Genomic DNA, 72,089 nt, shown 5'->3' on the forward strand with positions numbered 1-72,089 from the left:
ATTATTGGAATGTTATAAAGGAGCTGCGAAAGCTTCCCAATTGAACTATGCCTAATTAGCAAAATTATCGGTTTTGTTTAGAATGGAGATCATATACAAGTATATACATTCTTTCGAACAACTGCAGGAGGTTTAGAATCACGATTTCTGATTAAAATATGGGTTATTACGATTGATTTTTGTTCTCCTTTCGGGATTCAAGAGCAGCTTGAGTGAAGATATACAGTTATGGTAGTATGGTGCCTCCATTAATAGACCGCATATACTAGAGGTGCAATGACTGAACTTCAAATAGTTTCTTCGAGCCACAATAGAAGTTGATGGATGGCTCATTGGTGAAATACAACGTACATAAATACGGATGTTTTCAGCGAAAAATGGGCAGGAATTATAGGATCCTACAGTGAACTGGAAATAAGTACGCCATTAGTGACCCCTGATAAATTCAGTTTCTTTCGACCCGAAATCTTAGTTGTAAAAATTACAGTAGAGTTAATAACTAATTGTATTGTAGAAAGCCGCCGTAGCCGAATGTGTTGATGCGCGACTACCATTCGGAATTTGGAGAGAACGTAGGTTCGAATCTCTGTGAAACACAAAAGGAAGAAAAAGTTTTTAGGCGTCGATGGACGAGCGAGAATATATATATATATATATTACTTTATCTATTACTATATATATATATATACAATATATATACATAATTGGTGCGTACACCCTTTTTGGGTGTTTGGCCGAGCTCCTCCTCCTATTTGTGGTGTGCGTCTTGATGTTGTTCCACAAATGGAGGGACTTACAGTTTCAGGCCGACTCCGAACGGCAGATATTTTTATGAGGAACTTTTTCATGGCAGAAATACACTCGGAGGTTTGCCATTGCCTGCCGAGGGGCGACCGCTATTAGAAACATGTTTTTTTTATTAATTTTGGTTTCACCGAGATTCGAACCAACGTTCTATCTGTGAATTCCGAATGGTACTCACGCACCAACCCATTCGGCTACGGCGGCCGCGGACGAGCGAGAATGGAGGGTAAAATTTCAAGGCCATGCAACGTTTTGGGAATTTTCGTTCCGCGAGAGAGAAAAAAGGTATAACGTAGAGGAAAAGGAGAGAGAGAGCTATACCTTATATACAGCGTTTTTCACCAAGAGCGCTTTAACTTTTTTTTCAATAAAACACAAACGGTTTGACTTTTTTAACTAATTTTTTTTTATTATCGAGTTTGAACATATACATTTAAGTATTTTCGACCACTCTTTTGCATAAATCGGCCGAAATTCCAGCAATTTCGCGTTCAATATTGGCTCTGAGCTCACAAATCGTCGCCGGCTTGTTACTGTAGACCAATGACTTCACATAACCCCAAAGAAAATAGTCTAGAGGCGTCAAATCACACGAGCGCGGCGGCCATTCGACCGGTCCATTTCTGGAAATAATGCGCTCATCGAACTTACTCTTCAACAAATCAATTGTAGCGTGTGCTGTGTGGCTTGCGGCCCCGACCTGTTGAAACCACATATCGTCTAAGTCCATACCATTCAATTGCGGCCAAAAATAATTATTTATCATGTCGCGGTATTGATTTCCATTCACAGTAATGATCGTTCTCGTCAACGAAAAAATATGGGCCAATTACGCCGCCGGCATGTAAACCGCACCAAACAGTGATTTTTTCGGGATGCAACGGTGCCTCATGAATCACGTGTGGATTGCTTTCTGCCCAGTAACGCATATTTTGCTTGTTGACAAAGCCATTGAGCCAAAAGTGAGCTTCATCACTGAAGATGATTTTTTGGAAAATTTATAAATTTTCATAAAAAATTTGCACGATTATTTTCATAAAAAATTTGCACAATTTGCAATCGTTGCTCAAGTGTGTAGCGTTCCATGATGAAATGTATACTAATGAAGTTTACAAATGACAAGCGAAAAATAAAAAATATTGCGTCGTTCGCCCTCCCTATCGGAAAAAAGTTGAAGCGCACCTATTGAAAAACGCTGTATATCTTAGATACACTTTAAGCTATTTTTCCTGAGTTGTTCCATGTGGGTGCTAATTTCTAGTGAGAAATAGCACTGCCTACTTTTTGGCGCTTGTTTGTTGGTGCAAACTTGTAGGAAATATATTTCTGGTGCCTACTTTTTGGCGTTATATTTCCTTGGTGCCTAATGTTTTGGGCCGTTTTTTGGTCCCAACTTTTTTGGCGTTTGTTTTTTGGTGCCTACTTTTTGACGCTTTTTTCCGTTTCCTGGCTAGTGCACTATAAAGAGCTATGCATTCCGGCGTTGGATTTATTGGTATTGCCTTGCGGTAATTTGTGCCGTTGCTGCGGTCCTGGAATCGCTGCGTTTGTGAGGGTGATAAACGCTTGGAGTAGTGCGCGTTATTGCCACGGTTTGTCTCCGGCGTTTACCTACACCGGGCTACCCTTCTCCATTTTTGTAATTTTCTCTATTTGTATTCTCTGCAAATGTTGTGAATTTATTTAGATATATATTCTTTCTCTCTCTCTCTCTCATTCTCTGTCGGGTGTCTCCCTATTTCTTTGCCTGCCTCGAAAGTTTCACTTCAGTTATGTGGACTACGCTACACGCACTTTTTTTCTAATAGCGGTCGCCCTTCAGCAGGCAATGGCAAATCTCCGAGTGTATTTCGTCGGCTTGATACTGTAGGTACCTCCAATCAGTGGATGTTTTAATCCTTTAATAGAATACCGCACGAGTTGTATATGTATCTACACATTTAGCAGGAAATTGGGAGGAAGACAGTTACTGACAAACGGCTAAAAGTATTGCTCTAGTTCGCCAAGGGACAGCAATGTTATTCAACATAGCTTCTGGCTCATGAAAATATGTTGTAATATCCTCTGGAAACCTACACTAATATTTCTTTTTGGTTCAATAAAAATAAATTTTATTCATCGAAATTACATTCGAGTAATTTATTAAAATATTTAATTTGTTTTCAGAAAATCCGTGCGATTGTGCGAATAGACGAAGATGTTACACACCTCAGAGAAAAAATGCAGCAGGAAGCAGCTAAAAAAGTTGAGCTCTATACACTGTAGCAAAAATAAATCAGAATAGAAAATTATACTTCATACACTAGCATTATCATAAACTAAAGTAATAATTTCACTCATTCATGCACAAACCCTCTATGTAATTATTGTAACTACATACATACATATCTGCTTCACTTTAGCAAAGATTTACGTAGGTGTTAGGTACAGTATATATGTATATGATCCAAATATTTGATTCACATAGTACTCGATTTTTGCTTATTAAGGGTTTTCTATATAAAATTACAACAAACTCTTCTTATTAATGTAAGGCTTTTTTTTATTAAATATTCTCTGTAGATTTAAATTAAATACAAATATACGGGCATATGGGGTAAGGCATCAAGTGTACTTGTGTAGAATATTTATTATTCATTGCAAAGGAACCATGATGAAATTTTGTTTTATCAATTACATAACATAAAAAGTTCAAACAAGACGTTTCTAGATCTTTGTGAAGCGATTTGTCATGAAAGTAAACACCTAAAAGGCAGAGAACTTTTTGGGAGCAGTAACTTCAACTGATTGTCGTCAAATTTATATACCCTAAAAATTTAAAAAAGAACCTTAAAAAAACTTATAACAAGTTACCAAGTAAATTTGTATATTCTTATGATTTCTAGGAATTTGAGTTCGACATTAAATTTCGCGTAATGATCAGCAATTACCGCAACACTAAATATGTTACCATATAAAAATGTTATATAAATCTTTTTATGCGTGACTTAGCAATTTTTTCTTCAGGAACGGATAAAAATCGAATTTTTTCATGAATGAAAAAGTGGGCATGTTCTAAAATTCCCAAAACACTTTTATATGATTACATATATATATACAGGCATATTTGCCTTTCTTGTTATGCAAAAAAACAAAACCATAGTTTTTCTTTCACGGATTATGATAATTCTTTTTTAATGTTAATTAATTAATTAAAATTAATTAATGTTAGTCTAATAGATAGTTTTATAGTTTTATTCTTTTCCTAAAGAACAATATATATTTTCTTATATTTTTTCTTTTGACCATTGGGCATTGATTATTTAATTTTTTTTCTTCAAGCGTAATAATCATTTCTTAATTTTTTTATAATGCATACACAAAAAGTGAAGGTTTTTTTTTAGTGGAGATTATTTCGGGCGAAAATTAAAAATTATTATACTATTTCCGACCAACAATTAAAAAAATAATCTGCACTACAATTAAACTTTAGCACCGTCGTGATGGCCATTGAATATATTATGTTACCGTGAGTTACGTTATTAGGGAGTGTTACGTAATATAAAACACCATTTTTAGAATCCGGAACAAATGGTTCAAATGAGACTTTTACTGATCCATAGAGCAATTTTCTCAGAAGACTATAACCTACTCGGTTAAGGTTAAAATAAATTAGGTAAATAAAATCTACAGGGATATTAGACCAAACTATTAAATGTTGAGACTTTTTTCAGCATATATTTCACCTGCTCCACTTCGGTGATTATGAGTTTATGAGATAAGTAGTATAACGATTCGTTTGAGTTGAAATCTCACGTACTTGCCCTTCAAATAAAGGGGAAAATAAACAGGTGTAATGATTGCTAGGTATCCATTTTTGGAAAAATTATACTTACCTGGAGGCTAAGGAAAAATAGAATTTATTAGCTTGCAAGGATGTAACAAGAGGTACTGGAGGTAATTGTTTGCCTCTAACCAATGTAGGATTTTGACTAGGCCTTCACAGGCAATTTGGTCCTTTCAATGCTAATCAGGTATTCTAAACTTCTAGTTTCGATTTTTTTACGCTGAATCGGCCTCGATCATATTACTTATGTATATATCTATATAGTACAATATAATACAATATGAAGTTTTGAAACATTCGCAGATTTATCTACTATTTATTCAAAACCTAAAAGTCAAAAATTTTACATGCATAAAATGAAAGCTTTTAAAACAAAAAAATAGCTAAGCTGTTTCCATTTTAATTAGAAGCAGAGCAAACTTTAAAGGAAAAAAGCAATTTTGACCTATTGAACCTATTGAAGCTATTTTAACAGAAGCAACGTGCGTCGGGTATGGCTAGTATTCTCATCAAAAATATGTGTATAACAATTATTTGCTACAAAGTTATGTGTAAAAATTGATTTCAGTTGTTAAGTTACTTTAAGTAAACAAAAACTAAATAATATAAGCTACAGACCCAGGCAAACTTAGTTGTTATGCTAGAAAAGTATTATGAACAACGAAATCACGTTTCTTGAGGAAAAGTATAAAATTGCTTAATTTTTTTGGAATAAATAATATCAATAACAATAATATTTTTGCAGTCTCCGTCTATCACCCAACGCGAACGGTTGTGATTTATCTGAGTGCGCATATATATTCAGTGAATAACTATCAAAGACTACAAATTGGTAAAACCCACAAAAAAAAAGAACAAACAAGCAAAACAATAACAGCATACCAAATCGGCGACCACAAACAGGTAAAACCCACAAAACAATAGAACGAACAACAGCATACCATATTGTCAAACAAACAAACAACAATAAGACAAACCCAAATAAACGTGCAGCTGCACTATCAATAACTAAAAACTAAACAAGAAACAAAGGAAAATAACAATTACACAAGCGATAACAGAAACAAAGTAGAAAAATGGACGATCCACCGGATCGAGGAAAAGCAAACAACCAGCTCGTTTTCACAACGAACAAAAACAAAATACTGAAAAATAATACTAACGCACCAAAATACCTAGTTATATCAAGAATCGAAAACACAGAAACGCTAGTAAAAGTGTCCCCGTTCCTAATAAAAAGGGTTATCGACTCAGTGTGCGGTGGAGAGGTAGAATTGTGTAAAAAAATAAAAAGTGGAAATATTTTAATTAAAACGAAAACTCATGCACAAGCAACAAAACTAATTACTCTCACATCATTCTCACCCACCATAAAAGTGGAAGTCACAGAACATAACACCCTGAACACCACAAAAGGTGTTATTTTCTCAAGGGAATTGAAAGGGATACCAGAGGAAATAATCAAAGAAGAACTGAAACACCAAAATATAAGTGAAGTAAGAAAAATAATGAAAACAATGGACCAAAGTTTAATCGAAACCGGTTTACTAATCATCACGTTCGACCACCCAACACTGCCAGACGACCTACTTATCGGCTACGAAAAAGTAAAAATAAGACCATACATCCCACTTCCCCTCCGATGCACCAAATGCTTAAGGTACGGACACTCGCAAAGAGTATGCAATAATACTCAAGTATGCATAAACTGTGCAAAAGCCTCCCACACCGACCCTGAACTAAACGAGAAGTGCACTAACCCCACTGCCTGCAGCAGTTGCATCCAGCAAGGAATTAACAACACCAACCATAATGCCTTGAATAAAATATGTCCAATATTCATAAAAGAAAGGGAAATACAAGCCATCATAACACTAGAAAAAGTGGATAGATGAAAAGCAATCACTACATACGAAGACCGTCACCCACAAAACACATCATACGCAAAGAAGGCAGCAAGTATACCAACATCAATTCCAACACAACCCACATCTCACACACCAATAACAACCAGAACACCAAAAATTGACAAAACGCCAGCAACCAGCTCCAACAACACCAACAATAATCCATCACACTCATCAATCTTACCACATAATTCGCCTCCACCACATACATCGGCCTCCACGCAAAGAGAACAAACCGACTACTCAGACGTCTTACTCAACAGCACCATTACTCCAGAAAATACCATACAAAAAATTGTGAAAGAAAACAAAATCAGAATCTTGCCAAAAAATATATCCAACAGAACCAAAAAGGAAATAAAAAAGATAAACAAGACAACAAAAAGAGCCAAGCGCAGCACAAGCCCAGCTACTTTAAACAACGGCGATTCAGAATCTTCTGAATCAATGGCAACCGACTAAACAGCAAATAGAGTATACATACACCAATTAACCATACACGAACACACTCACATAAACACACACATAAGTACAATAATCTATACATAGTAATTTATAAATAAGCAAACGCAACCACAAGAAAATACTTAGATAATATTTACACTATAACTCCACTTTATATGACGTTTCAAATACTGCAATGGAATATGAACGTTTATATAAACAACTAAAATGAATTATTACTACTATTAAAAAAATACAAACCACAAATTATATCTATACAAGAAACCCACTTACCCTCAAACTTCCAAAATATTCCTATCCCCAATAATTTTTCACTGTATTCCTACAACTCAAATCTGCCATACGGTGGAGCAGCCCCTCTAGTACATAAATCCATCCAACACCAAATGGTATCAACAAGCCAAGATTTTGACAACGTAACATTAGAAATTTATTCTTTAAGAAAATTCAGAATTACATCGGCATACATTCCGCCCTCCTCCAACTTTCAGACACACAGCTTAGAAAAAGTATTGAACCAAACACAGGACTCACACATTATTACAGGGGATTTGAACAGCAGGCACCAAGACTGGGGCTCACACAAAAATAACCGAAAGGGTAACCTACTAGCAAACTTCATCAACCAATCCAACTATATACTTTTAAATGACAAATCTCCCACTCACCTTTCCACACATAACACGCTCACTCACCTCGACTTGACTTTCTGCTCTCCCGATCTCGCCGCACATGCGGAATGGAAGATGCTAGACGACTTAAATGGAAGCGACCTCTTTCCGATTATTATTTCCGTATTTCCAACAAGAAATCACTCGCAAACACCCTTCAAGCCCAAATTCCAAGACAATCTTGCAAATTGGGCACTATTCGGGCACTATTGGGCACTCACTACGAGTCAATCAGACCTAGTAGCCATAACATTAATTCCGAAGCCTCCAACCTAAAACAAATTTTACTTCAATCAGCTAACGAATCAATCCCTCAAACAAAACCCCATAACAAATCGAAAACTGTCCCTTGGTGGAATAGCCACCTTACTAACTTAAAGCAAAAAAAAATAGACTATTCAACATATTTAGAAAAAATATGACTCAGGAAAATCTCCTTAACTACAAGAAAGTTAATTCCAAATTAAAACGCGAAATAAAGACAACCAAACAGTTATCGATACAGAAATTGACAGAAGACAAAAACCCAATACACCCACAAAAACCATCTGGACAAACATTAGACGATTCTGCGGATACAAATTATCTCATGGTATTCACTGCCTACAATCGCACAAAAATCCAAGCCAGATGTATACAAACCCCAAAGACATCGCCAATGAAATCGCTACATTCTGGAGCGAAAACGCGTCAGATCTCAACTTCCCTATCGACTTTCAAACCAGAAAGAGAACAACAATAAACACCCCAGTCGACTGGATTCCTTCCAAGGAGTCGATAATTATAGAGAAAGATATAAACTACATAGAATTAACATCAGCACTCAGTAAATTGAAAGGGAAAACACCAGGCATAGATAGAATATCTTATCCAATGATCCAAAACTCTTCAAAGTCATTTAAACAACGCCTGTTAAGATTCTATAACTCCGTTTTTCAAAATTACATTCCACAAAGCTTCAAATATAGTTTAGTTATACCGCTCCCGAAACCCAAAACACAGAAAACCCTTGCAAATTCGTATAGACCGATATCACTTAACCTCTGTCTTGCTAAAGTTCTAGAAAAAATAATCGCAAATCGGCTCTGGTGGCTTGTAACAAAACACAAGCTACTCAATAACCGTCAAACGGGTTTTATGAGAGGAAAATCAACAGCAGATACCCTACTTTTCTTAGATTATTTAGCGTCAACTAGACTCTCTTCAAAAAGCCATCTAACCCTCATATCCCTCGATTTCGAAAAGGCCTACGACAGAATCGGCATACACACTATAGTGGAGCAGCTCAAAACGTGGAAACTCGGCCCCAAAATTACGAAATACGTCATAAGCTTCATGACCCACCGTAAATTTGCGGTACGCGTCAAAAACCAATTATCCGATATCCGGCCCATGGCCAATGGAACCCCCCAGGGCTCACCCATATCCGTCATCATCTTCCTCATCGCCTACAACAAACTAAGCTCCATCATATCTCGTCACGATTTCTGCGCATACGCGGACGACTTCTAGATAATAATTAAAGAAAAAAAAGGAAAAACCCCAGTAATAGACATGAGGAGCATTTTCAGGGACATACTAGACTGGTGCAAGCATTCAGGAACAAGACTATCTCAAACAAAAAGCAAATACATCCACATTTGTCGTAAACACAATTGCAAATGAGCAACCTTATCGCAGGAAATAAACCTCCAACCAAGCAATGAATTAAGAGTACTAGGCGTCATATTCAACAAAAGATACATGTGGGACTCTCACATAGATTTAATGAGCTCAGCACTGATAACACAACTTAATGTCATAAAGTGCCTGGCCACTCCAAAGTTTAATTGTGATACCCAAACTTTACTCACATTGGTCAAAACGCTACTCATTCCGAAAATAAATTATGGCATTTTTTTGTACGGGTTCGCCTCAAACTCACAGTTGAAAAAAATCAAAACAATACTTAATTCAGCTATAAGAACTGCCCTGGGGGCACTGCGCACCACTCCAATTGCTAACATACTCTTCGAAGCCAATATACGATCGGTAGAAAATCAGAGAGACTTGACCACGGCAAGGGTATTTAAAACAATTTTTGTATCAAAACACAACCCGCTCCACAACATCGCCCAAAACTACAAAAAAAGAAAATACATACCCAAACAAGAGCCAGCCATAGGCAAAATATTAAACCTCAGTGCAAAACTCAATCTACCTACAAAACATCCAAAACATACCATCCACAACTCGCCTTCCTGGATACTAAACCCTAAAGCAATTAATACTACACTAAGTAACTTAAACAAAAACAACACGAACCCAATCTAGTATCAAACAAAGTTCTACGAAATTAAAGAGAAATACCACAACTATACCTTCATCTACACAGACGGATCTAAGACCGACAACAATACTACATACAGCATAACCTCACAAAACGAAGTTATAAAAATGTCAAACCTACCAAGCTATAGCTCAACATACTCTGCAGAAATTATAGCCATATGTGAAGCTATAAACACAATAAAGAGCAAAAACAAAAACTTCGCAATATGTTCCGATTCCCTCTCGGCCATCAACTCAATAACAAACATATACAACTACGATCACTACCCATCCACCATAAGAAACATTATGATAGCGAAATACCCTAAAATCAAACTAATTTGGGTGCCGGGACACGCCAACATAACCGGAAATGAATTCGCTGACTACACCGCAAAACAAGCACATCAAACACCAACGCTAATGACAGATAACTTCAACTTAACCGACATTAAAAAACATATAAAAAAACATTTTGACAACAAACAGAACCACACATGGACCTCAACCAATGACTGGTACCAACAGGTAAACCACACAAAAACCCACATAACGGACTTTATAAAAAAATAATAAAAATAGGGTGACCCGACTAGACGTCATAAAGTTCGGGCGTCTTCGGCTAGGGCATACAAAGACTACACATGGACACTTCATGACTAACACCAACCCAACTACGTGCACGTGCAACCCGGACGTAACATGTACCATACCCCATATCCTTCTTCATTGCCCACTATACACCGCCCGCAGAAGACAAATCTTCAGCAACTCAAACCCAATGACGCATCTATCTTCCCCAACCTCCGATTCAATATCTTTAATAACCAAATTCCTTAAAACAACCAACCTATACCATAGAACTTAAGACACAATACAAAATAACTCCATATACAAAGTTTAAGCGTAAGGCCTCGATGCTATCGCTTTATTTACAATTAGCTTATAAGATTTACTCTTTAAGTCAATTTTTTTTTAAATAAAATAAATAAATAAAAATATTTTTGAGCGAAAAATTTAAATCAAAAGCTCTTGAACAAAAAATATTGACAATTATGATTTTTTGATAATCGAAGCACTATTTTATGTCTTGACCGAGAAGTAAACATAAATTTATTTTTGAGGAAATACATAAAAATGGGGAAATAATTAATATTAATGTTTAAAAATCAAAACAAAGTAAAACATTGATTAATTATTTATTAAAAAAAGTTTAAAAACTAATTGTTTTGAGAAAAATATTTACAAGATCAACTATTAATAATTATTTTTGGACAAAAAAGTATGAAATAATCAATATTATTGGTTAAATAGCACTGTGGAACAAATTCAGGTTAGCAAAAATTAGGTCCATTCTGGGAGTGGCGGGTGAAAATAGAGGCGAAATTAGAAGACCCGTATCGCGCCGTTTTTTTATGTTAGTTCGAATTTTTTTTTAATCGGCCTTCGAAGTTCGAAATCGGAGCAAAATTGTTTATATGGTTTTTTGGCTATAACTCGTCGACTAATTGATAATTTTTTCAATCTGTAAAAGCCAAATTATTGCTAGAGACCTGTGCAACAATTACAATTTTTGAAAAAATTGATTTCGAAAACTTTTGTGGTACTTATGAAACAATATACTGAAAATCGGCATTTGACTGCAAACTTCGAAGGCCGATTAAAAAAAAATTCGAACTAACATAAAAAAACGGCGCGATACGGGTCTTCTAATTTCGCCTCTATTTTCACCCGCCACTCTCAGAATGGACCTAATTTTTGCTAACCTGAATTTGTTCCACAGTGTTATCGAATTTGTGGCAGTATGTAAAGACACTCCAATTAACAACTAACATGCGAGTATTTTTGCAACAAGATGAAACTGCGAGTGTGTTTTCGAAGCAGTTGTTAGACATTGGAAATAATAAAGTTGCAGTGGGCACCTCGACCGGATTCATCACGTTACCCACAGATTTCTGTCAAATCACAGACTCAAAAGAGGAGCTTATTCAGCGTGTTTCCCCAAATGTAGCGCAAAAGTTCAATAGCCATCATTGGCTGGGTGAACGAGCAATATTGACAGCGAAAAATAAAGATGTCGAGGATCTCAATGCGACCATTCGGAATTTTCTTCCAGGACAGTTGGTTTCCTTCAAATCAGTGGACACCGTTATGAACCAGGATGACGTAGTCAACTATCCCACGAGTTTTCAAATTCACTAGAATTCTCTGGTTTACGACCTCACAATTTGCAGTTAAAAATAGGGTCAGTTGACATCATGCTGCGTAACATTAATCAACCTCGATTGCGCAATGGAACAAGACTGGCTGTGAAAAAGCTGATGAATAACGTCATTGAGGCAACAATCATAAAAAGAAAATACAAAGGAGAGGATGTCTTGATACTGCGAATAACGATGATTCCAGCCGATTTATCATTCGATTTGAAACGCTTTCAATTTCCAGTATGTCTAGCCTTTGCGATGACCATAAATAAAAAGAAGTTTGCGGAATCAACTTGGAGTTTCCCTGTTTCGCCCATGGATAATTGCACGTCGCGTGTCGGAAAACCGTATTCTTTGTTTATTTACTATGTTATATGTATACAGGTATATGTTATATGTAGATCAATTTTAAAAAATCTTCCAGAACAAGATGGCAAAGATTTTAAAGCCGAAGTTGAAAATTTTTTAAAGAGTGCTGTGAAATATTTGGAATCACACTATGATTATAATGACAACTCTATCAAAATGGTATTGCCATCTTTTTGTCTTAAATACAAGTTATTGTCATGGGAGGAACTAGGAGTAGCTGTAAAACGATTCGATTTAAAATGAAATATCAACATGGAGGATATCTATTCAGAATATTGTTGGCTGCGTCCAGTGTATAATCAATTACCAAAAACCCTATCAAATGACAAAATATGGTCCATTTTTTTCAAAAAATCGAACGACGAGATGAAAAATTAATAAAAAATAGTTTAAAAAAACTAAAAAACACACTTTTATTGCCAATCGAACTAAAAAGTATAAAATAAATTTTAATGACAAAGAGACCTATAATGAAGTAATAGCACTTGAAGGATCAGTCATAGTCAACTACCTCAGAACAGAATTATAACAAAAATTAAGATACAAATAGAATAATTCAAATTCGAGTTAAAACCGTGGGATGCTTGATATTGGCAACTACCTATGTACAGAAGGTTATGAAAGTGAAGCAAATCGTTAGCATAGGTGTATTTTATCGAGAGGGGATTATTTTGAAGGGGATGAAATTGATTTACAAGAATAAATAAAGATTTTTCATTTTACAACCAAATTCACCTTACTTTTTGCCCACAGGTAAAAAAAGAAAATATTAATCCTGGCAATCCTAATAAGGATAATGGAAAACTTTTATCAAATTATTGCATTGGCATCGGTCCTTGATAGGTGTGCAAAATTTCAAGTCGATCAGATTTTTAGAAGCCAGTGAAAATTAAGCTCAAAGATTCCGTTACATACATACATACATACATGCATACATACATACAACCCGACCTAATAAAAGTGTGTTAAAAAAAAGTAGTGTCTTTTGTCTTTTCGATACCAATAAGTAATGCTTATTGCGAGAAGGTATTTAGCTTATTCAATAGCATTTATACGAAGGAAAGAAATCGTATGTCTTTAGATCTCATAAAAGCAGAACTTGTTATAAGGCTTAATTTTGATAACGATTGTAGCTCGTTTATTGATTTATTAAATACCCCAAGTGGTAAAAACATGGTGCAAGCTGTCAGTAACAATTACAAATATATGCGGAATTAAAGTAAGCTTGGTACTCTCTTCTACTCTTGGTATAATTAATATTTAATTCTTCAAATGTCTTATCCTTTAAGAAGGTCGAAAAAACTTTATCCGTTTCTTAGACGGGCTTATTTGAAATTATTTAATCTTTTGTTAATGTTTAATTTGTGAGAGAATCTGAAAGCAGAAACACAAGGAACTTTTGAAAATTCTTTTATATATAAAATAAATATAAAAACAACTAATTTTAAAAATTCGAGAACTGGAAAAATATTTTTAAAAATGGTTTACTAAAGCTTTGAAATGTTTGTATGTTTTTATTTATTTTTTATTTGTCGCACCTTACCGAATGTATGTATGTATCTCTGCACATAGCAGTTATAAAATACATGTACATTATTTTTTGCTTTATATGTTAGAGAAAAGCATTTTATCAAAAAAGAAACTAACTGTTGTACGCAATATATTTAAAGCAGATTTGTCCGGATATATTGTTCATATGTCCAGGCTCAGGCCAATATATATCTGGCAACCCTACGTACCATACAAGGTGAATTGTAGTTGAAATGTCCGCAAGGTCCATGTATCATGTGTTTGGTAACTACTGCATGCAATTTAGGGTCAACTGTTTCATCTGGAATTTCAGCTGATATTATGGAATCAATCTCATCTGGCCTTATTTTGTCCACTAACCAGACTAATATGTGCGCTTTTGCCATTCTACAGAATACATTCAACAACGGGCTCGGCCATTCACACAATGCTTTATTAAGAAATTCATGAGAAATTTTAATTTTGCCTTAAAAACTCTGGCAGTTGTGTCATGTCTATTAACTGGTGTTTGGCTATGTAGCAATTCCCTTTTGATTTCGGACCATTTTGGGTTACATGTGAATGTAACAAATAAGTCTGGCGGCCATAATGCCTAACATATGACATAGTATCCTGAGCATATTCATACATGTGGCGTGGGCTTCCCATATAAGTGGTAGGCAAAATTGTCATTCTTCCCACATTATTCACATTGCCATCCGCATTTATAGCATCACGGAGATGAATGTATTCCTCTCATCGTAGCTGTCGTTGGTCCAAACGGATGTGTGCCAATCGTTCAGTCTCAATTTTAACATACATACATGCCAACTGCAAATTGATGAAAAAGTGTTTGACACATCAAAATATGATTTACTTCACCTTGACGGATCATCAGTCTGTATGAATAGAAATTCATAGCACTAACCTTTTTATCTGGTGGTGGGACCAATTGTGGCAACATTACTTCGCCTCCAGCACAACAAAATGCTGTAGATTTATGAGTGTATCTTAACGCCTTACAATATTTACAAATTATTTTCATTTCCCCAATTGTTACCGATTTGTCAGCACAATAATCAATTGCAGGTTCATAGAGGAATGCAGCTCGTTCAAGAATCACAGGAGTATTCCGTCTGCGGATTAGCTCATTTTCATTATGTCGTGCTTGCTGTTGTTGTGTTTGATATGCACGAACTCGTTGCATTCTAAGCCTATCTACTTTATTATCACTCACTAAATAACGCAATTCTGACATAGCAATACGACTATTTTCTTGATCTGTCTCTCTATGGTCATCAGGGCGGTTAGCACGTTTCGCACATTTGATTGACTGCGACGACCTATGTCAGGTCGTCTTCTCCTCGACATCGTAAATTATAAATAATCAAAGTGAGACAATTTTTCGCTCGCTTAGCAGTAAAGTGTCACAATCACCAAATATCAATAAAAAAGAGCACATTACTTGGAATGTCACTATCACAAAGGAGTGCCAAAGTAAAGAAAGTTCTCGCTCACTCATAGATATCGTAACACAATATCGTAATACTTCTTTCCGTGTTCTAAGGTACGACAGAATGGATTGATATATTAGATGGTTGTCAAATCTAATGTCAAATATTATGGTGAAACATTTGATATCTTAAAGATTATCACTTGTTTGTCAAATATTTTTAGGTGCGTCAAAAAATTTGTCCGTTTCATAGCTGCAATATGAGGCCCGATGAACACAGTGAATGAATATAATTTAACAAGAACTTTATTGATATTGAATATCAAATTGACTCTAAATTTTATTTAGACAACGTTTATATGGGAAGAAGAAAAGTGCTGTTTTTATGGTTTTCCCGGCAATTATTCGGATTTCACATTTCTCTCACCTTTTAAACCTTCCCTAGATCTCCACGGACATTTCAAGACCAAGATATGATAAAATCGTTCAGCCGTTCTCTAGTTTTAGCGAGACTAACGAACAGCAATTGATCTTTATATATATAGATCCACTTAAAAGGTAAGAAAAAAAAGGAACAAGCACTGGCTGCTAAAGCCTTCGGCTATTGTTTTAATAATTGGCTATTGGTTAATAATATAGATAAAGAAGAAAAAAGGGGTAAATTATATTATACTAAGTTTACTAGATACTAGCTCCAAGATAATAATATATTATACCTATACTGGAGAAAGACGAACCACGGTATTAATATTCCGGCATTTTGAATTTGACGGATATTGGTTTTTGGACCTCGAGAGATTGAAGGAGTTGTAGTGATGTTGGTACTGATTTGCTGTCACTGCATATTATATATTTATGGTTTTTTTGGGAAGCAGTATACCGCTTCAAGTAACGCAGCAGCTTCGGCTGTGAAAATTGAGCATTAACTTGGTAAAAATTCAGCGGTTATAGTACCTATTTCGTTTGTTACCACAAATGAAGTACAAGTATCGGTTTTAGATCCATCAGGAAATAACAGTTCCCAGTCTGATTTCAAAGGAGTAACAGTTTCTAGATATAATTGTTTGAATTCATCGGGGCCAGTAGTATTTTTTTTATGGTGCAGTAAATTATCTATGACTAAATAGCTTGGTACGACCCATTATGGACGAGACGGGTTTTCTACGAGAATTGGTGATACAAGTATGTTCAGTTCTGTGGCTTGATTTAAAATTTCTGAAATCGTTGATTTTCGTCCATTTTTACTTGCCTTGTGTTGGCATGAAGAAACGCATTCAAACAAAACCTGGTTTCTGCAATATAAAACTCTAGGGATACACATCAGCGTGTTTTTTGATACCCTTTCCACAAGGGTAGGTAGACCAGCTTCCGCTAAGAGGGCATACATGGGAGAAGTAGGAAAGGCTCTAATGCTCCTTCTAGCTACTTTAAGGGTGATATTGAGGGGAAAGTACACTTATGTTCACGGCAAATGTGAAAAGTGGGACTTTTGTCAATAGACAGAGTTGCTCCTGATGATTTCGACCAAAGTTCGAGTTTAGATAGGATGTAAGTGAATGAGTTTTTGATAGTTGTTAAATCGGTCGTCTGCATAAGCAAAGTGCTCAACATTATCGTTTGAGGATATGATAGAGCTGACTTCTTTGAAGGCTTTTATGAACAAGATTACAGAAAGAGGAGACTCTTGGGGTATTCCGTTGAAAAGTGGGAGAATGTTAGACTCATTGTTGTCAACACGAACGAAGAATTTGCGATTACATAAATATGATCTTATGACTTTATATATTTTTTCTCCGACTTTCCAGCGACTAAGCTGTTCCAAGACAACGTGCGAGCCAACACTAGCATACGCTTTTCTATACTAAGTACCGAAACATAGTCTTTGTTTGCTAAGGCTGTTGAGGAAAACTTTTAAAATATATGACGTGGATCCGTAACGCCTAAGTTTTTCTGAAATGCAAACTGATGAGGACTTAAGCGGTTATTTGCTGGACAAACCATACATGACGACGAGCAATGATCTTCTTCAAAACTTTCGAGATGCAAGGTAACAGGGATATAGGCCTGTAATTGGAGATGAGGGAGTTTGGTTTGTTTAGGTGATATTAAATCGGGAATCGGGATGATCGCAGTATTTTTCCAGGGACCCTTCGGTCTCTTAGTAGCGTAAAGCAAAGCGGTGATATAACGTGCCTACCTTACCGAAGGCTAAAAGTGAAAAAAGCAAATCCTTAAGTTAAAAAAGGAAGCTAAAAAAAAACATCCTAAAAAGGAAAAAGTAACTCTAAATTATTATTTAATAAAAAGTGACTCTAAATAATAACTCTCCTAAAACATCTCCTCCTCCTAACTTCACTCAAAAGAAAAATTGACTTTACTTAAAAGAAAAACTGAAGAATAAAAAGACTTTAGTTAAAAGAAGAATTCAAGAAAGAAGAAGTGACTCATCAAAAATCTACAAGAGCCTTGAAACCTCAGCAACAACTTTAGCTAAATACATCCGAAAAAGAAAATCTAAAAAGGAAGAAAAAGTAAATCCAATCAACAGAAATCCTGAAACTTCTTCAGCAAACATACTAAGTAAAACGTAAGAAAAGTAAAAACTAATGAACAGAAGTCATCAAACTCCATCGACAAAAAAATAAGGTAGACCCTTAGATTTATTTCCAAAAATTAAAAAAGTTTTTCCCACAAAGGGGAAAAAAACGTTATTTATGAAATCCTTTACCTAAGATTCAAACAAATTTCAATAAAATTTATTACTACGAAGTTTTCAAATAAACCAATAGCGTTTTTAAAATAAAATTACATTTAAAGTGAAGTGAAAAAAAGAAAAACTTAAAAAATTAAAAATGGCAAATGAAAATAATTCAATTAGGCCGCCTGTGCTCCTTCATAATGTTAATCCTGGTGAGTTAAGCATGGACGACCTAACAGCACTTATTTCAAATTGAGAGACAGACATTTTCAGACGGCGAGGACCGGAAATGGTTCAAGCGGCCTTAAGCCCTGATACAGACGAACAGAATGATAGGGACCAACAGATTGACGAACGGCATAGAAATAATTTAAATTACATGGACAAAATTCCAGACGTAGTAAAATGTTTGAAGGAATTTTCAGGTCAGCCGGGGGAATATAATTCATGAAAGAAAAGAGTGGACAGAATATTGGGAATATACGATCCCAGTAAAGGAACGCTCGGTGTAATTAGAAATAAAATGATAGGTAATGCAGATATACCACTGGAGTCATATAACACTCCATTAAATTGGCAGGCTATCTCCCAATGCCTCACCGTCTATTACTGTGCCAAGCGAGACTTGTCAACTTTAGAATACCAGTTGTCAACTTTGGTATAGGGCAACCAAAGTATCCAAGATTTTTACCAAAGGATATACACCCACTCTCGCTAATATTGAATAAAATAGGATATTTGCAAATGGGTAACGACTCACTCAATATAATGACCAAATCTTACAGAGATAAAGCCTTAGACTCATTTATAAGAGGTATAAATGGAGACTTACCGCGTCTCCTAGGAATGAGGGAATCAGTAGATTTACCACAGGCCCTCCACCTCTGCCTTAAACTTCAAAACCAGAATTTTCGAGCGAACCATGCTCATAACACAAGGAGAATTGCACCACCGCAATGACCCCCACAACCGAACTTTCAAGGCAGGGGAAAACAGAGATTCTACCCTCATTTAGCACATATATGTAGCATAATAACCACCAACTTGGCAACCTAGACCGAGATTCTACCCTCATTTAGCCCATATATGCAGCATAATAACAACCAACTTGACAACCTATACAACAATTTTTTCAACAAAACAATCCACAGAGTCCACCCAAGCATAAAACTCGTCCAGAACCCATGGACGTAGATCAAAGCATGCATTCTCGGCATATAAACTACATTAATAGACCCCACAGAAATGACTTACAGGAGAAAAGACCTGGTTCAATTTCTTACGCCCACCAAAAAAAGTTACAAAGAACTTTTCACATTAATACTGAGCAAGTACAGCCAAAAACACCCAACAAAGAATACATTGAGCCAACAGACATTTATTTTTTAGCTTAATAAGCTCTTCGTTACCTTACTTCCAGGTTAGAACGGAGAGCGGAGATATTCTCAGATTTTTAATAGATACAGGATCGAGCAAAAATTATCTCCAGCCACGTCTGGCAAAGAAAAAAATTAGAAATAAAAAATCATTTTACGTAAAATCAGTTGCAGGTGATATTAAAATTACTGAACACACTATGGTAAAACTTTTTAATCTAGAACATGAAATCAAATTCTTTTTAATGCCTTCCCTTATGACTTTTGACGGTATCCTCGGAAATGATACCCTTAGGGAATTACAAGTCGTAATTCATACAGGCGACAACTACATGTCATTGGGAAATGTAACAAAACTAGGTATTAAGCAACTTACTTCTGCAACGGTAAATAATTTAAATATATGTGAGGTATCGCCCCAACAAAAAGCGAATAGGAACGCTATTGCAAAAAAATTCCCTAAATTGTTCATAGAACCTAATGAGAAACCAAGGAGAAGAAATTTTTGTTAAATTAAATAGAAGATTAGGAAATAAATTATCTGCCAGATATAAAAAGGAAATTGTGGCAGAAAACTATAATACAAATATTGGGAGGTTGAATTAGTTTTAAAGGTGACACACAGATGGCGCTATTTATCACTTTATCGCGTTGGCAATACTGAATATATATTCATGACAAAGCCTCATCCCTAGGCTTTGTTTATCAGTATCTGTCATTTCGCTGAAGTATAAACAACGCAGTGTTTTCGTGCTCCGAGTATGTCAACTTTCGTGCCGTCGAAACGCAATTTGCGGGAAGCTTTGCTTTTCTGCTTCAATTTGAAAAAAAATACAGCCCAAGCCCGTGAATTGCTGCAGGAGGCCTGCCCAGACCATACTCCGTCGATTTCAACATGTGAGTACTGGTTTCGACGATTCAAAAGTGGTGATTTTCACACCGAAGACAAGGAGCGTCTTGGCCAGCCCAAAAAGTTCGAGGACGCGGAATTGGGGGAATTGGTAAACGAGGACTCGTGCCAAACCCAAGAAGAGCTTGCTGAATCATTGGGCGTTGATAAATCAACCGTTTGCAAGCGTCTAAAAGCGATGGGAATGATCCAAAAGCAAGGACATTGGGTCCCGTACGAGTTGAAGCTGCGCGACGTCGAACGGCGATTTTTTACGTGCGAATTGCTGATCGAGCGACAAAATCGGAAGGGTTTTTTGCATCGGGTGGTGACTGGCGACGAAAAATGGATCCACTACGATAACCCAAAACGCAAAAAATCATGGGGTTTGCTCGGCCACGCATCAACGTCGACGGCCAAGCAGAATATTCACGGCAAGAAAATCATGCTCTGCATTTAGTGGGATCAGGTCGGCGTCGTATATTTTGAGCTGCTCCAACCGGGCGAAACAATCACGGGGGATCGTTACCGACTGCAATTCATGCGTTTAAGCCGGGCATTGAAAGAAAAACGGCCGGAAACGGTAAAAAGGCACGACAAGGTTATTTTGCAACATGACAACGCTCGGCCGCATGTTGCTCAACCTGTCCAAAAATACCTTGGAACGCTTGGCTGGGAAGTGTTACCCCACCCGCCGTATAGTCCAGACATAGCTTCCTCCGATTATCATTTGTTCCGGCATATGAGTCTCGATTTGGCGGACCAGCGGTTCTCCTCGTACGAGGCTACCAAAATATGGATTGAGTCATGGATAGCCAAGCAGCGGCCAGAATTTTGGAGAAACGGCATCCGGAAATTGCCCGAAAGATGGGCGAAAGTTGTAGCTAGCGATGGTCAATACTTCAAATAAAATATTTTGTACCGTTTTTTTACAATAAAGCCCCAAATCTTCGAAAAAAACCTTTAAAACTAATTCAACCTCCCAATATTAAAACGCAATCTGGTAGAATTGTGCATAAAAATAATATCAAGCAGTATTAGGAATAATATCAAACTTCTTTTTTTATTTATCTGTTTTACAGGATCAACTATGCGGACTTTAATGACTATTTTAACTATTGTAACAGTAGCAAATACCCAACAACTTCATATTCACGACCTAACTAATAATAGTGGGTATATAACTATCAAGGTAGGAGAAGAAAAGGCAATAAAAAATTACTGCAACGTACTCAATTTTTTGAACGAGACGAGACAAGACCATTCTTTTAATATCTGAAAATATAAAATCCTTTAAGGCCACAACATATGAGGGCAAACGACTTTTAGATTCAATGAATAAAAACGTATAACCTCGAAACAAAAGCGAGAAGGGACCAATGTGCTAGGAAAAGTACTAAAGTTTATAGCGGGATCCATGGACAGTGACGACGCGGAAGAAATATACGAGGCAATAACAAACATACGAGACGACGAACGTAACACTAACACAACACTGAATGAATTAATACACATAAACGCAAGTATGACAGATCAAATCAGAAATATTACAACCCATATCAATAGACAACAGGCACTCATTAGTGGATACATAAATAAATTTAAAGACGAATCATTGAACAAGATAAGCACTTTAAAGGACGAAGTAGAATTTATTGAACAGACATACAGAATTGACAATGGCATATCCTTCCTCCGAAATCACATCGACGCCATTGGATAGATCATTTTTTCTTGTAAATTAGGCAAATTTCCTTCCGATATACTTACGGAAAAAGAAATTAATTTAATTAGTGACTGTGACAGTTACAGCAGAATGAAAATTGCGGTCATGGTCGAAGATAATAATATCATCCTAGTATTCCTGGTTGTCGAAGATCGAAAATCGAATGTCAATTTAGTATTATGAGCGGTGCATGCCTGTCGAAATTTTCGATGTAGGTATAGTATACCGAATTTAGAGTCGAACGCAATTTTGCTTTCGCTTGAGTAGCATATTGCGGGAAAATTTGTTAAAATGTAAGTAAAGTAAAGTTGTTTGCGATTATTTATTGTTTTATAATAACCAAATAATAAAAATATACTAATTTTGTTAATTTTATGCAGGTCGAAAGTCGTGAGTGTCAAATAGCAATTAGAAAGGCTGGTTGCATTAATGGAAGAGAATCCACAATTCGCAAAAGGATTTTGCACAAAAGTTCAAGCAGCAAAAAAATGGTCCTATTCTTCAGCGAATGAGCACCATAATACCAAATGAAAATTCGTTCGATTAGCACTTTCGACTACAGTCGAAGATCGAATGTTGCTCATAATAAGGGCGCTTAGTCTTGGATACATGGAACAGTGGTTGGCTGAGCTGGCGATGCGCGTAATACATAGTATAACACAGTAGTTGTCAAGCAACCGCACAGTTGAGAAGTCGCGATATTATTTTTACAATAAATTTCCGATTACTATATCATTTTTACAATTTATTTCTAAATACATTGAACATTTAAATTAACTATCAACTAACAACTATGTTACATATGGGGCTCGTCCCAAACAACTCAAATAAACGCGTGCGATTTTCGCTATTTTTGCCGCAAATTGGACAAAACAAATGCATAATCTGAACGAATTTGTGTGTGGTAAATGAACAAAAGTGCATATATAAAGTGTTGTGTGTGTGGCAACTGATTGGCGTATGTGATTTTTAAGCAGAAGAAGGTCATAGGAATACGCTAGGTACGATATACGAATCGTGCCCTTGAAGTTGTCAGCATAAAAATAACAGTTGTTGCGGCGCGAAACGCGTGAAGTATATAACACGCCAAATAAAGGTAATTACGGCGCAAAACGCGTGAAGTATATAACACACCAAACAACGCTAGTTGCGGCGCGAAACGAGTGAAATATATAACACGCCAAACAGTACATACAACAAACGTTCTTAAGGCACATCAAAACAAATAGCGAAAAACGTAAGCGACAGCAAAAGCAGTAGTAATAAGGAGGGAAAGCAGCAGCACGAAGAGGGGAAGCAGAAGATAGAAAAGGAGAAGCAGGACGAGAAAGAAGTACACAGTGAAACAGTAAAGGGAGAACACCAATATATGCCGAACGAAGAGAATTTACAAATAATAAAGCTAGTGCGGATACTGGCTAGAAAAATGGAAATCGAAGAGCAGCACAATAGAATAACAAAAATGAGTGCAGAAAGCTTCGGAAAAATTATTCCCGAGTGTGATGGAAATTTTGACATTAAAGCGACAGCATATGAACTTAATCCTAAACAAAAATGTGTGCAAGCACGCGCAAAAATGACGTCGGTCGTAAAACTATTCTTAGAGTCAACGGAAATAACCGAATACGACGAATTAAAAACAGCGTTAATAGAAGAATTAGTGAAAGAATACAATAGTGCGGAAGTGCATAAAAAACTGTCAGAACGCGTCAAAAAGAACACAGAGTCGTTTCACGAGTATTTGTTACACATGCGCAAAAACGCCTCACTAAGTGATATTGAGGAGACGTCTATCGTTCGGTACGTCGTCGATGGCTTGCGTATAAAAAGCGAAAACAAGCCTTTCTTGTACCAATCGTTACAAGAAGAATACGGAATTTTCGAAGACTTCAACAAAAATGGAAGATTGTACAACGTACGCGCTCCGTAAACAAGATCGACAAACCTCAAGTCGCGGACAAATAGTCACCTATAGAAAAAACAGAACGCTGCTTCAATTGCGGATCACCAAATCATAAACGAAAGGACTGTCGTTCTGAAACAAAGTGCTTTAAGTGTAATAAATTTGGACATACGTCCAAAGAGTGCGAAAACAAGTCGAAAGTGATTAATGTAGTGGTTGAAAAAGAACGCGTAAAATACGTTTTGGTGAAGGGTGTTCACATTAATGCGCTCATAGATACGGGATCAGATGTAACGATAATGTCAAAAACAACTTCCGAAAAATTGAATATCGTCGATCTGCAAATAAGCGATGCTACGTTGTTCGGACTCAGTAATGTTAAAACTACAATAAACCAGTTGGTCGTTTTGTAGGCGAAATATGCGTCGATGATTTATGCACAACTCAAACGATGATGGTTGTTCCAAATGGCACAATTCAATACGACATGTTGTTAGGCTGGGATTTCGTTAAAAAGTTTCGTTTTGGGTCCGGTACTGACGGATATTCGTTTATATCCTTGCGGTCACAACAAAACATAAAAGAGCCATCAGACGCGAACATTTACAACATAGTTGAGTCGTGTAAAGAAATAATGGTTCCTTCGCGATTCGAAAAGCAAGTGCGAGAAATGATTGCGGATTATAAGCCTGCAGCTCTAACGAAGGAAAGCGTCATATCCAAAAGTATTGTTCCGGATACAACAATGAAACCATTTCTTCACTCACTGAGCCGGTTGCCTCATCATGAACAAACTGCTGTAAGTACACAAGTTGATGAATGGTTACAACGAGGAATAGTGCGGAAATCCACGTCGGACTTTGCGAGCCGAATCGTAGTAATAAGAAAGAAAGACGGCAGCAAAAGGATCTGTATCGACTATAGAAATCTGAACTCGATGGTGCTGAAAGATCGGTTCCCGGTGCCAGTTATTGACGATGTACTTCAAAAATTGCAGAAAGTAAAGTTTTTTACAGTTATGGACCTGGAAAATGAGTTTTTTCATGTCAAGCGAGACGAAGAGAGTAAAAAATACACGGCGTTGATCATCAAAGAAGGTTTATTCGAATTCAATAGAGCGCCTGTTGGGTTCTGCAACTCGCCTGAGGTTTTCATCCTTTACGAAAATCACATCTTCCAAGACTTGATTAACAAAGATATCATGGATTTGTATATCAATGACATAATCATCTACGCTTCTACGACAGAAGAATGTTTAAACAAAATGAAAGTGGTCTTAGAAACAGCAACGAGTTGAAGTTTAAATATCAAGTGGAAGACGTACAGTTTCTTATAGTCAAGGATAGACTTTCGGGGTCACACAGTCGAGAATGGAAGAATCTCACCAGGAGAAGAAAAGACTAGAGCCATAAAAAAGTTTCCGACGCCGCAAAACATAAAAGCAGTCCATTCATTTCTTGGATTGACGGATTTCTTCCAGAAGTTTATTCCGAACTACGCTCTAAAGGCTCGACCTTTGACAAATGTTTTAAAGCAGCATAAGCAGTTTGATTTTGGAAGAACGGGAAGCTGTACAAGATCTGAAAGAAACGCTTATATAAGAACCAGTGCTACACATTTTTTGTCGAGACGCGAACACAGAACTGCATACTGACGCATCAAAAGACGGATTTGCAGCCACGTTGATGCAACAGGTCGAAAATCAGCTCCATCCGGTATTTTTGTGGAGTAAAAAGACGACGCCGAGGGAATCCGCTCAACATAGCTACATTCTTGAAATTAAAGCAGCGTATCTAGCATTAAAAAAGTTCCGATACTATTTACTGGGAACGAAATTCAAGCTTGTCAAGCTTTCAATAATATTATTATTATTATTATTATTATTATCACAGAACAAATTATACTCACGCTAATTAAAGAATAATATCATAGATCTCTAAGTTGAGACATCATACAACAACACAGAAAAAACGGTGTCCCATCTTTGCTATAAGTGTGTTCTCAAACGCAGCCTCGCATGGCCTGTTAAATTCTTAGTTATTACAAATCTATCCTTTAGTGATAATTCTATCGCCTATCCACTATCCTCTATCCACTATCCAACGGAAATCTATCCCTCGTTTTTTCTGTGAAGTCAACACATTAACTAAAAAAAGTACTATTAATAATAATAACAAAGTTTTTCTATTTACTTATATAAGATAAAAAAATTAAAATAATTACCTTGTTCTCATAAAAATATTATAGTTTTACGTAGTGAACTATTATGTCCAGTATTTGGACATGGACGGGTGTTTGAACCTAATGTTTTACCAAGTTACGAAGATGTAATTCTATGTTATTTATGGTTTAGTAAGAATAATAAAAATCAATTTAAAAATCTTGCAAGTGACACTTTCGTGGAGGTATCTCAAAATTTATTAGATATTTGGAAATCAAAGAAAAACCCCGGAAAAATTGTTCATCCCAGGTGGCTTACTATGGCGAATAAAATTTTAAGATTATATGTATCAACAAGTCATCCTTCAGAAAATCTTATGATGTTAGTTCATTTTATTGTGAAAGTTTATGCGCCAATGTGGTTTGAAATAAAAACTAAACCAAGTTCCATATATGGGTCAAAACATTTACATTCAATTATAGTCCGATCGAGATATCTATCAGAAAACCTAAAAACGATAGTGGACTCTGTAATGTTTTTTTTTGGACATCCGGAGAACATGTTGTTGCCAATGTTGGCTGATGAAGGAATGGACGTGATGGTTTTGGCGTTAGAAAAAATATTTAAGAGTAGAGAAACAACCGGTGTAAGCATACAATTTTTTAAAATACCAAAATTTAGTTTTAGTGCAAACGACTACACGGAAATGATTACCTGGAATGATGTTACACTTACTGAGCCACCACTCGTAACGAAAATAAGCACAGATGTACTTAATGAATGCAAACAACCACCCCAAAAAGTGGATGTACTAATTTTGTCTACGGTAAAAAAGTACCCATGCCACACTCTAGCCACAGAAAGATATGCCAAGCTGGTAACTGAATCATCAACTGCTGTTTGTGGAGAAACTAGTAGAGATAGATTTATTAGAGTGCGATTGGAATCTCGTAAAGTCATGCCAAAATTTAACTCTAAAAAAGGTTGCAGTGTTTGTAAAGATTAATTTTAATTTTAAAGCTTAAAAATGAAATTTAATACAATTAGAAATGAATTTGAATAAAAGAAATGTTTGAAATGCTATATTTTGGTACACTTATTCCTTTTTTGATAAATATGTAGGAATTGTTATTGATTTCTTGACTATGATATCTTAGTATTAAAAAGCAGTTGAATTTTCATATTATTCAATATATTTCGCAAAATATTGAAAACAGACAAACATTTCGTTTGTAGAGCTTTGTACACATAAATAGCTTAACAAGGTTGGTATACAATTTTTTTTTTTGTAATATTGTATGAACACAATCGAAGTTCTTTACAACTATGTCAGAATTTTACTCATTTGAAAGAATTTTGAAGGACGTGTGGCAGTATTCGCGCTCAAAATTTTGACCTTACTCCATATAAACATTTGTCTTTGAATGAGGAAACTTTCCTGCATACGCCGAAATAAAAATTTCAAAAAAAAATATTCTCCATACAACTTTCGATCCACCCTAATGTACATATAACCGCACACACAGAGCCCTCACTTTATGCCTCTACATGCGTATGTTTCCAAAGCAAAAATTCTAAGCCTAGCGACTACAAGATCAAAATACATTTATAGGCCCAACCGTAGCGGCCATTCTTATTTTAGTCGCGGCGGCGCTGGACAGTTTCAAATATTGTAAAGCACAAAAAAAAAAAAAATATGCTCGAACTCATATTTGTAGGAGGAAAGTTCTTCCATTCATAAAACGAGACGCCCACATGCCAATTTTTCTCAACGGTCACAAAAATGTACATCTAGGATTGAACAAATCAAATCAAAATAGTCAATACTGAAATATTTCTTATAGAAATGTTTGCCAATATTTGGTGAATCGTGAATTTTTTTCAGGTCGTGTATATGTTTGCAACCATGTATATTTGTAAATATGTCTTCTAAATGCTCGACAGCCGCAGCTGTTGTGCGTCAAGTGCGGACAGGAGCGTACAGTAATATGCAAAAAACAGCAACAAGTAGCTTATAAAAAAGTTCTTTGCCGGACATTTCGATAGTAGGAAAAATTTCGAAGTCATTATTTTTTGTTCTCTGATAGTAGGTAAATACAAAGTTAGTATATTCATTACGTATGTGGCTCTCCAATTGATAAAAAGTGCACAAAAACATATGTACATAGCCGCAAAGTTAGAAACTTACACTGAAACCAGAGTGCGACTTATTTGGATGTTATGGTACTGTACATACATACATACATTCAACCTGCGGATGAAGTCCAAAGTACCAAATATTTAATATTGAAACTTCTATGAGCTGTGCAGCGCTTAATCGTTAAACTAAAATTTTTCAGTTAATATGCACTTTTTATTTCTTAAGTTTATTACATACTTTCCCTCTTGAATATTAAAACTCACTCACCCAATTCTCAATGAAAGAATTTTGTTGGGTTGAAGGAATTCAACAAAGTTTTAACACATGCTTAGGGAGCATTCCATGGAAAATGGTAAATTTCGACCGCCGAACAAATTGCATTTCCGGATGATTATATTTGTGTTAATGTATTTAAATTATATCAATCTTCATTATAAACATCGACCTTTTACTTGACCTCAGTTTGAAGCAGGGTTGGGCCTGTAAACTGTTTACATTGTTTACAGCAATTGTTTACATGTAAACAATGAAATTGTTTACAAGCTAATTGTTTACGTAAACAATTCATTTTTGTAAACAATTGTAAGCAATTCATTTTTTTTTTGCTTTTTTTTATGAACAGAAACAATCTATGTACTACTAATTAAGCATTTTCACTATTTTTCAAACAGTTTTCCAAGCTTGTAATAAAAATAATAAAAAAATACGCTTTAATATTTAGTATTTTAATATTTTTATTAATTTTCACTGTGCGATTCTTCATTGATTTGGTCAATTTTCATTTGAAATTAAATAAAAAGTAGCTTTTTGGACCTTGCAAACGAGAGTCTGTTCCTTAAATCTGAATGAATAAAATTCCAATTCGAAAATAAGCGTTCAATTCGCGCTGAAGAGGTGGGTATATTGATTAATTTCAAAGCTGTTTCTGCCAGATGTGGATATTTTATCGATGCCATTCTCCAATATAAACAGGCATCTTCGCTCAAGTTTTTTGACTGTAATACGCCGAAGTAGGATCTTCTGTCCAGAAATAGGTCAAGCTCCTGCAAAGCTTCTCCACTCATAGTATTAAAAAGGAAATCCGTTACTTTTGCAGTTTTATCAGGATCTAACTTGTTTCGGTCATGATATAGATACAAATAATAAGCTGCTAGAGAGTAGACATTAAGCGCTTGCTCAATACGTCGTTCGTATATAGTTCTAGACATATGCTGGTAAACGTTTACAATTGTTTACATTATTTACACTTGTTTACAATTGTTTACATTATTTACAATTGTTTACAATGTAAGTGTAAACAATCCAAAAAATGTTGTAAACGCCCAACCCTGGTTTGAAGTATCTTTTTTTACAACAAAAACAACTCATAGAAATTGTATTTTCTTCTATCGAAATTTGGTCAAGTTTAAGCGTTTAGTTCTCATTATGTGTGACATATAGCGTGAAACTGATAATTGGTGTTAAAAGAACAAACTTTTACGTTTTGAAACGTAATATTAAAAAAAAGTTTATTTATGAACAACGCAGATATGCTCTATTAAAAAATGGTTCGATGATGTCCCGTACGAACGCATTTAACACTGTACAGTTATTTTTGTGCTCATACGAGTAACTTATTTGTTTCGATTACTTTACATTTAAAGCAAACTACTGGTGCTCGTTTTACTTGTAAAGCATTGACTTCAGTTTGCATCGCAAATAAGTTCAATATTCGGTCGTTAAATTTTGTCCCGTACGAACACGGCATATAAGTTTTTCTTTTACCTAAAAAATGGAGAAAATTAGTGAAAATAATAACAACCATAGCGTGTCACGTTATAAAAAATGGAGAGACGAGAAACGAAAAAAAGGTCCAGATTTCAAAAACAACGAAAAAGAAAGAGTGAAACAGTGGAGGAAAAGAAAAACTGAAGCCATGACCCAGGAAGAAATACAGAAGAGGAAGAAGTACGAAAAAGAAAAAAAGAGAGTCCAAAGAGCCAAAAAGTTGATCCAAACCCAGGACAGGGAGGCTGGCTCAAATATTGTTGGTGATTGCGAATCTGAATGTTTTCCATATAAATGTAAGCAAACGTATGCTAAGGCTGTACAGAAATGTATGCGAAGTCTACCCAGTTCACCCACTAAAAAAAGGCTGTTGTAGCGGGTGTGGCAAAAATTCTTGGACTTAGTATTGATAACGTTAGGAATAAATCTATAAATGAACCAATTAACGATGAAGAAACCACCAAAATGGTGAAAGATTTTTACTTTCGTCCAGACATTGTTTATACATGCCCGGGCATGAAGGACACAATGGTCTGTTGGACTAACGGTAAAAACTTACATTACAAAAGCACTACCTCACCTTATTTTTAAAAGAAGTTGTTTTGAGGAATCAAGTATTTTCTTAATCCTGTTAGTTATTTTTTCCGAGTGAAAAACAATGTGTGGATTTGTACACGCACCAAGTAGAAGAGAGTGCAATGTATTTTCGCAACCTTATTTATAGTATCAAATCTGCAAAGCAGGCACTGTTAGCTTAACGAAAAATACAGATGGAAAAACAAATATGATAACAATATTATATGTATGTACATGCTAATTTTTGGTACGGTTACAGAGATCGGATGTTTCTACTGTTATTTTAGAAGGAATGCCTGTAGGTATAACAAAGAAAGAGTGCCTGTAGGAATAATACAAAGTATTTTCTATAACTTAAACTAAATGGGGGTTTATGCAGATTCCTGCTGCATACATACTCCCCCCGTTGGAAGGTGTAGGCTTTCAACCAAATCTGTTTCAACCGGAAGTGCTGCAATCTTAGTTATAGCTCGTTTTACTGGCCCATTTGCTGTTTTAATGATCGCTGCTCTAACATATCCGTCAGCGCCACTGAAGGTGTGTTCAACCCGACCCAGACTCCATTTTAAAGGCGGTTGATTGTCATCCTTTAAAAGCACCATAGCACCTTGTTGTATGTTTGCCATAGGGTTTCGCCACTTACACCTCTCTTGCAGTAATGATAGATACGCAGTGCTCCACCTTTGCCAAAAGATTTGCTGCATCTGACAAATTCGCTGCCACCGGCTTAGACGGTTCATATTTAGATGCGTAACAATTGGTTCTTCTATGGCTGTAAATGACCCACCAATGAGAAAGTGCGCTGGTGTAAGCACGTCAAGATCGTCTGGATTTTCTGTAATTGGACAAAGGGGACGAGAATTTAAAATAGCAGAAATTTCACAAATGAGAGTGCGAAGCTCATCGAAGGTTAAAATAGAGACGCCAACGGTGCGATAGAAATGAAGTTTTGCGGACTTGACCGCAGCTTCCCATAAGCCGCCAAAATGGGGCGAGCGGGGAGGAATAAATTTCCAATCAATTTGATTTTCAATGCAAGCTTCAGCTACTGCTCTATTGTGATTTTGATCGGCGAATAGTTTTCGCAGCTCTTCTAGCTCATTTTTTGCCCCAACAAAATTTGTAGCGTTATCAGACCAAATAGTGTTTGGCTTGCCTCTAATGCTGATAAATCGTTTGAGTGCAGCAATGAACGATGACGTCGATAAATCTTGGACAAGTTCAAGATGACATGCTTTCGTTGAAAAACAAACAAAGATACATACGTAGCATTTCACGGGTGGCCGGTTGCGCACCTCACATTTGTACTGGAGTGGTCCACAATAGTCAACACCTGTTGTAATAAAAGGTCTAGATGGTCTCACACGGTCTGTTGGAAGTTGACCCATAATTTGCTGCAGTACCCTGGGCTTAAGGCGGAAGCACCTCAAGCATTTATTAATGATTTTTGAAACTGTTTTGCGCCCACCAATAGGCCAAAACTGCTGACGAATTGATGCTAATAAGCTCTGCGGTCCTGCATGCAATAGTTTACGATGATAGAATTTAATGAGTGCGGAAGTGACTGGATGCTGTTTAGGTAGCAAAAGTGGGTGTTTTGCCTCGAATTCTAAATTCGAATTATAGAGCCGCCCTCCAACGCGTAATGAACCAAAGTCGTCGATAAATGGATTGAGTGACAGTAAATGGTTGCAGGAAGGCAACTGTTTGTTTTCTTTCAGTATTTTGTATTCTGATGCGAAGTGCACTTGCTGGATATGCCTGATTAGCAGCAGTGTACCGCCTTTAATGTCGTCGACTGTGAGAAATCCAGCTGATGGTAAAGTTCGTTTTGATTTAATGTGGCGAAATTTGTAAACGTACGCAAACACGCGCTGTAACTTGCTGAATGAATTTTGGAACTTGCAACCGTAAGTTTCGTCCATTTGAGTTGCAGCAATTAAAACATGGCGCCGTCTTTCTGGAAGATTAGATAAGAAATCCATATTGCTTGGCCAATGCGCTGAATCAAATTGGAGGAATGAAGGTCCATTAGCCCATAGGGTGTTATTTAGAAGCTCTTTTGGAGTGCAGCCGCGCGAAAGAATATCCGCAGGATTCAGTTCGGTTGGAACGTGATGCCAGGTCATACCTGATGTAAGCGATTGTATTTTAGCTACGCGATTTGATACGAATATGTTAAAATTACTGGGAGCAGATCGTAGCCACGACAATACAACCATTGAATCCGACCAACAATGGCACTCATATGATAGTTGGCTATTTTCCAAAATATTTGAAACCAATTCCGCTAACAACAACGCAGCAGACAACTCGAGTTTCGGAACCGTGATCGACTTCAAAGGTGCAACTCTGGACTTGGAACATAGAAGATGTATTTTGTTGACGCCGTGCTTTTCAACGCGTGTGTAAACACAAGCACCATAAGCGGATAGACTGGCATCACAAAAGGCATGAATTTGAACGCGGGCTTGCAGTGCAAGCACGTATCGTGGAAAATGAAGATTGCTAACGAATGAAAGTTGACCACACAAGTCCAACCAAATGGACTGTAGCGATTGCGGCAGGCTTTCGTCCCAAACCAGTTTTTCCTTCCATAAGGCTTGCATGAAGATCTTCAGCTTTGTGATAACTGGGCATATTAAGCCAAGTGGATCGTAGAACCGCGCTATGACTGAAAGAATAGATCGCTTTGTTATTTTCTGCGAATTCAAGATTGGCGTGAAACTGAATAGAAAGTTGTCTGAGATACGTTCCCACACAAGGCCAAGTGCCTTTGTCACATCTGTACCATCATGAAACTTTATGAATTTTTCGCAATTACTTTCGTCTTCATCTTTCAAAACATCAACTTCATTAGAACACCATTTTCGAATTGGAAAGCCTCCTCGTAGAAGTAGCTGTCTGATCTCTTGCTTCATTTGTATGACCTCCTCGATTGAATCGCCACCAGATATCAAATCATCCACGTAAAAATCTCTTCGAATGATTTTAGCGCCGACTGGAAATGATTCCTCCTCATCAAATGTAAGCTGATGCATAGCTCGAATAGCTAGGAAAGCAGCAGGCCTCGTTCCATATGTGACCGTGTTTAACTTGTATGTCTTGATTTGCTCAGATGGGTCATCGCGCCAAAGAATGCACTGCAACTGATCATCAGGGCTACTCATTTTAATGCAGCGATACATTTTACATATGTCGCCAAGTAGTGCAACTTTGAAAAGTCTAAAGCGAAGCAAGATGTTAAAAAGTTTTGGCTGAATGATTGGCCCTGGTAGCAACAAATCGTTTAGCGAATACCCTGAAGTAGTTTTAGCGGACCCATCAAAAACCACGCGCAGTTTTGTAGTGGTACTGTCTTGCTTTTTAACGCAGTGATGCGGTAAGTAGTAAACTGGTTTGTCTGCTTGAAATGATGCCAGCGACATATGACCAAGGTCCTTATACTCCTGCATAAATGCCGAATATAAAAGTTTTGTGGATTCATCCTTTTGGAGTTTTATTTCTAGCGTCCTGAATCTACGTAAAGCAAGATAATGCGATTCACCAAGAGCATCAAGATCGGATTTAGGTGGTAGTCTAACTGAGTAGTCCCCTGAAGGCAAACGAAGAAAATTTTGTATGAAATGCTGCTCACAAAAAGCGTCCTCTTCTGATAATGCTGGAGTAGAATCGAAACCATTTTCGACCTCCCAAAAGCGTTTAACAATGTTTGAAAGTGTATCAGCACTATCATGTGGCGGTGTTAAATTTCTGAATGCCGAAAGAGTTATTAATTTATTACTGATATGTGATACGCCTCCAGAAACTACCCAGCCCAACTTAGTTTTTTGCAGTGTTGGTAGGTGATCAGCAATTCTAAATTGTCCAACGCAAATTAAGTCGTAGAATAATTCCGCACCGATCAAAACATCAATACGGTTTGCTTTGAAGAATGATGGGTCAGCTAAATTAATGTTGTTTGGTATGTTCCACCCCTCAATGCTGATATCAAAATTCGGCTGATAGTCTGTTATGCTTTGTGTTATTAAAGCTGTGAACGATGTCGAAAACCGACCATCATGCGCTTGGGCAAATATGTCGACGCATCTGTCTGCATTGAGACTCGATTCTCCAATGCCAGATACTAAAACTGGTGAATGATGAGACCGAAGTTGAAGTTGATTTGCTAACCGGGATGTAATGAAATTTAATTGAGACGCAGAGTCTAAAATAGCGCGACAAGGAATTAATGTGCCTGCACGATTTTTTACTAAAATGATGGCCGTTGCTAACAGCACACAATTGTTAGACACATTTTTCAAGGCTAAAGGTTTGGGACTTGCAACTAATGATGTTAATGCTGATTGCGATGTTGTAACCTGGCTATTTGGTACAGGCGATGCCACAATCGGTTTTGGTACACTATCTTGCTTGCCATTTAAATGCAGTAAAGTGTTATGTTTTGCTTGGCAATACCTGCAATTGCCAGATTTGCATTGCTTGATAGTGTGACCCTTGCGTAGGCAATTTAAGCACAAATGAAATTTTTTTGCTTCCTTATAACGCAAATTTGGAGAAAGATTCAAAAACGAAGTGCAACCAGTAATGAAATGCTCTTTGGAATCACAAAAAATACAGAGTGGAGTGGGCTTGCCACCACCTACAGTAACGAGTACGCTTGCTTTTGATTTTGCTTGAGATACAATATTTTTCACCTGTTTGCTAGGTGCCTGTATGACCATAGCGTTTTCCAAATTCTCCATCATGCGGCATCTTCTTTCCAAAAACGTTGACATATCAGTCCATGTAGGTAATTTGTGTGCAGATAAGTTCTCTTCCCATTTTTCGTGCGTTTGTCGATCCAGTTTGCTTGTGATGAGGTGAATGAGTAAGCCATTATATATATCTTCAGTAGTTGCTAAAGTTTGCAGCGCTCGAAGATGTGCATTTACTTGATCGCTTAATTTTCGTAACCCATCTGATGCGCCCATTTCCATACCTTGTAGCCCGAAAATTGCCTTTATGTGTGCCTGGAAATGAAGTAATTTATTATCAAAACGTACTTTTAATAAATCTAAAGCTTTGTCGTAATTCTCTTCACTGGGCTCGAGTGAGCGCACAGTGTCTAAAGCTGCATCACTGAGACTGGTGATCAAGTACTGCATTTTTTCTAATTTGGACATCTCCACGTCTTTGTCTATTGCTGAAGTAAACGTGCTGAAAAACGATGGCCAGTCGAGATAGGAGCCACTAAAAATTGGAATTTTGAGCTCAGGTAGCCTGGATCGTCGTTGTAACTGCTGCGGCGTAATGTCGTCCCAAGAGAACTGTCGTAGTGTTGAAGAGTGCGCGCCAGATGACTTATGTTTTGTATTCAGCCAACGATTAATTTTTGCCTCTACCTCAATATACACTTTGGAGAAATTTTCGTCAGCATCAGACTCAAATTCCTTGCGGTCCAATCGCCTAAGTGTTGATCGTGCATTTTCGAAGTTTGCCTGCAAACGCTCAGCATGTTTAAGTCGCGCAGAAAGTTCAGCCTCATCTAAGTTTTTTAGCTGCTCGTTCGTAAGGAAGCTATTGAGATTATCTAGCTGGCGTTGAAACGCATTGCCTTCCTTTTTGTAGAAAGCGATTTCACCTGCTACACCAGGATTCTCATCAGACGATTTACACTCTTTCGGCATTTTATAAATATATTTTCTTTTGTTGAGTTCTATTTACTTTTCACTGCACTAATTGTCTTTATGTTTGTACTAATCGTTAACAGTTAATAGAAAAAACACCAAATGTCTTTATTTTAGGCGAAAAACAACCTGTTTGCCTTCGATAGCTGTACTTGTGTAAATGGGTATACAAACACTGACGGCCGCGACGAAAATGTACATATGTTTTAAACTATGTGCGTACAAATATGCGTACCGAAATTACTTCTACTTGGGATACGAAAATTCTAATACGATGCGGTTAATCGAATAATTATATATGTATATTATGATTTATTCGATCACGTCGGGGTCACCAAATGTTTTGAGGAATTAAGTATTTTCTTAATCCTGTTAGTTATTTTTTCCGAGTGAAAAACAATGTGTGGATTTGTTCACGCACCAAGTAGAAGAGGGTGCAATGTATTTTCGCAACCTTATTTATAGTATCAAATCTGCAAAGCAGGCACTGTTAGCTTAACGAAAAATACAGATGGAAAAACAAATATGATAACAATATTATATGTATGTACATGCTAATTTTTGGTACGGTTACAGAGATCGGATGTTTCTACTGTTATTTTAGAAGGAATGCCTGTAGGTATAACAAAGAAAGAGTGCCTGTAGGAATAATACAAAGTATTTTCTATAACTTAAACTAAATGGGGGTTTATGCAGATTCCTGCTGCATACAGAAGTTTTTTATATATTTTAGGAAGAGTTTCCGAACATAAAAATAGAGTTTTCTAGATTTTGTGCACTACGACCGAAAAATGTTTTGTTATTAAAAGACACGCCATCAGAACAGTGCAAATGTATGATTCACGAGAATTTTATTCTAAAATTGAAGTGTTTGGAAATAAGCTACAATAGCTCCTACTGGAGCAACATTCTCTGTGATACGGCCCTTGATTCAAGCTGTTGGAGAAATGTGTGCGATACATGTAAAAATGGAAGTAAAATAGTAATACCTTATGACCCAGGAAAAAATATAATTTATAAGCAATGGAAAAAAGGAGACGATCAACGAGTAAAACTGAAGACAGAAGAAATCAGTTGTGGAGAGTTACACGAAAACCTTATATCCGACTTACCATATGTCATGTATCACATAAATATAAAAAAAGTACAAGCACAAGCATTCCAAAGCGATAAAAATAATGAACATGCAAGAATACTTTAAATTGATTTTGCTATGTCTTATTCTTGCGCATATCAAAACGAGGTGCAGTCAGCTTTATGGAGCAGGGAAAGTGTTACTCTTTTTACCGCTGCTTCATTTTTCATGGCACAATGTAAAACTTTTGTGATATGCTCTGATACAAAGCAAAAAGATAAAGACAGTACATTCGCCTTCGTGACATATTTGTATGATAAAATTTTTGGAGCAGATCATGGCGAAAGAATTAAAGAAGTTATATGTAGTGATGGTCCTTCTTCTCAATTTAAAAATCTTGCAAGTGACACTTTCGTGGAGGTATCTAAAAATTTATTAGATATTTGGAAATCAAAGAAAAACCCCGGAAAAATTGTTCATCCCAGGTGGCTTACTATGGCGAATAAAATTTTAAGATTATATGTATCAACAAGTCATCCTTCAGAAAATCTTATGATGTTAGTTCATTTTATTGTGAAAGTTTATGCGCCAATGTGGTTTGAAATAAAAACTAAACCAAGTTCCATATATGGGTCAAAACATTTACATTCAATTATAGTCCGATCGAGATATCTAGCAGAAAACCTAAAAACGATAGTGGACTCTGTAATGTTTTTTTTTGGACATCCGGAGAACATGTTGTTGCCAATGTTGGCTGATGAAGGAATGGACGTGATGGTTTTGGCGTTAGAAAAAATATTTAAGAGTAGAGAAACAACCGGTGTAAGCATACAATTTTTTAAAATACCAAAATTTAGTTTTAGTACAAACGACTACACGGAAATGATTACCTGGAATGATGTTACACTTACTGAGCCACCACTCGTAACGAAAATAAGCACAGATGTACTTAATGAATGCAAACAACCACCCCAAAAAGTGGATGCACTAATTTTGTCTACGGTAAAAAAGTGCCCATGCCACACTCTAGCCACAGAAAGATATGCCAAACTGGTAACTGAATCATCAACTGCTGTTTGTGGAGAAACTAGTAGAGATAGATTTATTAGAGTGCGATTGGAATCTCGTAAAGTCATGCCAAAATTTAACTCTAAAAAAGATTGCAGTGTTTGTAAAGATTAATTTTAATTTTAATGCTTAAAAATGAAATTTAATACAATTTGAAATGAATTTGAATAAAAGAAATGTTTGAAATGCTATATTTTGGTACACTTATTCCTTTTTTGATAAATATGTAGGAATTGTTATTGATTTCTTGACTATGATATCTTAGTATTAAAAAGCAGTTGAATTTTCATATTATTCAATATATTTCGCAAAATATTGAAAACAGACAAACATTTCGTTTGTAGAGCTTTGTACACATAAATAGCTTAACAAGGTTGGTATACAATTTTTTTTTTTGTAATATTGTATGAACACAATCGAAGTTCTTTACAACTATGTCAGAATTTTACTCATTTGAAAGAATTTTGAAGGACGTGTGGCAGTATTCGCGCTCAAAATTTTGACTTTACTCCATATAAACATTTGTCTTTGAATGAGGAAACTTTCCTGCATACGCCGAAATAAAAATTTCAAAAAAAAAATATTCTCCATACAACTTTCGATCCACCCTAATACGACGTTTCCACCAAAAGCAAACACGGTGTTTGCAGGAGTTGTGTTTGGGAGAACTGTCAACTGTTTCCACCGAAAGTTTGGGAGAAACTGTGTTTGAACTGTCTTTTGTTGACATTGTGAAATAAGAATTATAAAAATTGATAAAATTATAAAATGGTGCATAAAATTCAATTTGTTATGTTGATTTTATCATTTTATTTTAAAATAATTGATAGTGAGTTGGTCACATATTATTTAAAAAAAAGGTTAAGGGAAAATAAAATAATTTTAAGCGTTGCTGCCAATTTAATGCGTTCGCAAAGTGTATGGTCTTTGGTATGGTGAACAGATTTATGATAAATTATTTGTGTATAATGTACATGTATATTTTAGGAACATTCCAGTACCTTTTGGGAAGTAGACTGCCAGAGTAATGGGGACAAGTTTTTCAAAGATAATTTCCGAATGGAAAGATCCTGCTTTGAAAAATTGTGCAGCAAACTTGAAAAAATAGCCAAAAGAAAAACGAACTATCGAAATCCGATTTCACTAAAAAAGCGCGTGGCAATTGCTTTGTATGCACTAGGATCTTCTAGTGAATACAGATCAATTGGACATTTGTTTGGAGTAGGCAAAGCAACTGTTTGCAAAATACTCATCGAGTTTTGCAATGAAGTTGGGACATCTTTGGCTCCAATATATTTGAAAAATTTTCCATTGACAAGGGCGCAAATTGAGAATGGAGTCGCAGATTTTAATGCAATGGGCTATCCACAATGTATTGGAGCAATAGGTAGGTTTATAAGTAATGCGATAAAAATAACGTTTAATCAAGAGCATCTTTATTATACAGATGGATGTCATATTGAAATTCATCCAAGAAAGGAAGAAGCCATTGATTACTACAACTACAAAGGGTGGTATTCCGTAGTACTATTGGCTTTGGTAGACGCAAAATATAGATTTGTTTATATACATTGCGGCAGTCCTGGAAGATGCAACGACTCCGGAATTTTTGAAAAATCATCGCTAAAGCGCGAGTTGCAAAGTTGTGCACTTCTTGATGAATTGAGCTTGCTGTATGGATCCACAAAAATACCAGTCCATATTATAGGGGACTCTGCTTTTCGTCTCTCTCAGCATTTAATGAAGCCATATCCGCATAGTGTGACCAATACACCCGAACAAAAAAAATTCAACTATAGATTGTCTAAGTGCCGGCGTGTTGTGGAAAATGCTTTTGGCCATTTAAAAGCCCGGTAAATACAACTTAGAGATTCTAATATTTTTAAAAATTGGTAATACAGGTTCTATTTTAGATTTAGGAGAATTGGAAAAGGCGTGGATAACCACATCAAAAATGTAAACACAGTTATTTCATGTGCATGTGTTTTACATAATTTTTTGATTGCTGAGAAGGATTTAATTTTGGAAAATTGGCTAGTGGAAATGCATCGCGATTCCAGGCGCAATATTCAATACGGCACCAATGCAGTTGACCGATCTGAAGGAGAATCGATAAGAAATGCGTTAAAGGAATATTTCAGTGAGTAATATAACTTCTTTCATGTAGATTCTCCCGTATGTTTTATTAAATTAACCATAATTTATTGGTTAAAAAGGTTATTTGGTTTAAACAATTTTATCTTCAAACCAAATATTTATTTAAATATTTCGACCTACAAAGAGTCCAATTGGTTTAAATCTGAAAAACAACTTTTCACCAGAACAATAAAATTTGTAATACATATATTAGTTTTATAAAATAACATTTTATTCATTTTGGAAAAAGGCACAATTCATTAAAACTGAAATATAAATTAAATAACAATATTTTATTCATTTTGGAAAAAGGCACAATTCATTAAAACTTAAATATAAATTAAATAACAATATTTTATTCATTTTGGAAAAAGGCACAATTCATTAAAACTTAAATATAAATTAAATAACAATATTTTATTCATTTTGGAAAAAGGCACAATTCATTAAAACTGAAATATAAATTAAATAACAATATTTTATTCATTTTGGAAAAAGGCACAATTCATTAAAACTTAAATATAAATTAAATAACAATATTTTAGTTAATTAGTTTCTCTCTAAGAAACTAACCACACTTTTGGTCAATACCTCAATTGCAGCAACCTTTTTTTTTCGATTTCAATTAGTTCTGCAGTTAACTTATTGTTTTCTGTCATACAAGATTTTATTGTTTCGTTTAATTCATATATTTTCGAATTTTTTGTTTTTGCTGCAGGTGCGGAAGCTTCGTCCAGTGCTGGAGATGTTGGTGGCGAAAATGTAAACGAAGCAGACGGAGCACCTGAAAATGAGGAGCATGAAGGTAATATCGGCGAATTTGATGGAGCTGGCGAATCAACCGAATCAGGCATGCCTACATATATAAATAGAAATTAACATTATACAATTAGATGTAAATACAAATAAAATTACATATATAAATAAAACAAATACCTGTTATACTATCGACAACGACCGCATCAACATTATTCACTCTATCCGTTCCTATTATTTGGTGCACCCTCCGATAGTGCTTCCAAGAAGCAGGAGAACATCCTGTCCCCTGCTCTGCTTTGCATTTTCTGCAAAGGAAATTTTGAGGCTGTAACAAAATTACTTTAATGAAATAATATATTATATGCCTTACCTATATTTCATTGTGAAATTGTGGATTTTATATTTCACGTCAACTGGACGGACCTCATGTCCAAGCACTCCCAGCGACTGAGCCATCTCCGTATATATGTGCGAGTTCTTGCGTGGCCCTCGCAATCCAGCTGCCTTATCACCCCATATATCAAGGAATGCTTCGCCCGCGGAAGGAAGCCAAATTGTTTTACATTTTTTAATGTTTTCCATTACAACGAGTTGATTCAGTATTCCTGAGGAAAGATTGTAGACTTCTTTGGCCAGCTTAATATTATATTAATGAAATTAGATGTAAATACAAATAAAATTACATATATAAATAAAAGAAATACCTGTTATACTATCCGCAACGAGTTGATTCAGTATTCCTGAGGAAAGATTGTAGATTTATTTGGCTTATTTGACTTATTTTATTTTTGCGCGCACCACTTAACGATTACCACAAGAAAAATATTAAACGTCAATCAAATGTCATATTGACAAATTGCAATCATTGTTGCCATATTTCGATAAGAATGCAATAATAAATGAGGAAAATGAGCAACATTGCCACCACTTAATAATTAAATTAGACGCAAACCCAACAAAACACGCTTTGAAAAGTGGGTTTAGGTATGGAGTTGTGTTTTAATTTTGTATGGGATTTGACAGGTGTTTTGTTTCGTGTTTGCGCTAAGAACACGATAGCGGCAGAGAACACGATAGCGGCTGCGGTGGAAACTTAGTATAATGTACATATAACCGCACACACAGAGCCCTCACTTTATGCCTCTACATGCGTATGTTTCCAAAGCAAAAATTCTAAGCCTAGCGACTACAAGATCAAAATACATTTATAGGCGCAACCGTAGCGGCCATTCTTATTTTAGTCGCGGCGGCGCTGGACAGTTTCAAATATTGTAAAGCACAAAAAAAAAAAAAATATGCTCGAATTCATATTTGTAGGAGGAAAGTTCTTCCATTCATAAAACGAGACGCCCACATGCCAATTTTTCTCAACGGTCACAAAAATGTACATCTAGGATTGAACAAATCAAATCAAAATAGTCAATACTGAAATATTTCTTATAGAAATGTTTGCCAATATTTGGTGAATCGTGAATTTTTTTCAGGTCGTGTATATGTTTGCAACCATGTATATTTGTAAATATGTCTTCTAAATGCTCGACAGCCGCAGCTGTTGTGCGTCAAGTGCGGACAGGAGCGTACAGTAATATGCAAAAAACAGCAACAAGTAGCTTATAAAAAAGTTCTTTGCCGGACATTTCGATAGTAGGAAAAATTTCGAAGTCATTATTTTTTGCTCTCTGATAGTAGGTAAATACAAAGTTAGTATATTCATTACGTATGTGGCTCTCCAATTGATAAAAAGTGCACAAAAACATATGTACATAGCCGCAAAGTTAGAAACTTACACTGAAACCAGAGTGCGACTTATTTGGATGTTATGGTACTGTACATACATACATACATTCAACCTGCGGATGAAGTCCAAAGTACCAAATATTTAATATTGAAACTTCTATGAGCTGTGCAGCGCTTAATCGTTAAACTAAAATTTTTCAGTTAATATGCACTTTTTATTTCTTAAGTTTATTACATACTTTCCCTCTTGAATATTAAAACTCACTCACCCAATTCTCAATGAAAGAATTTTGTTGGGTTGAAGGAATTCAACAAAGTTTTAACACATGCTTAGGGAGCATTCCATGGAAAATGGTAAATTTCGACCGCCGAACAAATTGCATTTCCGGATGATTATATTTGTGTTAATGTATTTAAATTATATCAATCTTCATTATAAACATCGACCTTTTACTTGACCTCAGTTTGAAGCAGGGTTGGGCCTGTAAACTGTTTACATTGTTTACAGCAATTGTTTACATGTAAACAATGAAATTGTTTACAAGCTAATTGTTTACGTAAACAATTCCTTTTTGTAAACAATTGTAAACAATTCATTTTTTTTTTGCTTTTTTTTATGAACAGAAACAATCTATGTACTACTAATTAAGCATTTTCACTATTTTTCAAACAGTTTTCCAAGCTTGTAATAAAAATAATAAAAAAATACGCTTTAATATTTAGTATTTTAATATTTTTATTAATTTTCACTGTCCGATTCTTCATTGATTTGGTCAATTTTCATTTGAAATTAAATAAAAAGTAGCTTTTTGGACCTTGCAAACGAGAGTCTGTTCCTTAAATCTGAATGAATAAAATTCCAATTCGAAAATAAGCGTTCAATTCGCGCTGAAGAGGTGGGTATATTGATTAATTTCAAAGCTGTTTCTGCCAGATGTGGATATTTTATCGATGCCATTCTCCAATATAAACAGGCATCTTCGCTCAAGTTTTTTGACTGTAATACGCCGAAGTAGGATCTTCTGTTCAGAAATAGGTCAAGCTCCTGCAAAGCTTCTCCACTCATAGTATTAAAAAGGAAATCCGTTACTTTTGCAGTTTTATCAGGATCTAACTTGTTTTGGTCATGATATGGATACAAATAATAAGCTGCTAGAGAGTAGACATTAAGCGCTTGCTCAATACGTCGTTCGTATATAGTTCTAGACATATGCTGGTAAACGTTTACAATTGTTTACATTATTTACACTTGTTTACAATTGTTTACATTATTTACAATTGTTTACAATGTAAGTGTAAACAATCCAAAAAATGTTGTAAACGCCCAACCCTGGTTTGAAGTATCTTTTTTTACAACAAAAACAACTCATAGAAATTGTATTTTCTTCTATCGAAATTTGGTCAAGTTTAAGCGTTTAGTTCTCATTATGTGTGACATATAGCGTGAAACTGATAATTGGTGTTAAAAGAACAAACTTTTACGTTTTGAAACGTAATATTAAAAAAAAGTTTATTTATGAACAACGCAGATATGCTCTATTAAAAAATGGTTCGATGATGTCCCGTACGAACGCATTTAACACTGTACAGTTATTTTTGTGCTCATACGAGTAACTTATTTGTTTCGATTACTTTACATTTAAAGCAAACTACTGGTGCTCGTTTTACTTGTAAAGCATTGACTTCAGTTTGCATCGCAAATAAGTTCAATATTCGGTCGTTAAATTTTGTCCCGTACGAACACGGCATATAAGTTTTTCTTTTACCTAAAAAATGGAGAAAATTAGTGAAAATAATAACAACCATAGCGTGTCACGTTATAAAAAATGGAGAGACGAGAAACGAAAAAAAGGTCCAGATTTCAAAAACAACGAAAAAGAAAGAGTGAAACAGTGGAGGAAAAGAAAAACTGAAGCCATGACCCAGGAAGAAATACAGAAGAGGAAGAAGTACGAAAAAGAAAAAAAGAGAGTCCAAAGAGCCAAAAAGTTGATCCAAACCCAGGACAGGGAGGCTGGCTCAAATATTGTTGGTGATTGCGAATCTGAATGTTTTCCATATAAATGTAAGCAAACGTATGCTAAGGCTGTACAGAAATGTATGCGAAGTCTACCCAGTTCACCCACTAAAAAAAGGCTGTTGTAGCGGGTGTGGCAAAAATTCTTGGACTTAGTATTGATAACGTTAGGAATAAATCTATAAATGAACCAATTAACGATGAAGAAACCACCAAAATGGTGAAAGATTTTTACTTTCGTCCAGACATTGTTTATACATGCCCGGGCATGAAGGACACAATGGTCTGTTGGACTAACGGTAAAAACTTACATTACAAAAGCACTACCTCACCTTATTTTTAAAAGAAGTTTTTTATATATTTTAGGAAGAGTTTCCGAACATAAAAATAGAGTTTTCTAGATTTTGTGCACTACGACCGAAAAATGTTTTGTTATTAAAAGACACGCCATCAGAACAGTGCAAATGTATGATTCACGAGAATTTTATTCTAAAATTGAAGTGTTTGGAAATAAGCTACAATAGCTCCTACTGGAGCAACATTCTCTGTGATACGGCCCTTGATTCAAGCTGTTGGAGAAATGTGTGCGATACATGTAAAAATGGAAGTAAAATAGTAATACCTTATGACCCAGGAAAAAATATAATTTATAAGCAATGGAAAAAAGGAGACGATCAACGAGTAAAACTGAAGACAGAAGAAATCAGTTGTGGAGAGTTACACGAAAACCTTATATCCGACTTACCATATGTCATGTATCACATAAATATAAAAAAAGTACAAGCACAAGCATTCCAAAGCGATAAAAATAATGAACATGCAAGAATACTTTAAATTGATTTTGCTATGTCTTATTCTTGCGCATATCAAAACGAGGTGCAGTCAGCTTTATGGAGCAGGGAAAGTGTTACTCTTTTTACCGCTGCTTCATTTTTCATGGCACAATGTAAAACTTTTGTGATATGCTCTGATACAAAGCAAAAAGATAAAGACAGTACATTCGCCTTCGTGACATATTTGTATGATAAAATTTTTGGAGCAGATCATGGCGAAAGAATTAAAGAAGTTATATGTAGTGATGGTCCTTCTTCTCAATTTAAAAATCTTGCAAGTGACACTTTCGTGGAGGTATCTAAAAATTTATTAGATATTTGGAAATCAAAGAAAAACCCCGGAAAAATTGTTCATCCCAGGTGGCTTACTATGGCGAATAAAATTTTAAGATTATATGTATCAACAAGTCATCCTTCAGAAAATCTTATGATGTTAGTTCATTTTATTGTGAAAGTTTATGCGCCAATGTGGTTTGAAATAAAAACTAAACCAAGTTCCATATATGGGTCAAAACATTTACATTCAATTATAGTCCGATCGAGATATCTAGCAGAAAACCTAAAAACGATAGTGGACTCTGTAATGTTTTTTTTTGGACATCCGGAGAACATGTTGTTGCCAATGTTGGCTGATGAAGGAATGGACGTGATGGTTTTGGCGTTAGAAAAAATATTTAAGAGTAGAGAAACAACCGGTGTAAGCATACAATTTTTTAAAATACCAAAATTTAGTTTTAGTACAAACGACTACACGGAAATGATTACCTGGAATGATGTTACACTTACTGAGCCACCACTCGTAACGAAAATAAGCACAGATGTACTTAATGAATGCAAACAACCACCCCAAAAAGTGGATGCACTAATTTTGTCTACGGTAAAAAAGTGCCCATGCCACACTCTAGCCACAGAAAGATATGCCAAACTGGTAACTGAATCATCAACTGCTGTTTGTGGAGAAACTAGTAGAGATAGATTTATTAGAGTGCGATTGGAATCTCGTAAAGTCATGCCAAAATTTAACTCTAAAAAAGATTGCAGTGTTTGTAAAGATTAATTTTAATTTTAATGCTTAAAAATGAAATTTAATACAATTTGAAATGAATTTGAATAAAAGAAATGTTTGAAATGCTATATTTTGGTACACTTATTCCTTTTTTGATAAATATGTAGGAATTGTTATTGATTTCTTGACTATGATATCTTAGTATTAAAAAGCAGTTGAATTTTCATATTATTCAATATATTTCGCAAAATATTGAAAACAGACAAACATTTCGTTTGTAGAGCTTTGTACACATAAATAGCTTAACAAGGTTGGTATACAATTTTTTTTTTGTAATATTGTATGAACACAATCGAAGTTCTTTACAACTATGTCAGAATTTTACTCATTTGAAAGAATTTTGAAGGACGTGTGGCAGTATTCGCGCTCAAAATTTTGACTTTACTCCATATAAACATTTGTCTTTGAATGAGGAAACTTTCCTGCATACGCCGAAATAAAAATTTCAAAAAAAAATATTCTCCAAACAACTTTCGATCCACCCTAATACGACGTTTCCACCAAAAGGAAACACGGTGTTTGCAGGAGTTGTGTTTGGGAGAACTGTCAACTGTTTCCACCGAAAGTTTGGGAGAAACTGTGTTTGAACTGTCTTTTGTTGACATTGTGAAATAAGAATTATAAAAATTGATAAAATTATAAAATGGTGCATAAAATTCAATTTGTTATGTTGATTTTATCATTTTATTTTAAAATAATTGATAGTGAGTTGGTCACATATTATTTAAAAAAAAGGTTAAGGGAAAATAAAATAATTTTAAGCGTTGCTGCCAATTTAATGCGTTCGCAAAGTGTATGGTCTTTGGTATGGTAAACAGATTTATGATAAATTATTTGTGTATAATGTACATGTATATTTTAGGAACATTCCAGTACCTTTTGGGAAGTAGACTGCCAGAGTAATGGGGACAAGTTTTTCAAAGATAATTTCCGAATGGAAAGATCCTGCTTTGAAAAATTGTGCAGCAAACTTGAAAAAATAGCCAAAAGAAAAACGAACTATCGAAATCCGATTTCACTAAAAAAGCGCGTGGCAATTGCTTTGTATGCACTAGGATCTTCTAGTGAATACAGATCAATTGGACATTTGTTTGGAGTAGGCAAAGCAACTGTTTGCAAAATACTCATCGAGTTTTGCAATGAAGTTGGGACATCTTTGGCTCCAATATATTTGAAAAATTTTCCATTGACAAGGGCGCAAATTGAGAATGGAGTCGCAGATTTTAATGCAATGGGCTATCCACAATGTATTGGAGCAATAGGTAGGTTTATAAGTAATGCGATAAAAATAACGTTTAATCAAGAGCATCTTTATTATACAGATGGATGTCATATTGAAATTCATCCAAGAAAGGAAGAAGCCATTGATTACTACAACTACAAAGGGTGGTATTCCGTAGTACTATTGGCTTTGGTAGACGCAAAATATAGATTTGTTTATATACATTGCGGCAGTCCTGGAAGATGCAACGACTCCGGAATTTTTGAAAAATCATCGCTAAAGCGCGAGTTGCAAAGTTGTGCACTTCTTGATGAATTGAGCTTGCTGTATGGATCCACAAAAATACCAGTCCATATTATAGGGGACTCTGCTTTTCGTCTCTCTCAGCATTTAATGAAGCCATATCCGCATAGTGTGACCAATACACCCGAACAAAAAAAATTCAACTATAGATTGTCTAAGTGCCGGCGTGTTGTGGAAAATGCTTTTGGCCATTTAAAAGCCCGGTAAATACAACTTAGAGATTCTAATATTTTTAAAAATTGGTAATACAGGTTCTATTTTAGATTTAGGAGAATTGGAAAAGGCGTGGATAACCACATCAAAAATGTAAACACAGTTATTTCATGTGCATGTGTTTTACATAATTTTTTGATTGCTGAGAAGGATTTAATTTTGGAAAATTGGCTAGTGGAAATGCATCGCGATTCCAGGCGCAATATTCAATACGGCACCAATGCAGTTGACCGATCTGAAGGAGAATCGATAAGAAATGCGTTAAAGGAATATTTCAGTGAGTAATATAACTTCTTTCATGTAGATTCTCCCGTATGTTTTATTAAATTAACCATAATTTATTGGTTAAAAAGGTTATTTGGTTTAAACAATTTTATCTCCAAACCAAATATTTATTTAAATATTTCGACCTACAAAGAGTCCAATTGGTTTAAATCTGAAAAACAACTTTTCACCAGAACAATAAAATTTGTAATACATAGTTTTATAAAATAACATTTTATTCATTTTGGAAAAAGGCACAATTCATTAAAACTGAAATATAAATTAAATAACAATATTTTATTCATTTTGGAAAAAGGCACAATTCATTAAAACTTAAATATAAATTAAATAACAATATTTTATTCATTTTGGAAAAAGGCACAATTCATTAAAACTGAAATATAAATTAAATAACAATATTTTATTCATTTTGGAAAAAGGCACAATTCATTAAAACTGAAATATAAATTAAATAACAATATTTTATTCATTTTGGAAAAAGGCACAATTCATTAAAACTTAAATATAAATTAAATAACAATATTTTAGTTAATTAGTTTCTCTCTAAGAAACTAACCACACTTTTGGTCAATACCTCAATTGCAGCAACCTTTTTTTTCGATTTCAATTAGTTCTGCAGTTAACTTATTGTTTTCTGTCATACAAGATTTTATTGTTTCATTTAATTCATATATTTTCGAATTTTTTGTTTTTGCTGCAGGTGCGGAAGCTTCGTCCAGTGCTGGAGACGTTGGTGGCGAAAATGTAAACGAAGCAGACGGAGCACCTGAAAATGAGGAGCATGAAGGTAATATCGGCGAATTTGATGGAGCTGGCGAATCAACCGAATCAGGCATGCCTACATATATAAATAGAAATTAACATTATACAATTAGATGTAAATACAAATAAAATTACATATATAAATAAAACAAATACCTGTTATACTATCGACAACGACCGCATCAACATTATTCACTCTATCCGTTCCTATTATTTGGTGCACCCTCCGATAGTGCTTCCAAGAAGCAGGAGAACATCCTGTCCCCTGCTCTGCTTTGCATTTTCTGCAAAGGAAATTTTGAGGCTGTAACAAAATTACTTTAATGAAATAATATATTATATGCCTTACCTATATTTCATTGTGAAATTGTGGATTTTATATTTCACGTCAACTGGACGGACCTCATGTCCAAGCACTCCCAGCGACTGAGCCATCTCCGTATATATGTGCGAGTTCTTGCGTGGCCCTCGCAATCCAGCTGCCTTATCACCCCATATATCAAGGAATGCTTCGCCCGCGGAAGGAAGCCAAATTGTTTTACATTTTTTAATGTTTTCCATTACAACGAGTTGATTCAGTATTCCTGAGGAAAGATTGTAGACTTCTTTGGCCAGCTTAATATTATATTAATGAAATTAGATGTAAATACAAATAAAATTACATATATAAATAAAAGAAATACCTGTTATACTATCCGCAACGAGTTGATTCAGTATTCCTGAGGAAAGATTGTAGATTTATTTGGCTTATTTGACTTATTTTATTTTTGCGCGCACCACTTAACGATTACCACAAGAAAAATATTAAACGTCAATCAAATGTCATATTGACAAATTGCAATCATTGTTGCCATATTTCGATAAGAATGCAATAATAAATGAGGAAAATGAGCAACATTGCCACCACTTAATAATTAAATTAGACGCAAACCCAACAAAACACGCTTTGAAAAGTGGGTTTAGGTATGGAGTTGTGTTTTAATTTTGTATGGGATTTGACAGGTGTTTTGTTTCGTGTTTGCGCTAAGAACACGATAGCGGCAGAGAACACGATAGCGGCTGCGGTGGAAACTTAGTATAATGTACATATAACCGCACACACAGAGCCCTCACTTTATGCCTCTACATGCGTATGTTTCCAAAGCAAAAATTCTAAGCCTAGCGACTACAAGATCAAAATACATTTATAGGCGCAACCGTAGCGGCCATTCTTATTTTAGTCGCGGCGGCGCTGGACAGTTTCAAATATTGTAAAGCACAAAAAAAAAAATATGCTCGAACTCATATTTGTAGGGGGAAAGTTCTTTCATTCATAAAACGAGACGCCCACATGCCAATTTTTCTCAACGGTCACAAAAATTTACATCTAGGATTGAACAAATCAAATCAAAATAGTCAATACTGAAATATTTCTTATAGAAATGTTTGCCAATATTTGGTGAATCGTGAATTTTTTTCAGGTCGTGTATATGTTTGCAACCATGTATATTTGTAAATATGTCTTCTAAATGCTCGACAGCCGCAGCTGTTGTGCGTCAAGTGCGGACAGGAGCGTACAGTAATATGCAAAAAACAGCAACAAGTAGCTTATAAAAAAGTTCTTTGCCGGACATTTCGATAGTAGGAAAAATTTCGAAGTCATTATTTTTTGCTCTCTGATAGTAGGTAAATACAAAGTTAGTATATTCATTACGTATGTGGCTCTCCAATTGATAAAAAGTGCACAAAAACATATGTACATAGCCGCAAAGTTAGAAACTTACACTGAAACCAGAGTGCGACTTATTTGGATGTTATGGTACTGTACATACATACATACATTCAACCTGCGGATGAAGTCCAAAGTACCAAATATTTAATATTGAAACTTCTATGAGCTGTGCAGCGCTTAATCGTTAAACTAAAATTTTTCAGTTAATATGCACTTTTTATTTCTTAAGTTTATTACATACTTTCCCTCTTGAATATTAAAACTCACTCACCCAATTCTCAATGAAAGAATTTTGTTGGGTTGAAGGAATTCAACAAAGTTTTAACACATGCTTAGGGAGCATTCCATGGAAAATGGTAAATTTCGACCGCCGAACAAATTGCATTTCCGGATGATTATATTTGTGTTAATGTATTTAAATTATATCAATCTTCATTATAAACATCGACCTTTTACTTGACCTCAGTTTGAAGCAGGGTTGGGCCTGTAAACTGTTTACATTGTTTACAGCAATTGTTTACATGTAAACAATGAAATTGTTTACAAGCTAATTGTTTACGTAAACAATTCCTTTTTGTAAACAATTGTAAACAATTCATTTTTTTTTTGCTTTTTTTTATGAACAGAAACAATCTATGTACTACTAATTAAGCATTTTCACTATTTTTCAAACAGTTTTCCAAGCTTGTAATAAAAATAATAAAAAATTTAATATTTAGTATTAGTATTTTAATATTTTTATTAATTTTCACTGTCCGATTCTTCATTGATTTGGTCAATTTTCATTTGATATTAAATAAAAAGTAGCTTTTTGGACCTTGCAAACGAGAGTCTGTTCCTTAAATCTGAATGAATAAAATTCCAATTCGAAAATAAGCGTTCAATTCGCGCTGAAGAGGTGGGTATATTGATTAATTTCAAAGCTGTTTCTGCCAGATGTGGATATTTTATCGATGCCATTCTCCAATATAAACAGGCATCTTCGCTCAAGTTTTTTGACTGTAATACGCCGAAGTAGGATCTTCTGTTCAGAAATAGGTCAAGCTCCTGCAAAGCTTCTCCACTCATAGTATTAAAAAGGAAATCCGTTACTTTTGCAGTTTTATCAGGATCTAACTTGTTTCGGTCATGATATAGATACAAATAATAAGCTGCTAGAGAGTAGACATTAAGCGCTTGCTCAATACGTCGTTCGTATATAGTTCTAGACATATGCTGGTAAACGTTTACAATTGTTTACATTATTTACACTTGTTTACAATTGTTTACATTATTTACAATTGTTTACAATGTAAGTGTAAACAATCCAAAAAATGTTGTAAACGCCCAACCCTGGTTTGAAGTATCTTTTTTTACAACAAAAACAACTCATAGAAATTGTATTTTCTTCTATCGAAATTTGGTCAAGTTTAAGCGTTTAGTTCTCATTATGTGTGACATATAGCGTGAAACTGATAATTGGTGTTAAAAGAACAAACTTTTACGTTTTGAAACGTAATATTAAAAAAAAGTTTATTTATGAACAACGCAGATATGCTCTATTAAAAAATGGTTCGATGATGTCCCGTACGAACGCATTTAACACTGTACAGTTATTTTTGTGCTCATACGAGTAACTTATTTGTTTCGATTACTTTACATTTAAAGCAAACTACTGGTGCTCGTTTTACTTGTAAAGCATTGACTTCAGTTTGCATCGCAAATAAGTTCAATATTCGGTCGTTAAATTTTGTCCCGTACGAACACGGCATATAAGTTTTTCTTTTACCTAAAAAATGGAGAAAATTAGTGAAAATAATAACAACCATAGCGTGTCACGTTATAAAAAATGGAGAGACGAGAAACGAAAAAAAGGTCCAGATTTCAAAAACAACGAAAAAGAAAGAGTGAAACAGTGGAGGAAAAGAAAAACTGAAGCCATGACCCAGGAAGAAATACAGAAGAGGAAGAAGTACGAAAAAGAAAAAAAGAGAGTCCAAAGAGCCAAAAAGTTGATCCAAACCCAGGACAGGGAGGCTGGCTCAAATATTGTTGGTGATTGCGAATCTGAATGTTTTCCATATAAATGTAAGCAAACGTATGCTAAGGCTGTACAGAAATGTATGCGAAGTCTACCCAGTTCACCCACTAAAAAAAGGCTGTTGTAGCGGGTGTGGCAAAAATTCTTGGACTTAGTATTGATAACGTTAGGAATAAATCTATAAATGAACCAATTAACGATGAAGAAACCACCAAAATGGTGAAAGATTTTTACTTTCGTCCAGACATTGTTTATACATGCCCGGGCATGAAGGACACAATGGTCTGTTGGACTAACGGTAAAAACTTACATTACAAAAGCACTACCTCACCTTATTTTTAAAAGAAGTTTTTTATATATTTTAGGAAGAGTTTCCGAACATAAAAATAGAGTTTTCTAGATTTTGTGCACTACGACCGAAAAATGTTTTGTTATTAAAAGACACGCCATCAGAACAGTGCAAATGTATGATTCACGAGAATTTTATTCTAAAATTGAAGTGTTTGGAAATAAGCTACAATAGCTCCTACTGGAGCAACATTCTCTGTGATACGGCCCTTGATTCAAGCTGTTGGAGAAATGTGTGCGATACATGTAAAAATGGAAGTAAAATAGTAATACCTTATGACCCAGGAAAAAATATAATTTATAAGCAATGGAAAAAAGGAGACGATCAACGAGTAAAACTGAAGACAGAAGAAATCAGTTGTGGAGAGTTACACGAAAACCTTATATCCGACTTACCATATGTCATGTATCACATAAATATAAAAAAAGTACAAGCACAAGCATTCCAAAGCGATAAAAATAATGAACATGCAAGAATACTTTAAATTGATTTTGCTATGTCTTATTCTTGCGCATATCAAAACGAGGTGCAGTCAGCTTTATGGAGCAGGGAAAGTGTTACTCTTTTTACCGCTGCTTCATTTTTCATGGCACAATGTAAAACTTTTGTGATATGCTCTGATACAAAGCAAAAAGATAAAGACAGTACATTCGCCTTCGTGGCATATTTGTATGATAAAATTTTTGGAGCAGATCATGGCGAAAGAATTAAAGAAGTTATATGTAGTGATGGTCCTTCTTCTGAATTCAAAAATCGTTATATGGTCTCGTTATTGGTATATCTCTCTGAAAGATATAGCAAACAATTTGAATGGAAGTATTTTGCCACTTCCCTTGGTAAGGGAGTTGTAGACGGAGTCGGTGGCAATATAAAAAGACTTGTTAATCAAAAAGCCCGTAGCCAAGGAAGCAATACTGTAATCCAAAACGCGAATGATTTCCCAAATGTTGCTGCCACATTAGTTCCTTCAACATCCATTTTTTATATTTCCGCATCCGAAATAGCTGACAAAATTCGGGATGTTCGTCCCTGGGAATCATCCAAGCCTATACCCGGAATATCCAAATTTCACGAAATATTAGCAAATGGGCGCGAAGTTACATGTGAAAGCCATGCTCAAGATAACAACAGCATCAAATCTTCCCTTTAGAGAACGTTAAAATCAAAATTTAAGAGCTGAATTTCGTACGCGTCCCGTACGAACACAATTTGTCCCGTACGAACATTTTCATTTTTACACTATAAGTCATTTAAACTAAATATGTTTTAAACGTTTTTGTTGTGTTAATAAATTCTAATACAATCACAATCAAATGTCATTTTCGTTTTCTTGTTAATATTATTAGTTTCGCTGAAATTTCACTTAATTCACTATAACTAAGAGTAGTGGTAGACTGGAGCTGTCCCGTACGATCATATAATTTTTTTTTGATTTTGCAAAGATAGGTTTCGTTTAAAAAACTACCACACAGTATGAGTGCACTAAATAACTCGTTTTAAAAAGTTTTGGTTTGTCTATAATTAAGGTTGTAAACTGTAAAAATTCGTACGATCTGTCCCGTACGAACCATGGAATGCTCCTTAGACAGATGAAACGACATACATTTGTTCTTAAATATGTATATAATATAATATAAATGATTTGCTCTTTCTAAACCACTATTGAATTTAGCATACTTGTTTTTTAATAATATTTTTATATTTTTTTGAATAAGTAACGAAGTGTGAAAGTAATTCAAAGAGAAAGATTTATAAATGGAATGAAGAGTAAATTGTAAAATTTAAACAATTATTATTATGGTCGTATTAAAAAGTACCTGTAGCTAGCCTACAGTGTTAACATTCTTTGTTCTAATTATTGGGTTGGAAAATAATAAGTTCATAGGATTTTTATATTTTCTACTATTTTACAACTGTTTGTTTACTGTTTAGCATAGGGTAAGTATTTATTCGATAGAACTCTGCTCTACTAAAATATGTTAATTCACTTATTTATTTTTTTATTAGTTTTAAGGCTTAGAAATGGAATATTCAGGAGGCAAAAATCAACATTTTCGGCACCTGCTCTTCTTTGCTTTTCATCAAGGTCAAAAAGCTGCCGAAGCAACCCGTGACATTTGCAACGTGTATGAAGGCAAGTCTACAGCACGGAAATTATTTGCAAAGTTCAAAAGGGTCGACTTTGACGTCGATGACACGTCCCTTAGCGGAAGGCGTTCTGAGTTCGATGAAGAACATCTCAAATCTCTTTTGATGGAGATGGTCACCAAACCAGTCGTGAACTGCCATCATATGACGCTTCTCAATCACCTTCATTCAATTGGATTTGTCGAAAAATTGTAAAGAAAGTCACCTTCAAATTGCTTCTCAGCATGTTGCCCGCCATCGTTTAGACCATCATTAGACTGGTATAACTCACAGCCTCACAAACACATGTAATTTAAAGCGGCTCTATTCCCGCGTCGCTAATAAGTATGTTCATTTGAGCCAGTTGCTTCATCTATTCGCCACTTGCTAACGCTTGGCGAAAAGAAGAGGCCTAATATTATATGATGATTTAAGAGCACAAAAGACCATTAGGTCGAAGTGTAAACCCCATTCATTTACATGATGGTTTAACGTTTACACATAGTGTTTTTACGAAATAACTTTAACATGCCTATCCAATTTGCGTAGAGAAGAGCATTTACCACTGTTTTTCTTCTTCTTCGTCTTTATCTTTTATTATAGGCTTTGCCTGTTTTTCTTTACACAACATTTAGGATACATGGTTAATGGTTAATGGTTGTAAAGGGTTAAGGAGTAGCCCTTTAGCACTGCGACCATATTGATCTATTGTGCACCCTATGCTGTCTATTGACTGTATGCTTATGAATTGTACCAGCTCCTTCTGAGGGAGTGATTGAAGGTCTTCATCTGTAAGCATGAACTTGTTTAAAAACCTTTTCCTTCTGTGCGTCAACCCCGGACATTCGATAATGAGATGTTCCATAGACTCCTCATCTTCGCAGCAGAATCTGCAGGTGCTGGTGTTAGTTATGCCTAATTTATGTAAGTGTTTGTTGCAGGTGAAGTGACCCGTGAGGGCGCCTGTGAGAGTGCGAATGCTCTTTTTGTTTAACGTGAGGGCCATGTTGGCTCTTTTAGCGTTAAAACTTAAGAACTTTTTGGAGTGTCTAAGACCCTCTACATTGTTCCAATGCTGATTTAATAGAGTTTTGGCCCAGTATTTTATTTTTTGTTTTAGGTTGTTTTTGTTGAATCCGAACATAGGACTAGGTCCGATGAAGTTTTCATCTGCCCCTTTTTTGGCTTGAAAGTCTGCCTTTTCGTTGCCGTCATATCCCTCATGTCCCGGTACCCAAATTAATGATACATTGTTTTTGGATGCCAGATTATTGAGTGCCTTGTGGCATTCTAAGAGGGTTTTTGAGTTGTATGTATAGCTATCTAAAGCTTTTAGGACTGATTGGCTGTCCGAGAGTATTTTAATCCTTACTCTCTTGTGGTTTCTGCGTTGCATGATGTTTACTGCTTCCATTATTGCGTATAGTTCCGCTTGGAAGATAGTGGTGTCCCTGGTGAGAGTGTATGATTTGTGGATTCTGGGCCCCACTACACCTGCTCCTACACCATAAGGTGTTTTTGATCCATCAGTGTACCATTTTTGTGAATCATCATTCATCCATTTCGGGTTTGTTTTCCACTCGATCCTCTCAGGAAAGGTAACTGTGTATCCCTTTGTGAAACAGAGGATTGGGTCGATGTGGTCTGAAACTTGAGCCATGCTTATGGTGTTTTTGATTTTATTTAGGATATTTAGGTGACCGGTGAGGTTGCCCAATTTGAAATTTACTTTCATGTGTAGCATGAGTGCTTGCGTAGCTGCTTCCTCTTGGATTGCTATATGAAGTGGTGGGAGATTAAGGAGTGCTTCCATGCCAGCTGTTGGGGTAGTTCTCATAGCCCCTGTGATGCATAGACAAGCAAGCCTTTGTACTTTTCCCAGTTTGGTTATCGCTGTTTGTTGGATAGATTTGCTCCACCATACTAGTGCCCCATACAGTATGATTGGTCTAACCATTTGGGTGTATATCCAGAGGGCCATACTAGGGCTGAGGCCCCAGGATCTCCCTAGTAGTTGTTTGGTTGTCCACAATAATTTCGTGGCTTTTTTTGTTATATTATTTATGTGTGATTCCCAAGTGAGTTTTTTATCTAAGGTTAAACCTAGATATTTGACCTCTTCCTTTAGTTCTATCACTGTTTCATTTAGTTTCAATGCAGGAAACTCTAACTTTCTTTTTCTTGTGAAGGGGATTATTGTGGTTTTGTTAGGGTTGATCGATAGCCCCTCCTTTTTACACCATTCCCATGTTGCGTTCAAGGCATTTTGCATTAAGTCTGTTAGTGTCCTTTCATGGTTGCCTTTTATTATAACAGATATGTCATCTGCATAACCAATGATTATAAATCCCTTATTGTTTAGGTGCTGCACCAAGTCATCAACTAGTAGGGACCATAGCAGTGGAGAAAGAACTCCTCCTTGCGGACATCCCTTTACTGTTGTGACATTAAGTTCAGCTTGGCCTAACGAGGCTTTAATAATCCTCTGATTAAGCATTTGGCTTATCCAGTGAGTTAATATTGGGTTTGCACCTCTTTTTTCGAGTGCTGTTTCCATGGATTTGTAATTTGCGTTGTCGAAGGCTCCCTCTATGTCCATAAAGGATCATAGGGCTATTTCTTTTTGATTTAGGGCCTTTTCTATATTGACAACGAGTGTGTGCAGTGCTGTGACTGTGGATTTCCCTTTTTGGTAAGCAAATTGCAGCTTATGAAGGGGTTTTTTGAAGATTACTTCTTCTCTTAGATGGTATTCGAGTAGTTTTTCCATTGTCTTTAGCATGAACGATGATAGACTGATTGGTCTGTAAGATTTTGGAGAGTCAGGGGGTTTGTTACCTCCCTTAGGGATAAATATTACCTTCACTTTCCTCCATATCTCTGGAATGTATTCCAATATTAGGCTAGCTCTGAAGATTTTCACCATGACTCGGATCAGTTCCACAGTGCCTTTGGATAGAAGTGCTGGGAATATTCCATCCGGCCCTGGTGATTTAAAGGGTTTAAAGGAGTTAATTGCCCACTCTACCCTTTCGAAATTTATGATTTTATTGACAAATGAGTCCGTAGATCTCCGTTGATGGTGAGTTACCATGTCTAGACTATTGTCGATTGATGGGTCATGACTTTTACAATCTGGGAAGTGAGTCTTTAGAAGAAGCTCTAGTGTTTCTACGAATGTGTTGGTAATAGTTCCGTTTGGACCTTTTAGTGTGCCTATGGGACTTGAGTCACCTTAGGAAAGTGATTTTTGGATTCTAGCTGTTGCTGGAGTATCTTTTAGATCCTCGCAGAAGTTTTTCCAAGAGTTTCGTTTAGATTTCCTTAGTTCTTTGTTATAGTTAGTTAGCGATTTCCTATATTCGTCCCATTTGTTTGTTTTCTTTGCAGTGTTGAATAGTTTTCTCGTTGCTTTCCGAAGTTTGTCAAGTTCGTTGTTCCACCAGGGGACCCTCTTCGTGGAGGATTTAATTTTTAGTGGACAACAGTCTTGATATGAGGCCATGATTGAGTCAGTCATTTCTGTTACTGCCTCTTCTAGTTCCTCTGTTGATGTTATTTTGCTTACGCTGTTATTAAGCTTAGCTGAAAGACATTCATTGTATCTTTTCCAGTTTGCTGTTTTTGGGCTTCTGTAAAATGTGGAGAACTTTACTACCCCATTTAGGTCAAAGAGTATGTGTTTGTGGTCAGACATTGAGTCCTCATCCGAGACTCTCCAGTTACTGATCATATTCAAAGATTTGTTAGTAATTAGAGTTAAGTCGAGTACCTCTTGTCGTATTGCGTTTACAAAACACAGTGCTCCTAAAGCAAGGGCAGGGTTTTTGAAAATGGATCCAAGATTTTCCAACGTAGAGTATTCGTATATGACCTCTAGATTTCAAATTTTCAAACCCCGAAATCGTACCTGATCCTATTTTAAAGATAGAGTAAGTTTACCTGTGGTAAATCTAGTTGAAAGATTTACATTACTTATTTTCAGTTTAAATGTGCATAGGTTCATGTCTACGCCAGATAAAGATCTAGTAGGCCTTGCCAGGCTAGACGTTTATTTGTACATTTCACAATATCTAAAAAGTCACTTGTAGTCTAGCAGCCATCATCTCAACAACACAAATACCTGTAATTTAAAATAAACTCACAATCCTAATATAAATCACCTTTGACGCAAACATTTTGGTCCTATTCAACACTAAAAAACTGAAATAATTTTTGTTAAATTACGAATAAAAAAGGCTTTGCAGATATTTTCAAGTAGTGTTTGACTTGTTTAGAATGGTGCAATGGACAATACGAAAGCTTGTTCTCACGATGAAAATAGACGTAAAGTCTGCGGACCTTGCGGTACAAAAATTTCTTTTGGCAAAAAAAAGCCGAATAAATTTCTTATAAACGAAAAGTATGAAACATTGATAAAGAAATTTATAAACAAAGATTATGATTTAAATAACGAAAAATACCCCCTTAGCATATGCAGAACTTGCTACCTCACACTTTTTGATGCAAGTAACAACATTTTTACAAGACCTTTTCCAGACATGCCAGATTACAATAGTTTGGTTTTACCTAAAAGTACTCGCACATCTATGGACAGTTGTAATTGTTATGTATGTTTAACAGGCAGATATAAAGGTCATGAGAAAGTAGTAAAGGGTAAGGGTTGTAAACGAAATTTCGAAACTAAGATTGATACAACTAATGGTCTTTATGGATCCTCAAATATTGACAAACTTGCAAAGAAAGACAGCCAAAAAAAGGAAAAAACTAATATACAAATATGTAAAAAATGTTTACAAGAAATTGGTAAAGGCAAAAAACATTCATGTAATAATATTCAAGGCAATGCTTTAAAAATAATAGAAAAACTTCCTGATGTCAAGCAAGAAATCGTTGCGTCAACTATTATTAGAACCAAAATTGATTCTGAAGACGATATAAATCGACACATTAAGAATAAGAAAATTGAGTTGAGTACGAAGGGTTCTAAAATGAGAGTTGTTGTTAATCCTAATGAAAAAAAGGACATTACGTTCAGTGAAGAGCGTTTGGATAATTTGCGAGTAAACCTTGGCTTATCCAGTAATAAAATGAAAAGCCTTGCTAACTTTTTAAGATCAAATGTTGGAAGAAAGTCAGTACCCGTTGACTATAAGAAGCACATGTCAGAAAAATCGAAACTTTTACAAGATATATATAAAAAAGATAAATACTTTTTTGATTGTGATGATGCAAAAAAAGAAGAAAGACCAGTAGTTTACGCAAATGCGGAAGAACTTTTTGATGCAGTAATTATGGAAAGAAAACTTGAAGGGAATGTTTGTGTTAAAGCAATGGCTGACGGGGGCCGCGGATTTTTTAAAATTTCTTTATCAATATTTCACGAAAATTCTGATGGTGATGATTTTAATTATGATGATTTAACAATTCATGATAAAAATCAGAGAAGTCTTTATTCTGAGGGAGGTAGCGCAAGTAAGAAAGCAAAATTGATGAGCGTGAAACGAGTTATACTACTATGCATTGTACCTAAGATAAAGGAAACGTATGAAAACGTAAAACTTTTGTTTGACATCACTAAAATAAATAACATTCCCTTCAAGTTCGTTTCGGATTTTAAATTGATGCTTATCATAAATGGCCAACAGACGGCATCTGCAATGTTTCCTTGTCCTTATTGTTTTGTTTCACTTAACGACTTGAAAGAAAACAAGACATCTGGACAGGAAGATGTGCTTTACAATCAATGTAGTTCCAATGCAGATAATTTTGAAAGCAATGTTATCAAACTGAAATCATACGGAGATTTAAGAAACGATTATGAACAGTTCAATCTTGCTGGTGGAAATAAGAAAAACAGCAAAGAGTTTCATAGCACTATTAACCTCCCTCTATTTACCGAAAGTGATGACATCACTGTGTTAGAAAAATGCGTAATTCCTGAATTACACGTGCTAATGGGCTTCGTAAACCATCTGTTTTGGAAAGGTTTAGTACCCCTTTTGGGAAAAGATAAAGCTTTGATATGGCCAAAAAAATTAAAACTTATTTCCAAAAACTACCACGGAGATTGTTTCGAAGGCAATGCATGTAGGAAACTTTTAAAAGAAGCTCACAAACTAAATGATCCTGAGATTTATGAAACTGTGGGATATTTAAAAATCATACCTTTTACCAATGCTTTTGTAATAATGAATAAAGTTGTCGATTGTAGTTTTACATCTGGAAAAGTAGGACTAAACGTTCATTTGGATAAGTTAAACAAAGCTTTGATTGCTTTACATGAAATTGAAGACATCTCAGTAACCTTAAAAATTCATGTCTTAAAAACCCACATTATGGAATGTCTTCAATTCATAAAACACAATGATGGTCTAGGATATTGGTCCGAGCAAAGTGGAGAGTCACTCCACCGTGAATTCTCGCAAACTTGGGAGAGATATAAAATAAATACAATCGAAGATGAGTTATACTTAGAGAAGCTTTTTACAGCAGTTGTAGAATTTTCATCACTTAATGCATAATCAAAATTTTGATTCCAAGGAGTATCGTTATCGCTCAAGTTTTTATTTAATAATAACATTTAAAAAAATCAAAAAAAAACCAAAAAAAAAATATAAAAAAACAAAAAATCAACCAAAAAAAATTTCAAAAACAAAATGGGACCAGGTTACCACTACGTCCCCGTCGTTGGTCCTGGGTTACGCTGAAAGTGGTTTACATTTAAGTACATACATAAGTAATACATACATTTATCTTTAAAATAGGATCAGGTACGATTTCGGGGTTTGAAAATTTGAAATCTAGAGGTCATATACGAAAACTCTACGTTGGAAAATCTTGGATCCATTTTCAAAAACCCTGCCCTTGCTTTAGGAGCACTGTGAAAAGTGGGTTTATTACCCCTGTTTACTATTGTTATATTACTAAGTAATAAAAATTCAAGAAGTGACTCACCTCTGTTGTTTGTATTTGTGCTTCCCCATGCCACATTGTGGGAGTTGGCGTCGCATCCAATTACGAGGGTTAGATTGTGGGTTTGGCAATACTCCACTAGGCCTCTGATTTTTTCTGGTGGTACTATGTCGGCGTCTCCGGGGAAATAAGCTGAGGCGATTACGACCTCTCTCTTGCTTCCGCCAGACTCCGCTTCGACCAGTATTGTTGATGTGTCGCCATCCATGAATTCTGTGAATGGCAAGAATTTAATGTTGGTATCTATGATTATCGCAGCCCTAGGTTTGACAGCGCTTTTGTCATAAATTACCTGTGTGTTTTGGACATTGAGGCCTTGAGAACGGCCTCTGTAGATCCAGGGCTCTTGGATCAGCCCTATGTTGATTCCTCCGGCAAGTCTTCTGCTAAGCTCAGTGGTGGCAGCCTTAGCATGGTGAAGATTTGCCTGGAGGCACCTCATTTCGCCGGTTGGTTTTCGGAGTCTTTGGGAGGACTTTCGTCCTCTTCTTGTAACTCCACTGACTCCATTTGGTCAACTAACTCTTCGGTCGTTATATTTTCAGATTTCAGCCTGAGGGTCACTTGTATGAAACGGTAGTTTACCCTACCATTGTACTCCTTCAGGCTGGCGGCTGATTTTTGGTCTACCGCTACGACTAGCGTTACGTTGGAGCCTCTCTCGGCTCTTTTTAGCAGGCGCCAGGAATCAACATTGAGGCCTTTATTCTGCCCCTGCACAAAGTCCAGTATCTTGGCTGTCTCGACTTTGACTGAGTTGGGAAAGTACCCCACTGCGATCCGAGAGTGAGGAATTTTGGATTCCTCTGTGGCCCACAGTGTTGCACCCTCCCACGGCGACGCATTAGAAATGGCCGCCTTGACCCGTTCCGCCGAAGTGCTCTCCTTACAATGCAGGACAAGGTATCCCGCCTTGTAAGTAGTGCCCAAGAACGCTGGTTTTGTGGCCATGTTTTTCCCCGCCAGTATTTTGTCTAACAGGAGTTGTTGGATGGAGTCCATTTGTTCGGTTGTCAGTACCGTGTTGGGGTAGTCCCTAGCAAGTACTGCCAACCTGACTCCTGTTGTTATGTCTTTGTATGTGGCAGTGGGCTGCCACTTTTTACTCTTTAGAGCTGCGTCTTTCGATGTGGACGGACCATCATCTTTAGGCCGCTTTTTTTATGTTGCTTCGGGTGGTGTGTCCTCAACCGACCTTAGTCGTTTCGGCCCCGTCGTTGGTTTTCCTGTGTTTTTGCACATGGGCTCCAGAGCCTTAGCATAAGCTTCTTCTCTGGTTAGCCCTTTTTTTAGGAAGTGTACAAGTCTTCTCTTGCCCGCACCACTGAGCCTTTTTGACTGTTCCGTTTTCGGCCCTTCGCCATCGGTGTTTGGAGTCGTCTCGGCAGTTCTCACGCCTTCAACTGCGGACCGTTCCTCCTTATTAGTTTGAGGCTTGGTGGCCTCTTCCTGTTGAGGTGTGACCGCCTCTGGTTTTTGAGGTTTTTTGTTCGCCTCTTGGTTGAAGCCTTCTTGGCCGCTTCCGCCATTTTTTTGGTTTTGATTGCTGGTATTCATTTTGTTCCCACGAGTAAAGGGGTATATCGGTCACCTGCGCCAGTGCCCCGGTAGCGCAGGAAGGCATTTTTGAAATGGGGCCTCGCCAGGGCGCCCCAAGTCCGCATACTAGCGACTAGATCCCCCTCTAGCCAAGCATCCCTCGGCGTATGCTGTTCCACCTTGGATTGGGGATTTATACTTACCCAAGGAAGTTTACTCTTCCCGCCCGACTATATTAGCCAGGACCCCAACAGAGACATGACCGTGCTGGGGTATCCTGTTTCCAGTGGCCACCACGGGGAGGAAATAGTCACACTTCCGACAGTCTTGCAGTTACGGCACAAAGTCCACGAAGGTTTTGCGTTATTCCCCTACAAAGACTGCCAGCAATGGCCACCTTTAGGATACATACATATTTGTATATTATATTAAAGTTTATATACATTGATACATAAATACATTTTAATATTTAGGGATATTACACATAAATTGTTGTACATTCCTGTACAATATAATGCATAAATTTCATATCATTGTTGTGATTGATTTTCTGCTGAGGTAGATATCCAACTTTCTGCCCATCATTTTGGTGGTCCTCCTGGTCATCTTCTTCCTTCTGGTAACCCATCTCGAGCTATTTTTATCAACCGATTGCTAGAGGCTCTTGTCACATGTTCGTTCCATGCTCGTCTTCTGGCTCTTATGAATTTTATAATGTCGGTCACCCCTGTCTGTGTTCTCATCTCCCCGTTTCTTATTATGCGTTTCAGTAGTCCGCAGCAGTTGTTTCGTTTTATGTTTTCTGCACGACCTTCTGCTCCATAAGTCAATATCGGCATTACAACTGTTTTATAGATTCGTGTTTTATTTTCTATGTCCATGTACTTGTTTTTCCACACGATTTCTCGCAAGCACCTTGATATCCGTGCACCGTTTGCGGATCTCTCTCGCACCTATGTTATTATATCTTGATTGCTAGATACATCTACACCAAAATGTTTAAATTGCATTACTTATTCTATCATATGGAGGTCAATCTCCAACTTGCATTATTTAGGTTCTTTTAATATTACTAAAGATTTAGTCATTTCAGTTGAAACTTCCATATTGCATTTTTTGCATGTTATAACAAAGCGATGCAAAAGCCTTTGAAGATTATCTTCGCAATCAGCTACCAAACCAGCGTCGCCTGCGAATCATATTATTGATATATTTGCATTGTTAATTTTGTATCCAGCTAATTGCTTTACCTCTGAGATGATTTTACCCATAATACAATTGAAATGTTGTGGACTTAAGGAGTCACCTTGCCGTATTCCGGTAGCGCAATTTATACTTTTGGTATATTTCCATTTACCATTATTTTTGTTGAGCACGTGGTATTGAGATCGCTGATGACTTGTAGGATTTGTCGAGGCGCCTTCCTTGCTTATTTAAAACAATTTCTCAATATCATGAGAGGTATTTTCCACCCAATTAACCAATTTTTATTCGCAGACACTGCAAGGCGGCCGGGATGTTTATTCCAAACAAACACATCCCTGCATTGTCCTCTTAAATTCCGAAAGGCGAAAGAAGGACAATGCAGGAATGAACAACAGCACCAACATCCATATAAAACTTTCAGTTTTTTAACTAACAGCATATGAAGAACAAGGTAGACCACCCGAAGGAGATAAAATTCCAGCTATACCGCCAAGAAGGAAATAAAAATCCAATCACTAATTAAACAGGTCATTATACATATTATTTTAAATATAATTACTACTCAAACACACACACATGTATATACCATATAAACCCAATTTATAATAAATTGAATTATAACGAATTAAACACACCCTATTTTTCATTTATACGGAATCGGCCACATATCGTCGATATACCCCGACATTGTAATGAAATAAAAGTAAAACATACAGGAACGTTCCTTATTAAATTTGAAAATTGTAATGTGACTACACTTAATATAATAAAACATACACTAATATTAATATAAAAATCCATCAAACCTTTATTATGCCAAATTTCATATCAAAAAATATAGAAAAGGAAAATATCAATAAACTAGATCTTAAGCTTCAAAGCCTTTATGTTAATCAAGTAAAAAATAAAGATAACATAAAAATGTTAATTATTAGAAATAAAAATGCACACATATTAAGTTTAAGTTCAGACATTATTATAATAACATTTTTCATCCTAACTACATTAATTTTGTATTTCAAAGTTAAGCCAAAATTTTACATTTGAAGAGACAAAGTTGCAAGTTATATTGATATAAATGAGCCATATCTTCAGCTTGCAACAGAAGAGCTTAATTCTCTCCCACCTAAGCCACCACGATTGTGGACCATCGACTTAAGAGGGGAAGAGTTAACACAAACATAATTATAAATTTATTTATTTAACATAAACAGCAACTAATTCTTTGCTGCTATGCAACTTTGCAATTTAACTTGAATTTCTTTTACTGACCCAAATTTGGCAGTAGTTACGAAATTCTCATTTCATACATTTGTTTACCTAATTTTGGCAGTAATTGCGAAATTGTCATTTGACACTTTTGTTTACCTGAATATGGCAAATTGTAATAAATGCCAATTCAGAATTAATATAAAATCACGCCACCTTTTAATTTGTTAACATAATTATATAAAATAAGAATTTTGTAAATTTCGTTTAGGTTTGATATTATAACTCAATAAAGTCGTAAAGACCTTTTGTTTTATCCTTTGCAACTTGCAAAAGCTGGCGGACGCCGTAGCCGAATGGGTTGGTGCGTGACTACCATTCGGAATTCACAGAGAGAACGTAGGTTCGAATCTCGGTGAAACACCAAATTAAGAAAAACCTGCCCCTGGGCAGGCAATGGCAAACCTCCGAGTGTATTTCTGCCATGAAAAAGCTCCTCATAAAAATATCTGCCGTTCGGAGTCCGCTTTAACTGTACTGTCGCTGGGCACACTAAAATAGAATAGATATGGTTTAGAACAGAAAGGATATGGTTTTCATATTATTTATTTCTTTATTCTTTATTCAAGCGCTTTGACATAAACAATATTTTTTGTTTTTCTATTTGTTTTTGAGTAAATATATAATGTTGTTGGCTTCCCAACACGTGAACAGCCAACGTATAGTTGACCATGGGTGAATACTGGTTCTTCTAAATTCATCCCGCATATTTCTAAAGTTTGCCCTTGTGATTTATTGATAGTTATTGCTAATGCTAAACGAATGGGCAGTTGCAAACGCTTGAATTCAAATGGCAATTCAGGTGGAATCATTGGAATTCTTGGTATTAGAACGTCTTCATTCTTGAATTTGCCAATTAAAATAGTTGCTTGGATAACATTATTCATCAATCGTTTGACTACTTCATTTTGTTCTTGACGTGCTTCTGATGTCGCGTTATTCCGGGCATTTCTCATGCGCCTATTATTATTTGTCGAACGACCAATATGATTACGTGATTGTCTTGGCATTTGTACTGTAATAAACATGATTGTAATTATGGTATTCTGAGATTTTAAAACATTTTTTTTTTTTCAATTTTGTGGATTATATTTTCGATGCATATGTGTTTAAAAGCCTAAGCCCACATGGTCAGGATTATTTTATTTTGTTGTGATTTTCTTAAATCATCTCTTTTCTTCTGAAAATTGTTGACAATTTGCATGATAAGACTATTAATTTTTTCATCAAAGTTACGCATTTTTCGTTCTCTTCTTTTGCAATCCTTTAATAACCGAAAAAATAAATCCACAAAACATAATTTCATTTGAACATTCGGATTTCACATTAAATTCTCAAATTGCGTAAGAAATTATTCACTGTTCCAAAATCCACTCCAAAAAAATTCACAAAAAATGTTTACACTTTGCACTTACGTCTTCTCCTTATGGCGTCCAAATCAGAAAGAAATATTGACACATTGTAATTCACACTGTCAATTTGACAGTTCAGTTCCGCCCCAAGCGTTAAAAAAGTAAACGACATTATGGCTGGTTCAAAAGAACGCTGTACGCGTTGCCGGTGTTCACACACATTGTTAAGTAAGTATTGAAAATGGGTTTCATAAAATTTGGTTGTAATTCGGTGCAAAGGTACGGCGGGTCATGGCATATATTTCGAGACCCTAGTCATCAAAAGGTATGAAACTTACCCCGTATTAAAGCACTTATCAACAGCTTTCATTTGATACCCATATTGTACATACACAACCAAAGGTTACCCGGGTCCGCGTTTTGACCTATATCTCGAGACCCCAATCACGGAGCGGCATGAAAAATACTCTGTACTATAGAAATCATCAACAGCTTCCATTTGCTACCCATATTGTACAAACACATCCTAGGGCTACCCGGGTCCACGTTTTGGCCTATATCTCGAGACCCTAGTTACGGAACGGTATGAAAAATGCTCTATACCATAGAAATCATCAACAGCTTCCATTTGCTACTCATATTGGTTTTGGTCTTTTTCTCGAGACCCTGGAATCCGATTCTTAAGATTTCAAAACACAAACCTTTTCCACATGTGTCTCTTCAATGTGGCAAAGTTTGGTTAAAATCGGTTGAGCCATTCTCCTTAAAGGTCATCACAACGCGAAAAACGGCTGAATTTTTATATACCTATATAGATAACTTGCTAAAGCTTAACTTATATGCGTATGCAAATGAGAATTATTTTAGCATTTGTTAGGCAGGAAGACGAGCAGGTTTATTTATTCGCTTATTACACTGTGGAACAAATTCAGGTTAGCAAAAATTAGGTCCATTCTGAGAGTGGCGGGTGAAAGTAGAAGCGAAATTAAAGGACCGGTATCGCGCCGTTTTTTTCTGTTAGTTCGAATTTTTTTTTAATCGGCCTTCGAAGTTTGCAGTCAAATGCCGATTTTCAGTATTTTGTTTCATAAGTACCACAAAAATTTTCGAAATCAATTTTTTCAAAAATTGTAATTGTTGCACAGGTCTCTAGCAATAATTTGGCTTTTACAGGTTGAAAAAATATCAATTAGTCGACGAGTTATAGCCAAAAAAACCATATAAACAATTTTGCTCCGATTTCGAACTTCGAAGGCCGATTAAAAAAAATTCGAACTAACATAAAAAAACGGCGCGATACGGGTCTTCTAATTTCGCCTCTATTTTCACCCGCCACTCTCAGAATGGACCTAATTTTTGCTAACCTGAATTTGTTCCACAGTGTGTATGTGTGTAACACTATGCGAATTAAATATGCAAATGTAACTCCCACATATGCAAATACGTTTCTAAGAATTTTTATTTTTTTTATTTTAAATTTCGAAGTTTTATACTATCTTGAAAATGCATACATATGTATATTATAAATAAAGTTTCGTTCGCCAAAGGAACAAATAAATGCTCATTCAAATTCCTTGGCATATGCCGTCGGTAATTTGATTTCATATAGAAACAAAAAACTGTGTAGAGCCAATGTACTTATGCAGAATTCACTGTAATCAGCTCTGTTAAGAACTCCATCGCTGTCGAGTTGGTCGAGGGGAAAAAGTCTTCGCGGTTACAGTTAATTTTTGACAATTCACACTATTCGTAACTCGTCAGACGTTTTTTGGTAAAAACGTTCAGGAATTGTCTGAAATGTTTTCGGTAGTACATCAGATAATTTATAATGTTATAAATCGAGCAGAAAAAGAGGGTATTTTCGAGCAAAAGCGTGTAGGTGGATCTAAAACTAAATTGCTGGACGTGTGGAACACTTGATGATCCGAAAATTGTATCAAAACCCGGGAATTTCCTTCAAAACACTTCCAAAAGAACTTAGCGAGGAGTGTGGTATTGTTATCTAACATAAAGCAGTGCGTCAAGCTATATTGCAACACAAATATTCATCGAGATCAGCGGACAAGAAACTATTGCTGTCTACACAAAATGTCTTTTGATTTGAACCACATTTCCGAACCCGAAGATTATTGGGACGACGTTATATTTTGCGATGGTGCAAAGATCACTGAGAATAAATCAAATTTTAAATTTTACCATCATAACGATCCAAAGCATAAGGAGCATAATGTGCAGATGTGGCTTTTGTACAATTGCGATAAAGTTATAAATACACAAGCCCAGAGTCCCGACACAAACGTGATTGAAAATTTGTCCATGAAAGGCATCCAAGGAATGCAGCATCATTACTCAGAGACATAAATTCATAGAGAAGGCTTAGGAACGAATGAGCAGGTTAAATGTCAAATGCTAACAAAACGCGGCTAAGAAATGTTTATTATTTCACCACGGCCTTAGAAAAGTTAACATAAGGGAGTTAACATAGCGGAGCGTAATCAACAGAATTATATATAGCGTTTGCATTGAAATGTAAAATGCCATGAGTTGGTGTTAGGCAAAATAAAATAACAGCAGACTTGTACATTTTTGTTTCATGCTTATTTGCCGTCGGCGATAGTTAAAGACTTGGAAGATAGTTAAAGACTTACTTGTCTTTGGAAAATATATAAATATTTTTTTTAATAAAATTTTAGGATGGTTCTTAACACTATGTTAATACTGGTATTTGACAGTCCTAATACCTAATCTTACTGTTTTAGGTACACGACTTGTATATCAGTTTCTTTGTTTGCTGTTTAGGAAAAATATGTTTATCTTTTGTTATTCTTAATATATGTTTATCTTTATTCTTAAAATACATATGAATGTTTGGATTTATACCGAATTAATGTTTGTTCCTTGTTCTTGCCTAACAAATTTGTACAGTTATTCACTCTAGTGTTAATATTGTTGCAAAAGGCAATTTCCTTATCGGTGAAAATTTGTACGTGCTTAGTTCTAAGTGGTGTGCAATGATAGAATTTTTAGTTTAAATATTTGTTCGTATGATGTGGTAATTTTTTGTCAATTAGTTACGTAGAATAAAAATGTGAATTCGTCAAATAAATAATATATGTATCGTCAGTTCCAGTTAGAATATATTTCCTGTTAGTTATGATGGTAATTTTGGTGTCTCCTTCTGCTTGAATTGTGATTATAATGACCGTGGCTAGTAATATCAGGTAATTCTTTGTCGTCCCCTGTAACTGTGTAATTTTTTACGTTGTCTTTGTGAATAACTTTTCGCTCCTTAGTCAAAATCGTGTCCCCACGATCTTCCTGCACTACATACTTCTTGTATCGACTGTCGCTTTTACTTCTGATGTTAGTCCTTAACACCAATATCTGGTCTCCTTGTTTGAAAGTTCGGTGTCTAGTTCCCTGGTTTAGACGTTATAATGTTTTCTCCGATGCGTTTTTTTAATTTTTTTACTATGTCTCCTCGGTTGCTCTTTGATATTGAAAAGTACTTTTCTTCGGGGAAGAGCTTTAGAGCAAACCTGCCGACTAAAGGTTCACCACGAGAAGTCTTTACTATCCGGGAAGAGCTTTAGAGCAAACCTGCCGACTAAAGATTCCTTTTAAATAAAAGATTTCTTTTTA

The 72,089-nt window shown here is 35.7% G+C and overlaps 4 protein-coding genes across 4 annotated transcripts in view; 3 read left to right on the plus strand and 1 right to left on the minus strand.

Annotated features, from left to right (window-relative positions):
* Window positions 1–3,939, plus strand: part of LOC128869345 (sodium- and chloride-dependent GABA transporter 1-like) — a 5,116-nt gene extending 1,177 nt beyond the window's left edge. Inside the window, exon 3 of the mRNA XM_054111881.1 lies at window positions 2,971–3,939. Within this exon, the coding sequence (XP_053967856.1) occupies window positions 2,971–3,069 (99 nt within the window). The 3' untranslated portion in view covers window positions 3,070–3,939. The remainder of the gene's footprint in view (window positions 1–2,970) is intronic.
* Window positions 3,940–31,125: 27,186 nt separating this feature from the next.
* Window positions 31,126–36,423, minus strand: LOC128870048 (uncharacterized). Its single transcript, XM_054112645.1, has one exon. The coding sequence runs from the start codon at window positions 36,421–36,423 to the stop codon at window positions 31,126–31,128; it is 5,298 nt and encodes a 1,765-aa protein (XP_053968620.1).
* Window positions 36,424–39,720: 3,297 nt separating this feature from the next.
* On the plus strand, window positions 39,721–41,581 carry LOC128870049 (putative nuclease HARBI1). The gene is made up of 4 exons (XM_054112646.1): window positions 39,721–39,953; window positions 40,014–40,419; window positions 40,480–40,706; window positions 41,421–41,581. Exons 1-4 carry the CDS (start codon window positions 39,923–39,925, stop codon window positions 41,579–41,581), a joined length of 825 nt encoding a protein of 274 aa, XP_053968621.1. The 5' UTR covers window positions 39,721–39,922.
* Window positions 41,582–48,146: 6,565 nt separating this feature from the next.
* LOC128870051 (putative nuclease HARBI1) lies at window positions 48,147–49,137 on the plus strand. The gene is made up of 3 exons (XM_054112647.1): window positions 48,147–48,376; window positions 48,437–48,842; window positions 48,903–49,137. Exons 1-3 carry the CDS (start codon window positions 48,346–48,348, stop codon window positions 49,135–49,137), a joined length of 672 nt encoding a protein of 223 aa, XP_053968622.1. The 5' UTR covers window positions 48,147–48,345.
* Window positions 49,138–72,089: the final 22,952 nt, after the last annotated feature.

This window comes from Anastrepha ludens, chromosome X (genome assembly GCF_028408465.1).
Source record: "Anastrepha ludens isolate Willacy chromosome X, idAnaLude1.1, whole genome shotgun sequence".
NCBI lineage: Eukaryota > Metazoa > Arthropoda > Insecta > Diptera > Tephritidae > Anastrepha > Anastrepha ludens.

Coding starts and splice junctions, on each gene's coding strand:
- LOC128870048 (XM_054112645.1), bottom strand. CDS start 36,423: ATGCCGAAAGAGTGTAAATCGTCTGATGAGAATCCTGGTGTAGCAGGT.
- LOC128870049 (XM_054112646.1), top strand. CDS start 39,923: ATGGGCTATCCACAATGTATTGGAGCAATAG. Junction 39,954..40,013: donor ACAATGTATTGGAGCAATAG/GTAGGTTTATAA, acceptor TTTATTATACAG/ATGGATGTCATATTGAAATT. Junction 40,707..41,420: donor TGCGTTAAAGGAATATTTCA/GTGAGTAATATA, acceptor TTTTTGCTGCAG/GTGCGGAAGCTTCGTCCAGT.
- LOC128870051 (XM_054112647.1), top strand. CDS start 48,346: ATGGGCTATCCACAATGTATTGGAGCAATAG. Junction 48,377..48,436: donor ACAATGTATTGGAGCAATAG/GTAGGTTTATAA, acceptor TTTATTATACAG/ATGGATGTCATATTGAAATT. Junction 48,843..48,902: donor TTTGGCCATTTAAAAGCCCG/GTAAATACAACT, acceptor GTTCTATTTTAG/ATTTAGGAGAATTGGAAAAG.